Raw genomic sequence first — 72,089 nt, 5'->3', positions numbered from 1 at the left:
ACATGCACTTGTAGAGCTTTGGAATTGAGTGGGGTACCATGTGGGCATGCATTGGCCTATATATGGAGTTCCAACCAGAATGTTTATGATTTTATAATTGATGCATACAAAAAATAAGACTTTCAAGCACAATATGCTGCAATTATTTGACCAATGCCAAGTCGTGATAAGTGGCCAGATCCTGGTTTGAATCCAATTTACCCCCCATCTGAATCAAACTTGCCTGGAAGACCAAAGAAGACAAGGAAAAAGGCACCTGATGAAGATGACACCAATGCAACCAAAAAAAGAAGGTTTGGCAACCAAACCATTGCAGCAATTTTAAACAAACAAGCCATTCAAGAGTCACTTGCAATAATACAGTAGTGACACAGGTATTCAATCTTCAGTTATTTTTAGTTAGTTTTCTTTTCAATTATGATTTTATAAATGATTTAGTTAATTTGGTTTTTATTTATTGATTGCAGCCTGTTGTTGCCAAGAAAATGGGCAGACCACCTCTAAAAAATCCACATTCTGACACTTAGAAAAGGCGAAAGAGGAGAGCCAAAAAGAATGCAAGAGATGCAGTAGCAGCAGCAACAACAACTTCATCATCTCAGCCACCACCCTCTCAACAAGCCATTGCATCTCAAGAGCAACACACACCTAGGAGAAGTGGAAGACCCCATGGAAGACAACCAACAGCTGCAACTTCCTCATCCCAGCCGCCACCCTCTCTGCAAGGCATTGCATCTCAAGAACAAAACAAACAGAGGAGAAGAGGATGATAGAATGAACCAGCAACAACATTTTCCTCATCTAAACCAACACTATCTTAGAATCTAAGTTATAGTGTGTCTGTCATCTTTTGTTGTTAAGACTGTTTTGGGTCATTTATGACCTTTGTTTTCAGGTATCTTTGGCCTAATTTTGTGTACAAATGTATAAGGTGTTGACCTTGTGATTTGGCCAAGTATTTTGTGTATCCTGTTTATTTAGCAAACTCATATGACTTTTTTGTCTATGAATTATGAATTGCATCTATCTATAAATTTGGGTGCCAATTATGACCTTTCATCTTGTATGAATTTTCCACATGATACCATGTAGTCAAAATTATTATTTGCATCTGTGAAATTAAGCATAATGAACTTAAACTAACATGACCAAAATTTAACCAGAATAAGCACAATTGTCAAAATGCATTCATTCATTTTAGACTTACTACATTACAGATACAATGAAACTAGCACTTTAACAACTGAAACAAACACCATTGCCTTGTATCAGGTACTTTTGTTTACCAAAATCACACAATGTCTAATATTTCAAACACCAGACTAGTATAATTATAGATACAATGAAAACTAATTTTCCCCAACTTATACCAATCAAATCTTTCTTAAGGAGGTGACCACAAGCACTGCAAACATGACACTTCACCCATAATTGGCTAGTTCCCATGATTTAGACTTGTTATTTCAAACTTCAAGAGATCTTCAGTGTTCCAAGTTTCTCCCTCAATTCTTTTTCTCCTGTTTGGAACGACCACCCTTCCACTTTTAGCCATTTCTAGATCCATCCACTGGAAAAAATTGTAACCCCCTTCTGACTGACATAAAGCAAGAAGAAAACCTATATGAAGAAAACCCAGATACAAAAAAAACCAAAACAAATTTATCCACACTTACTTTCATTAACCAGCAAGTTTGAAATCTTCTCCCAGGATTTGCTTCAGTCCAAGAGGTTTTGACTACACTTTCCAAGCCACAATTGCACTGTTGTCGCAGTCGCGATCGACTCCCACCCCTACATCTTCGAGCCATTGATTTTGATCCACTGGAAAAATACGAACTTTCACCCTCCATTTTCCTCCACTACTACTCTCCTTCTTCAGTTGTGTTTTGTTTTTAATCTTCAGTTGTGGCTGGGTTTGGGGATTTATATGGGTTTTTTTCTTTCGAAATGGGGTGTTTTTAGGGTTTGTTCTTCTTCAGTCGTTCATGGACATGCCATTGTTTTTAATTTTCAATTTGTTTTTATTTAATTTTTAAATAAAAATTTTTTTAATTTCAAATTTTGGTTTTTGAAATACTAAATGGTGAATTAATCTCCACTGTATACGTGGACAAAATAAGACAGAATTGGGCTTGGTACCGATGGAAACCAACGGAAGTGGACAATGGGTACTATTTCCACACAAAAAAAGATTGGGTACAAAATCACTAGTTTCTTAAAACATTCGATACTTTTGCCACTATTTTCCCAATTTATTAATCTCATGATTACTCCGCTATAAATATGAGATTGAACTCTTGATAATTACATACATATATTTATTGGATACTTTATAAAAGAATAAAGTGTCCATTGATAAAATCATTCCATACAACGTTAATCCTCTATTGATAGTTCATAATTAAAAGGAAAAAATTACCGTTTTACCCTTTTAGCTATATCTTGTTCCTAGAGTACCATTAACTTTACTAGTGAAGGTTGTGTCACAACAAGTTTACGACGTGAGCGATCATAACCTTTTCAGTTCCAAAAGTCAACCTTATAGTGAACTATTATTCAATCTATAAGAAGGTATAGATTCCATATCTATTAAACTACGTCCTCAGCAACCTGATGAAATCTACCAAAGTCATTGAGTCTCCAAAACAATTGTTCTTAGCCTGATAATTCTGACAAACTTTAACGCATGAATCAAAGGATCAGATGACATATATAGGAGTTCATAGAAAACTCAAGATTAAGATCATCGTCCATATGATCATCGTTTGATGTGTTTGATTAATACAATGAAACAATCTTTAAACAAGTGTTAACAAATAACATCTGGTCCAGTTCTACATACTCTCAGTATGCAAAGTACATCCACTAAAGTGTCCTACTACACTAGTAATCCATATCTAGGTCAAATGTATTCATAAGACTAGTGGACTATATTAGTAGTAATTAATCTAAAGATTCCATAACTTTATTTTACTACGAACTATTTTAAGTTTATTATCTTAATCTCGATCCTCTCTTACGAATATGAGATTAAGACCACATAGATAAAATTTGGAATTTTTTTATATTTACTTTAATTATCAATATAATATCAGACATGGTCTATACATACATAATAATTCAATTCAATTATTTATTTCATTTAAAACATTTGTCAACTATAATTGCTTTAAGGGAAAAATTCCCAACAGATTAAACCATCCATGAGTGCAGTTCTTGAACCTGTTTGACATAAATAATTTATCCTTCTAGTCATTTGGGTTGCTGGGGAGGTCAATGAATTTGGTAGATTTGGGAAACCGGGTGAGGTAGTGAAAACCGCCACCATGGGTTTTAGTGTTTGGGTTGGCTATCTGACATAAAAAATACATAATGTCCTTTGGAGTGGGGGCCTCCCGCTCATTCTTGAGGAATAAATATTTTAACTCCGCAAGGAGGCGATTTGAGTTCAGGGGGGGGGGGGGGCAGGAGTTGGAACGGAACGAGCTCGACGTAGTTCAAAAAATCTATGTCCTCCAAGGCACTGACTTTTAGATGATCATCACTCCAGGCTACGAAGTCATCGTTCAATGGGGCACAACTTTGTTAGCCTTCCAAAGGAGGTTGTGCATAAAACTCGGAACTCATCTCTATCCCATGACTCAGCATAATCTTGTTGACCTTGTCTTAGGTTGTTATCCGAGACACGATCATCTCAGCCTCAAGGAAGCTATCAGGTTTTACCTCGGCCTTCCTCTCCACCACTAGGTCAAAGTGGGGAATGAAGGTCTTCAGGGCGATCTGCTTCTCCTTACCTCGAGAAGAGGAGTTTGTCACAATCTTTTTCTTAGAGGCCATGATAAATATTTTAGTTCGCCTAATTACTAAATGATCTTTTATAGGCAACCTGGGAATATATCCTAACACTAATTGTGGAGGAAATGGTGACCTAAACTTCTAATGCTTCAGTACTTGGCCTAATGCATCCTATGAGTCATGAACGGGCATGGTGCTTCGGCACCTGTTCTAATGCACATCTCTAGTTCATGCGCCCGAATCTCGGAGAGGTGCTAAAATTTCAGAATTCGCTTTTCAGACGTAGTGGTTTCAAAAGGCCGTTTAATGAAAAAATGCCCCCAATACCGTAACCCCTAAGCTACCCAAATTTGAGCCAAAACCCTTGAACTTTCAGCCTAAAACACATTTGTTCATCTTCTAAACCAAATAAAACCCAGAAAAATTACCTACTTTTATGCGCTTAACTTGACCATTCCTAGTTTTATCTGTTTCGGTCCAATAACCCAAATTAAACTTGTTCAGAACCAAAATAAGGCAAAAACTACTGGAAAAATTCACAAACTTGTGAAAAACATTTAGATAAAAAAAAAAAGAGAATTTAAACCATAGATGAAGTGTACTTACTCACTGGTTCTTGGTCGAGGTTGTTGAGAAGAGCGGGAAATGGTGAAGATTGTAGAGAAAACTAGATGGTGATCGTTGAATGAGGATTCTGGGAAAGAGAGGATTCAGTAAGTTTGAGAGTTGTTTTTTTAGAAGTAAGAAGAGAAAGGAAAGTTTCGAATGCAAAGGTGGCTAGGCTCAGATTCTATTCTCCTATTTATACGTAAACATTTGGGACAAATTTGAGCCACATGATTAAAGGAGAAAGAGATCCAAGGGCCAGAATTAAATAAACCAAACGACAACAAAAATTTGACAAGACAATTTTCACAGTACTCAAAACTCAAATAAGATTCTGTGATAGATAGACACGTGTCCCATACTTGAGTGAGTGGGTGGGCATGTTTTCTCATAACAGAAGCCGAAAAGCCCTTACATTGCATGTCAGAAGTGATGTCATGCACGAGCATGAGCTTCGGAGGAAAATGTTGTACCCCAAAAATACGAGCTAAATTACTCGGTACGGGGTACAACTGCTAGATAAGTGTGTAAAGAAAACGTACATATTGAGTATCTTGTGTAAGTCTGGAGTGATCATCTCGAGTCAACTTGACAACCTACGACAACAAAATAGCCTCCAAATCACTTTTTGCGCCAACAACTTAGTTCGAGACACCCATCGGCCGAATTTCCTTCATGAAACTTTGAGTGTGACCCGTGTCCGTTCGAATTAGTCCTACAACATTCATCTCGTGAAGTGTGTTCAGCTCGCGGAAGCTTGGCTATGACGCATAGTGAAGGATCCCAAAAGACTCAAGATTCTTCTTACGCCTCATAAAGGGCAATATTTTATTATGTATTTATTACCCGATATAACATATATAAATTTAATAGACAAACATGTATTTATGTAAATGGGAAGTTACCCAAATTTGTAAGTTACCATATTAACATACGATTACCCAAAACTGTCCATGAGAATTTCCTATAAATACAAGGGTAATGGACAGAAAAACGGATCGACTTTTGGTATGCAAAAACTCTGTTGTAATTGTCATAAACAATTTCCTCAAGAGTCCTAAACAGATCAATAAGAGTGACTCATGGACTAGGTGGAGTTTAACCACTAAACCATGTAAAATCGCGCGAGTGCTTCGTGTTCTTACTTTTTGTTATTTCTTATACATTCGGTTTAAAAAAAAATTGTGAAAAATTGCCTCAACATGCTGTAAACAATAAGATTTAGTCTATAAGTGCAACAAATTAAAAATATTAAGGAATTTTATTGTACATATCTTTAAAATGTGACAATAAAGGTCTAATGGTCACACTAAAATATAAAGTTAATGACTTTTGCCATAAAAAAATGACTTATATAAGTGGAATAAATTGAAAATATTAAAGACTTTTACCATAAAACAAATTGATGTTAAGGAGTTTACTACACTCTTGTTTGTTTCATTTGATAAATACCAAAATATCATCATATATTTGATAAATCAATACAAAAATTTACCCTTGAACATAATTTCAATCAAATTGAATTTTAATATTCCAAAAATTTATGTATTTTAATTGCATAAAATTTCTTATGTATTAAACAAAATAAAGCTTTAATATTAATTTTTTAAAATTTAAAATCCAAATTTAAGAAAAAAAAGTTAAATAATTTTAATTAATTAAAAAACGAAAATTAAAAAAATATATAATTATTTCATTAATTGAAAACCTATGATGAAAAATAAATTTTTTAGTGTCTTCAAATTTTTTGGTTCTAGTTAAATAAAAATACAGATATATTTTTTCTATTCTTGAACATAGATTTTAACTTTTATAAAATTGTTAATAAATTTTGAATTTTCACCAACTATGTGTTTTTATGTGTTTCAAATTTGTGGGATAAGTGAAAAGATTTCTTGAAATGATGAAAAGAAAGATTGTGATAATTTTGAGCGAAAATCCCTATAATTTATATCTTGGAGGACATTGTTTTCAGTTACAAGCTTTTGGTTTACCCATAATTTTTATCTAGTTTTGGACCGTTTCTTATCTTCCTATTTATAGGGAAGAGGACATTAATTATATTTAATGTTATTACTGTGTATAGCTAATGGGACAAATAGAAGTACATTTGGTCAACTATTTCCTAGACATAATAGATGCCTTAAGTAGTATGTCAGATTTGAGGCATGCTTCTTGGGAATGATTAAATGTGAACTAAAGGCATGTTCTTGGGGTAGTTGCGTGTCAGGGACTTGCTTCTATAAGGAAGAGTGTATCAGGAACCTGTTCTCAGGATTTGGTTTTATATTAGTGTAACGCCTTGGATAGCCAAGACCGTTGCATTGTGTATTTTAAATGGTGCTAGACTCTCTAAACGAGTCATTTGACCATAAACATGTAACTAAACATGATTAACAGTTTAGGGTTAAATTTTTTTGTCAAAAGGACTACCCATTTTCATTAAAACATTTAATTCAATACATGGGATCCTAAAATAACATTTAAAAGGCTAATTACAATTCAAAAGTTACAACCAGCCGACCTTAGCAGCAAAATAGAGTTTGACCCCAGTTCTTCTGAAAAATCTTGACTGTGGCGGTCGAGCAGCCGCATATGTACACGTTGCCACTAAAGCTCTCCAACTCATGGCTGGTCCAACATCCGTTTCCCCTTACCTGCACCATAAAGCACCCGTGAGCCGAGGCACAACAAGAAAACTTAAACATGCTCATAAGCAGTTGTTGACGGTGAAATCTCGTCAACGAAATTAGATCGGAAAACTCAAAGGTAAGTCAGGTGATATTTCTATATAAGAACTGAGAATAAACTTTAAGGAAAAGTAAACACAGATCAACAATGGAGCAAGCTTTGGTATATTTCTCAATAGCCTCTGCATACAATGAATTTTCCAACCCTTCATTCTGAGGGGTCAAGCTCCTTTAATAGTTGGGCTCTAATGGCTCCTTATACATGGTGGTCCCTTGGGACAAAATAGTACATAAGTACACTGCCAGGGTAATAGCACAGGTGGTAGTGGTATGGGAAGAGTGGTGGAGCAGAAGATCATAGTGTCAGCCTGGTACATAGTCAGAGGCATGCATATAGTGCCTCCACTCTCCGTACAAATCCGTACCTCCACTACCTGTGTGATACAGGTGTCAGGGTCATGCTTCTGCCCTCCTCATGGTTGTACGTCATGCACCCGTACACGTACGGGTAATATGTACCCGATGGTTATTCTCGCCTCTCCAAGTCATGTATCTGCTCAAGGCTATTCCACGTCCTACTAAGTGTAGGGAAGCTAGTGTGTTGACATGAATGATATACTCAGTCATCTATTCCACTATTGGCTCTATACCTAATAGTTATTGGGTCTCTCCTATTGCTCTTCATCTCATGTGACTCATAGGGAGAGTGGTGCCCCGTTGGTGGCACTTACCTCAGGAAGAGAGGTAAGGCCTCTTCAACGGGGCCTGCTGCGTGTGTGATGAAGCATGATGCCTACAAATGGGATGAGGGTCTCATCTTGTGAAACCATCACTTTGTAGCCCCCACACTACGAGGCCCTCGGTATATGGCCGAAGGGTGTTTAGTGGAGGCTATGTCTCTTGCGCCCTTTGACGTGGCCGGTGCGCGAGGCGAGGCACACGAGGGCACTAGGTATGCGTGGCCCTTGGGGGCGAGGCTCCTTTGACACGTGCCCCCATTCGCATGGCCACCTGATGCTGCGGGCGTGGCTGTGCGAGGTCGTGGGCCTGCTGGGGTGCGAGGCCACCTGGTGTGCGGGTGTGGCTGCACGAGGCCGAGGGCCTGCTGGGGCGCGAGGCCACCTGGTGTGCGGGCGTGGCTGCACGAGGCCGAGGGCCTGCTGGGGCGCGAGGCCGCCTGGTGTGCGGGCGTGGTTGCGCGAGGCCGAGGGCCAGCTGGGGCGCGAGGCCGCCTGGTGTGCGGGCATGGCTGCGCGAAGTCGAGGGCCTGCTGGGGCGCAAGGCCGCCTGATGTGCGAGTGTGGCTGCGCGAGGCCGTGGTGCGGGGCCTTGGTGGCGCGCGAGGCCATGGTGCGGGGGCACGCGAGGCCATGTCTTGCATGGGCGCGAGATGGGTGCCTAAAACAGTTGGTGCGATATACCTGTAGCATATCGAGAGTACCCACGAGGCGTTTATGGGAGCCTATCACGCGCTTTTGGCCTTTTTATAACTGTTGAATTTTGAGCATCCACATTTCTCATGAGACAATCTCCTGTATTCAAAAAGGGCCTACAGGCTCGAGTCCAATTGCATGATTAAGTGGCCTTTATCCCTTTACTCTTATCAGGGACTAGAGATTTCTTATTTGGTGGATTTTTGGCATCCACAGCAGTTAATAACAGAATCATACTAAGCATGTCTAGCAGTAATTACCCTACTCATGCATGCATTCTATTTAGATAAGTGCTATAGTGTCACATCGGGGCCCGTTGCCCTAAATACATGACCATAGAGTCACACAAGGGTTGTTGTCCTAGGATATGGGACTATAGAGTCACCTCGGGGCCCATTGAACTATCCTCTATATAATCAGCCTTAAAGTTGGCCCAACGTACCTGGCGCTTCAATTTTTCAACGACCATATGGTCGATCAAGCGTATATCATGTGTAATGACCCGAAATCACTCAGAAGGCTAAAGGACCTTGATTAGCATGCCTAGAGGGCATAATTGGTATATGTGTGATTAAAGGGTTAAAATGCATGATTAATATGATAATATGATTATGTGATATGCATGTTTATGAGTATTAAATATGCATGTGGGCCCTTTCTAGCTTATAAGGGCATATTTGTAATTTTGGTCCGTTAAGGGCATAAATGTGATTGTATGTGATAAATTTTTGAGACCACAATATTAAGTTGATATATTTGCAGTGTCTGGCTCAAGATGGTCCTAGTGAGCGGATTAGCGAAATATTCACAACGGGGTTTAATACTAGGCTCGGGGGAGCCTATGGGTATTTTTGGGAATTTAGAGAATATATCGGGAATTATTAGATATTGAATAATTTATTGGTAAATAGTTAGACATGACGAGGTTAATTGGTGAATGTTAGGAACACTTGAGGAATTAGCGGGAATTGGGAGTGGAATGACCAATTTACCCCTAGGAACAATTTGAAGACTAATAGGCTTGAGGGGAAAAATAGTCTTTTGTTAAGCAAGGATATACTTAGACAAAACACTTAGGATAAACTCAGTAACTTTAAGAAATAACCAGAAACTGAAGGAAATTTCTCTCTCTCATCTCTCTTACGATATCTCCCATCTCTCTCTCTTGGTGATTGAGTTTGAGTAGCTGAAGGAATTGAAGGACTGAGGAGCTTAGGCTTGAAGCTGGAAGTAGACGAATTGAGGCTTTAGAAACTAGGAGGTTTAGTTGGGACATAAGCTCAAGGCTTAGAGATTGTAGCCTGTGAATATTCAGTCATAATTGAGGTAAAATTTTAGCTCTTCATCTTTGAGTTTTTGGTTGGATTTAGATAGGACTATAGGTGCTTGGTTAGTTCTGAATTGGGGAATTGATTCTAGTATGTTTGTTAAGATTTTGGTGTCGAAGGTCCTAATCCATAGCTAGGCTTGTTTGTAGTTGGGAGGTTTCTTTGAGTTTGAATTCTGGGTAAACTGGCTGGGAGAAGAGTGAAGAACACCAAGAATTTCTGGGTTCGAAGGGGCGAACTGTGACCCAACTCTGGGGCACCGCAATGCGTGTGGCCTTTTGGCCCTGGGTTTTGTCTCTGACTTGGGGCTACACCACGACCTTAGGGGGCAAGTCGTGACCCGCCTCCCCTGTTGCCTGGGGTTCTTGGTGTCTAACTTGGGGGAAAGTCTCGGCCTTTTGGGCCAAGTCGCGACCCGCCTAGGGGATTTGCCCTAGATTGGTTTCTAGGTTTGGTAAGGCTCGGGGGCTTGAACCTAGGCACTCGAGACAATTTTTACTACCCTGTTTAGTCTAAATTGAGGTTCCGAAGGCTAGTTTTTTATCTCCTAAGTATATATTTGGATTAGACGTTGACATTTACCCATTATCGATTGGCCACTGTAACTAGGTTTATCGCTAAGGCTCAGGACTGAGGATCGTACTCGGGACCATTCCATTATCTCTGCTAGGAATTCAAGGTAAGAAAACTTCACTCTTGAGTGGTTATTATGGGACTAAGATTCACAATATTGAACATGTTCATGTATGGATAAATTATTTACTTGGCATATAAGAATGAACGCCTTAAGAGAGTCAGGGCTAATAATTTGTGCACAGGACGCAGCTCGGCCACTGTGAGGTGAGGCAGCTAGATAAACACTGAACTCAACCTAAGCAAGCCAGAGTCAGTGAAGTAAACAGAGGGCGTGGCCTAAGGGCGATGACCATGGATATTGAATATTGATTGAAATAAATTGCTAAACGTATATGTTTACTAAGAATAGTTTGATGTCTATGACTTGTTGAATATTTTAATAGTTGTTTTATGGTTGAATGATTATCATCACTGATTATGTATTACTGTTATGGTTTTCTTTCAGGGCCTTTGGCTCATGTGTGCTACGTGGTGCAGGTAAAGGCAAGGGTAAGCTGGATCAACCATTAGTTGGAGAGCTCTGGGGGCGAGGTGTACATTGTCAGCTGCTCGTCCACCACGACCGAGGGAAAGTACAGGGTCAGAAGCCTAAAACTTGTAATTTTGCCATTAGAGTGGCCACTAATTGTATATAACTTTTGAGAGTTTTGAAGCTTTTTCTCTTAAACCCTTTTTTTGGGATCCCATGTTCCAAACATCTATTTTAATGAAAAATTAACCGTTTATATTCAAAATCTTTTAACCCTAATTTGGTTGTTGACCCTAGGGTTACTTTTTTATTCAAATGACTTCATTAGCAAGTCCTGCACTATTTTAACTACATAGTGTATCGGTCTCGGTTATCTAAGGCATTACAACTTGGTATCAGAGCGGTCTAGGTTTAAGGGTTCCTGAAGATTGGTTGAACATGTAAACTCGCCGCTAAAGACAAACTCGACTTAGGGTTTGGTAATTGTATATATGTGATTATATGCTTAAGTGCTTGAATGAAATGTAAAAGCTTCAATCTGTATGGTTAATAGGGAGCATGAGATACTGATAGGGCCTAGCCCTTGACTGCTGTGTGACTATTCTGGGGCATGCTTATTAGGATTGCTACTATATGTGAATGAATATTTGAATGATTGGTTGCATCTTGATTGCTTGTGGATTGAGTTTCAATGGTGAGCTATGGAAAGATGGTTACCCTGTCATCATTGTCTGACCACTAAGTCATTGATTGCAGATAAACTTGGATAGCTATATGTCCAAGGAAATTGATACGACTAGCCGACCCAGGGTCTAAGGCTAGAGATGATGACCAGGGCCAGAACCCTCTGCTAGTCCCTGAAAACTGGCAGCAGATACTTGCAGACATGCAAGCCCGGTTACAAAGTCAGGAAGAGCAGATCCGTCTTTTGAGACAACAGGCTTCGCCAGGGAGTGCTGGACCTATTTTGCCACCTGCTGTGGCACCAGTTGTACAGACACTTGAGGTTGGGAGTAGGTGGGAGCCACTGTATGAGCTGTTCAGGAGTCAACATCCTCCAACCTTTGAGGGAGGACCAGATCCACTGAAGGCTGAATAGTGGATGAGTATGATTACTTCTATCTTGGATTTCATGAGGGTAGGAGGGTAGAAGATAATGACAGAGTGGCCTATGCCACCTATACGCTTAGAGAGGATGTCATTATTTGGCTGGAGGTGGCATCACAGACCAGAGATATTTCTACTCTAAGTTCGCAGTGGTTCAGAGACTTGTTCAGCCAGAAATACTATAACGTTGCTGTCAGGGTAACGAAGGTGAATGAGTTCGTGGGGCTGGTACATGGCAACATGACAGTTACATAGTATGCCCTGAAGTTCATTAGTTTTGCAAAGTTTGCACCAAATCCAGTGCCTACTGATGCAGCCAGGCAGGACATATTTATTAGAGGGCTTAATGCTATGATAGCCTGGGATGTGAGAATTACAACAGTTGCTTTGGGAACCACTTATGCCTAGGTGGTTGAGAAGGCACTTACTGCTGAAGAGGCAGAAAACAAGATTTGGAGAAAGAGCGCTGTGAGACGGGATGTTCGCAGGGCAGTGCTTCCATCCACAGGGTTTAGTAGGCGCGGAGGCCCTAGTAATTTGAAGAGAAAGACCCCTGACACTTCGACGACTGCTGGTCTTGATAGGAAGGGTCAGTGTGCTCAGGGTTGTCTCCAGGGAGGCAGTGAGACATGGAGGAGTTACCCTGAGTGCATGAGGTGCAGGAAGCGCAATCTAGGCGAATGTCGGGAAAAGGCTTGCTATCTGTGTGGGGTGGTGGGACACCTCAAGAAATACTGCCCAACAGCGAAGAAACAGGGATTAGGGAAGGTGGACAACTTGACTCCAGCTCGAGTATTCACCTTGCTGCAGGTAGAGGCCGAGGCTAGTCCCTCTGTGGTTACAGGTCAGCTTTCTAGCACTGCCTCTTCTTATAATGTATTGATTGACTCCGGTGCTACACATTCATTTTTTTCTAGTAAGGTAATTGATAGATTGTGTAGACCTAGTGAGTACTATACTGAGGGGTTTGGGACGATATTTCCTACAGGGGAACTGGTAGGTGATGGTAGATAGTAGGGAAATATCAGTAGACTTGATCGAGTTGAGTATGGATAATTTTGATATGATCTTGGGGATGGATTGGCTTGTCAGATATGGGGCTACAATAGACTGCAGGAAGAAGATGGTGACTTTTGAGCCTGAGGGAAATGATCCCTTTGTTTTCGTGGGTGCTGTGCATGGACCCCACATTCCCATGATATCAGCATTGAGGGCTAGGAACCTATTGCAGGGAGGTTGTATAGGTTTTCTAGCAAGTGTGATGGATACTACCACAGTTTTGGCAGCAGGGTCAAGAGAGATTAGATTGGTTCGCGAGTTCTTGGATGTGTTTCCTAAAAATTTACTAGGTTGCCACCACATAGGGAGATTTAGTTCGTCATCGAGATAGCACCAGGGACAGTGCCAGTGGCGAGGGCGCCATATAGGATGGCTCCAGCAGAATTGAAAGAGTTGAAGATACAGTTGCAAGAGCTTCTTAATTTGGGGTTTATCAGGCCTAGCTACTCACCATGGGGTGTTCCAGTTCTGTTCGTGAAGAAGAAGGATGGGACTTTGAGGATGTGTATAGACTACCGAGAACTAAATAAGTTGACCATCAAGAATAAGTACCCCTTACCATGGATCGATGACATGTTCGATCAGCTACAGGGAAAGACGGTGTTCTTGAAGATTGATCTTCGATCTAGTTATCACCAGCTGAGGATCAAGGACGAGGATATACCAAAGACGGCCTTCCGAACAAGGTATGAGGATTATGAGTTTCTGGTCATTTCATTTGGTTTGACCAAAGCCCCAGCAACATTTATGGACTTGATGAACAGGGTGTTCAAGGATTTCTTGGATCAATTTGTGATTTTCTTCATCGACGACATCTTGGTTTACTCCAGCTCAAAGGCAAAACATGAACAACATCTTCGACAGGTCTTCAAGAGATTGAGGGAGCAACAATTGTATGACAATTTTAAGAAGTGTGAGTTTTGGCTACCCAAAGTGACATTCCTTGGAGATATTGCTGGTGAAGATGGAATTAAGGTGGAGGCAGTGAGAGATTGGCCGAGACCAAGAAATGCCTTAGAGGTTAGAAGTTTCCTTGGGTTAGTGGGTTATTACAGATGGTTTGTAGAAGGGTTCCTGAAGATTGCTACACCGATGATAGAATTGACACGGAGGAATCTAAAGTTCGTCTGGTCAGACAAGTGTGAGAATAGCTTCCAGCAACTGAAGCGACGGCTGATTATTGCTCTGGTATTGAGCCTTCCTTCGGAAGGAGGGAAGTTTGTGGTATACTGTGATGTATCCAGGTTGGGATTGGGATGTGTATTGATGCTGAATGAGAAGGTTATTGCTTATTAATCACGGAAGATGAAGGAGTATGAGCAATGGTATCCTACCCATGATCTGAAATTGGCAGCAGTGGTATTCGCACTGAAGGTGTGGCAACATTATCTGTACGGGGAGAAGTGCGAGATATACACCGATCATAAGATTTTGAAGTATTTCTTCACCCATAAGGATCTGAATATGAGGCAGAGGCGTTGGCTAGAGTTAGTGAAGGAATATGATTGTGACATCCTTTACCACCCAGGGAAAGCCAACGTAGTAGAGAATGCGTTAAGCCAGAGGGGCCCGGGACAGTTGTTTAGCTCTGCACAAATATCGAGAGAGTTGGCAAAAGAGATGTCTAGAGTGAGGATAGAATAGGTTATGGGTTGGTTGGCCAATATCACTTTACAATCGGCCCTTCTGGAGAGGATAAAAGAGGGTCAGTTGGTAGATGAACAATTACAAGAAGTTAGAGGGAATGTCTTAGCTGGAGTGGCTAAGGACTATTCCATTTCAGAGATAGGATTACTAAGATATAAGGATTACATCGGTGTCCCGAATGATATGGGGGTTAGACGAGAGATACTCGATGAATCCTATACTACACCATACTCACTCCATCCAGGCACCACGAAGATGTATCAGGATCTACGGACGTTGTATTGGTGGCCTGAGATGAAGAAGGATGTAGTGGAGTACGTGGCCAAGTGTTTGACCTGTCAGCAGGTGATGGCTGAGTATTAGTGACAAACAAGGTTGCTACAACCTTTGGGTATTCCTGAGTGGAAATGGGAGGGTAATACGATGGATTTTGTGGGAGGTTGACCTAGGACAGTTGGGCTTCATGACTCGGTGTGGGTGATAGTAGACAGATACATAAAGTCAACTCACTTTCTGCCAGTGAAGACGACCTATATTGTGGATCAGTATGCGGATTTGTATGTGAGGGAAATTATACGTCTCCATGGGGTTCCCATGTCCATAGTGTCTGACCGGAATCCTATATTTACCTCCAAGTTTTGGGGTGGTTTACAGAGGGTTATGGGGACTCAGCTGAAGTTCAGTACGACCTTTCATCCTCAGACAGATGGACAGTCTGAGAGGATGATTCAGGTATTGGAAGACATGTTCAGAGCGTGTGTGATAGAATTTGACGGGTCTTGGAGGAAGTATCTCCTGTTGATCGAGTTTTCATACAATAACATTTATCAATCAACGATTGGAGTAGCTCTATATGAGATGTTATATGGAAGAAAGTGCAGATCACTCATTCATTGGGATGAGATGGGTGAGAGGAAGTATTTGGGACCGAAGATGGTTCAGAAGAATAATGAGGTTATCGAGAAGATCCGAGCTCGAATGCTCGTGTAATGACTGTTGACGGTGAAATCTCGTCAACGAAATTAGATCGGAAAACTCAAAGGTAAGTCGAGTGAGGTTTTTGTAAGAACTAAGAATAAACTTTAAGAAAAAGTAGACACAGATAAATGATGGAGCAAATCCTGGTATATTTCTCAATAGCCTCTCCTTACAATGAATTTTCCCACCCCCTTTCAGGTGGTCTTAGGGTTCCTTTTATAGTAGGCTCTAATGGCCTTAGATACATAGTGGTCCAGGGGACCAAGTGGTACATACGTACTGTGTCAGGGGAGTGGCTTCAGAGGTTGTGGTCGTACACCCCGTACAGAAGCAGGTGTCAGGAGGACGTCTCCACTACTTGTCGGTACCCATGTCTAATGCGTGGTGGCAGGCGTAGTGGCGTAGGAGGTAGTGGTGTCGGCTCTGACCCATGGCCGTAGACGTACGGACCATAACTCCTATTCTTGCATAACCACTCCTGGCATTCCCACTACTTGTCTGGTAAGGGTACTATATCCGTACTCTGACTTCTTTAGGTTTGTAGGCACATTCCATATTCATGCATGTACCTTGCCCTTTGTGAGTATTCTCACCTCCAAGGCCATGGGCGAGGCCATGGGCGAGGCCATGGGAGAGGCCATGGGAGAGGCCATGGGAGAGGCCATGGGCGAGGCCATGGGAGAGGCCATGGGCGAGGCCATGGGAGAGGCCATGGGCGAGGCCATGGGCGAGGCCATGGGCGAGGCCATGGGCGAGGCCATGGGCGAAGCCATGGACGAGGCCATGGACGAGGCCATGGGAGAGGCCATGGGTAAGGCCATACCTCATTGCGAGCCCCTGCTGCCCGCGGGGCGCGAGGCCCCTGGTGCGCGCGGGGCGCGAGGCGCATGGGCGCGCGGGGCGCGAGGCCCCTGGTGCGCGCGGGGCGCGAGGCGCATGCGCGGGCGCGAGACCCCTGGTGCGCGCGGGGCGCGAGGCGCATGGGCGCGCGGGCGCGAGGCCCTTGGTGCGCGCGGGGCGCGAGGCCCCTGGTGCGCGCGGGGCGTGAGGCGCATGGGCGCGCGGGCGCGAGGCCCCTGATGTGCGCGGGCGCAAGGTGCATGGGCGCGCGAGGCGCATGGGCGTGCGGGGCACGAGGCCCCTGGTGCGCGTGGGGCGCGAGGCGCATGGGCGCGCGGGGCGCGAGGCCCCTGGTGCGCGCGGGGCGCGAGGCGCATGCGCGGGCGCGAGACCCCTGGTGCGCGCGGGGCGCGAGGCGCATGGGCGCGCGGGGCGCGAGGCCCCTGGTGCGCGCGGGGCACGAGGCGCGAGGCGCATGGGCGCGCGGGCGCGAGGCCCCTGGTGCGCGCGGGGCGCGAGGCGCATGGGCGCGAGGCCCCTGGTGCGCGCGGGGCGCGAGGCGCATGCCTTGATGAGACATGGGATACATCCTAGGTGCGAAATGTCTTCTTGGCGTGAGGTCCTTGGTGTGGGACACCTCGGGGCAAGGCTAGGCGCATGAGGTGTTGGCATGCGCGGGGTGCTGCTGGAGTGGCGTTCGCGAGGCTGGGGCCTTAACTTCGAGGGGCACGGATAAGGCCATGTGTGCATGACAAACACGTCTAACAAGGTGATGCAGCTTGGAGGCCTAGAATGACCTCATGAGGCCTAGAGCTCTGCGAGTGTCTAACACTTCGATGGCCTATAATTACCTTCTGCCTTCATTGCGTACTTGGCGCCCTTGGTGCCCCTTAGCTATTTACTTCTTTAAGGGACTAGAAACTTCTTTTGTGTGTTTTTCTTATTTGGTGGATTTTCGGCATCCACACTTACCCCCCAGTCTATAGGGAGGCCTTTAGGCGTTCTTGTAGACTCTTCCGTTCCTTTTTATTATTCTCTTATTCTTCTTCTTTTTTTTTTTTTATATATTTATCATGTTCGAGGTCCTTTGGAACCCACGCGAAAAGGGGGTTTGGTAGGCCTCTCTGTGATGCGTCTTAGTTGCACCTGTAAGGATATATTGACCCCTTGGGTTCTAGTTATCCTTTTATATATCTTCGCGCGCGCTTATTATATCTTGCGAGAAGCGTCCTTCTCGTCATTAGGCATAGTACTATTTTTGCAAGCGTCTTCTTTGAGACCCTTTTTGCAAGCGTCTTCTTTGAGACCCTTTTCGGAAGCGTCTACTTTGAGACCCTTTTGGATAACGTCTACTTGGGAGACCCTTTTTGGGAGGTGTCTACGTTGTAGACCCCTTTTGGTGGGTGTCTACTTTGTAGACCCCTTTTGGTGGTGTCTACTTATGAGACCCTTTTTGCAAGCGCCTACTTTGGAGACCCTTTTTGCAAGCGCCTACTTTGGAGACCCTTTTTGCAAGCGTCTACTTTGGAGACCCTTTTTGGAGGTGTCTACTTTGGAGACCCCTTTTGGGAGGTGTCTAATTTGTAGACCCCTTTTGGTGGAGACTTTCATGGCTAGATGGTCTTCGTTCGATCTCTAATTTGGTCAGGGACCCCTTTAGCACGATGCCCCCCTTCTATATGGAATCCCCAGACATACTGGTAGTATGGCCACTGGAGGAAGGTTCGCTCTCTTCGACATGGAAGTTCTTATGGCCCTCTTCCACACGTATGCACTTCTGTGCTCTCTCGAAGAAGTCGTCCAAATCCGAAACTTCTCTTTTGAGCATGTTACTCCATAACTTGCTTCCTGGACGAACTCCGGCTGTAATAGCCATCTTGAGCTCTGCTTTGGTTAAACATCCCACCTTTGTTGCTTCTATACCGAATCTATGGATGTAGTCCTTCAAACTTTCATTCTCGCCATGTTTGATGTTAGCGAGGCTGGTAGTTGGCATGACGTAGTCACACGCTGCATGGTGTTGCTGAAGAAATTCATCAGAGAATTGTTGCCATGACTTGATTGTTCCTGGCCTTAACCTCCTGAACCATTTGTACGCCACTCCTTTAAGAGTAACGACGAAGCAATGACATTTTGCTCTGCTGTTGACCCCCCTTAACCTCATCAAGTTATTGAAGGAGTCTAAGTGATATTTTGGGTCTGTAGTACCCTCATACGGAGTCATGCGAGGCTCTCTGAAGCCAGTGGGCATTTGTTCAGCCTGAATCTCCCTTGTGAAGGGTGAATCACGGTCGAATTCTCCGCCATCCATGTGCCCCCCAAGTACAGTGGTGATCTTGCCTTGAGGGCATCGCATTTTGGTGTCTAGTCCCCTCCTCTTTTCGTATAAGGAATTTTGCGGGTTCTCGGGCTGATCCCTCGCCTTGGTTGTGTCCCTCGGTGGAACCGCGGGGGGTGCGTCTCTCACTTCTGACCTCTCCTCATGGAGCCCTTTTCTTAGGCCAGGGGGTGACCCTTTTGGGGGGACTTCGGCATCTTTCTTATGACCCTCATCTTCTCTCTGCCTATGCTCCTGGGGACACTTCGTTGGCCTATGTCCCCCATGGTACTTTGCCTGGGGGGTTTCACTGGCGGAAAGTTGGGTTCCCCCACCGTCTATGGGGACAGTGTTTTCCCCTTTTTCATGCTTCTTCCCTTTATGCTTTGGGAGGGGCATGCTTGACTTCCCTTGCCGTAGGTTGTTTAAAACCTTCTGCATGTTCTCCATCATGGTTTCCAGCCTCCTAGTCTTTTTATGCAACTCGTGAATCTCATCCTTGTAGAAGCGCGTCCTTGAGCTGTAACTTACCGAGCGTACCCCGGGACCCTTGCCTGGCCAGTGCGTCGAGGGACTGGGGTCCCGGTGGCCTGAGCGTGGGGTCAACAGGGGCCGGTTAAGTGGATACACTAGCGGCTCTGAATGACCTCCGTCGGGCTGGGTAGCTGAGGACGATGCTTCCCTCTCCTCCTCCAGGGGAAGAGGTTCTTCTGGTCCATCTCCATGCTCGGGCAGAGGGGGGTCTTTCTTGGAAGGCCTCCGCTCTACTTCGTCTCGGTGAACCTCCACCTTTTGTATTTGCCGTAGGCGTTTTGAACGTCTTAGCATCTTTCTTTGTTGGAAATGAAGGAAGAACACTGGCTTGATGCTTGTTCTTCCCACAGACGGCGCCAAACTGTTGACGGTGAAATCTCGTCAACGAAATTAGATCGGAAAACTCAAAGGTAAGTCGAGTGAGGTTTTTGTAAGAACTAAGAATAAACTTTAAGAAAAAGTAGACACAGATAAATGATGGAGCAAATCCTGGTATATTTCTCAATAGCCTCTCCTTACAATGAATTTTCCCACCCCCTTTCAGGTGGTCTTAGGGTTCCTTTTATAGTAGGCTCTAATGGCCTTAGATACATAGTGGTCCAGGGGACCAAGTGGTACATACGTACTGTGTCAGGGGAGTGGCTTCAGAGGTTGTGGTCGTACACCCCGTACAGAAGTAGGTGTCAGGAGGACGTCTCCACTACTTGTCGGTACCCATGTCTAATGCGTGGTGGCAGGCGTAGTGGCGCAGGAGGTAGTGGTGTCGGCTCTGACCCATGGCCGTAGACGTACGGACCATAACTCCTATTCTTGCATAACCACTCCTGGCATTCCCACTACTTGTCTGGTAAGGGTACTATATCCGTACTCTGCTTCTTTAGGTTTGTAGGCACATTCCATATTCATGCATGTACCTTGCCCTTTGTGAGTATTCTCACCTCCAAGGCCATGGGCGAGGCCATGGGAGAGGCCATGGGCGAGGCCATGGGAGAGGCCATGGGCGAGGCCATGGGCGAGGCCATGGGAGAGGCCATGGGCGAGGCCATGGGTGAGGCCATGGACGAGGCCATGGACGACGCCATGGGCGACGCCATGGGCGAGGCCATGGGCGAGGCCATGGGCGAGGCCATGGGCGAGGCCATGGGCGAGGCCATGGGCGAAGCCATGGGCGAAGCCATGGACGAGGCCATGGACGAGGCCATGGGAGAGGCCATGGGCAAGGCCATACCTCATTGCGAGCCCCTGGTGCGCGCGGGGCGCGAGGCGCATGGGCGCGCGGGGCGCGAGGCCCCTGGTGCGCGTGGGGCGCGAGGCGCATGGGCGCGAGGCCCCTGGTGCGCGCGGGGCGCGAGGCGCATGCGCAGGCGCGAGACCCCTGGTGCGCGCGGGGCGCGAGGCGCATGGGCGCGCGGGTGCGAGGCCCTTGGTGCGCGCGGGGCGCGAGGCCCCTGTTGCGCGCGGGGCGCGAGGCGCATGGGCGCGCGGGCGCGAGGCCCCTGATGCGCGCGGGCGCGAGGCGCATGGGCGTGCGGGGCGCGAGGCCCCTGGTGCGCGTGGGGCGCGAGGCGCATGGGCGCGCGGGCCGCGAGGCCCCTGGTGCGCGCGGGGCGCGAGGCGCATGCGCGGGCGCGAGACCCCTGGTGCGCGCGGGGCGCGAGGCGCATGGGCGCGCGGGGCGCGAGGCCCCTGGTGCGCGCGGGGCAAGAGGCGCGAGGCGCATGGGCGCGCGGGCGCGAGGCCCCTGGTGCGCGCGGGGCGCGAGGCGCATGGGCGCGAGGCCCCTGGTGCGCGCGGGGCGCGAGACGCATGCCTTGATGAGACATGGGATACATCCTAGGTGCGAAATGTCTTCTTGGCGTGAGGTCCTTGGTGTGGGACACCTCGGGGCAAGGCTAGGCGCATGAGGTGTTGGCATGGGCGGGGTGCTGCTGGAGTGGCGTTCGCGAGGCTGGGGCCTTAACTTCGAGGGGCACGGATAAGGGCCATGTGTGCATGACAAACACGTCTAACAAGGTGATGCAGCTTGGAGGCCTGGAATGACCTCATGAGGCCTAGAGCTCTGCGAGTGTCTAACACTTCGATGGCCTATAATTACCTTCTGCCTTCATTGCGTACTTGGCGCCCTTGGTGCCCCTTAGCTATTTACTTCTTTAAGGGACTAGAAACTTCTTTTGTGTGTTTTTCTTATTTGGTGGATTTTCGGCATCCACAATGACCCAACTATTCTAGACCTTGGACTATTAATAACTACTATACTAATCTTAAGAAAACGTACATATGAAAACACCATAACTTTATTTAAAACTGTAAAGTAAAGGTTTAAATATATAACTTAAATAAATTGATTACAAAATTAAGTGCGGAAAAATAATACATAGAAATCATAACTAAAAGACTTAAAAGCTTTATCCTCTAATCGAACGCGCAATCCATCGATTCCATCCAGCCTCAATACACATCCCCAAGCTACCAAGAACCTTCATGCCGCCATAACTATTTTCCTGCACATATAAAACATAAAGGAGTGAGCCTAATGCCCGACAAGGAAAGTCTACTACCACCATGAAACATATACATACACATAAACTATAAACTGTAAACTATGATCATATAACTATGTAAATACAACATCTATTATAATGGCCATCATACTTCTTGGGACTTGCTAGCTAAGCAATCATATGCCCATAAATTTACGAGGCTAGTTATCTAAACAAGTCATATAAATTTATGGGGCTGTTATCTAAACAATCATATGCCCAAGGAATCTACTATTAGGACTTGTTATCTAAACAAGCTATATATTTGTTATCTAAACAAATTATGTGATTGTTATCTAAAAAATTTATATACTAAAACAACTAAAAACATACCATACTTATAACATAAACATATATAAAAACATACAAATCTACCCTATTTTCCTTACCGAAAACCGGAATGTGAGAACAAGATTGGGACTTTGGAACACTCCTAAAAACCATAATAGAGGGGTGAGTATACTAAGAAAAAGAGATGAAAAGAACGAACTACACCATCGAAAAGATACTTACCAACAAGAATCTTACGTTCAAGATCTTAGATGCCTAACCACGAATAGAGAATATGGGTTAGGATTTGAGTAGAAAAACTATAAGAATCAATACAGAAAGGAACTGGAATAAGGAATACCTTGAATGCTTCTATGACCGAACTACACCTCGAACAGAAATGTACTATAAACCTTACTTCCCAAGTGTTTATTAAGCTTATAATGATAAAGCTTATAACCCCAACCCAAGTGTTTAACACTCCAAAGTAATCCTAGCAGCTTGTAGGCTTTGAACTCAGCTTGATGAATGAAGAAATGGCTAGGTATTATGTCCTATTTATAGAGGTTAAGAATGAAAAGATCTTTATTTAGCTTAAATAAAGTAATGGGTTTTTAATTGAAAAACATTTGAATAATCATTCAGCAGAGGCTGAAGACTCGGTCAGAAAGTTGGACTTATTAAGAGGTTAAGGATTAAAATGAGCTCGGTTTCAAAATTGTTTGAAAGCCATGCACCACAGCAATATATCGCCTGTAATGATGCTCCCAAGGCTCGTCGAGGTGGTCGTGCGAAGCTACGTGTTTTTCGTATCCCCGTATGGCGATATATCACCTCCTAGAGCAGCGATATATCGACATACGTTGAAATATTATACACGTAATTACATTTTTTCAGCCTAATTTGAATTGAGTAAACAACCTTGACTAAGTCCTTTAACGATTTAAAATTTGCTGGCAGACCCTAGGATTTTCAAATATTACTCTTAATAAACTTATTCCTAAAAAATACTTAATTCTCATTAAACATACACAAGACAAGCGTAAATATCTTATTGGGTCTATCTAAACCTTATAGTATAATAAATATCACCTTCATAATCAGTCATATTAATCAAACCTTAGGTTATAATTAATATTCTTAAACTATAGGTTAAACTTAGAAAATCTACTAGTGTTACTACGAGTGTCCAGCTAAGTCCCGGCTTGAACCAAAATCCACAGTTACAAAAATACTACAACTATTACTATTACTACTACTATCTTACTAGATAAGTAAAGTTCTTGGACTCTACAATTCTCCCCTACTAAAAAGAATTTCGTCCTCGAAATTTACTTACCAAATTAATATGGATACTGGCCTTGCATGTCCTCCTCCAACTCCCACGTTGCCTCTCGTTCTGAACTATTACTCCATAGGACTTTGACTATTGGAATACTCTTGGACTGTAACTGCTTCATCCCTCTATCTAGGATGCTAATCGGTCATTCCTCGTAAATCAAGTCTTTCTGGAGTTATATCGTATCGTACTTGAGGACGTACGATGGGTCTAACACATACTTACGTAGCATGGAGATATGGAACATGTTGTGATTATCTGCTAGGGCTGGCGGTAAGGTTAGTCTATACGCAACTTCTCCCACTTTGTCCAATATCTCAAAAGGACCTATAAATCGGGGGCTAAGTTTGCCTTTCTTCCCAAACTGCTTCACACCTTTCATAGGAGATATCTTCAGGAAGACTTGATCTCCGACCTTGAATTCCACATTGCGTCACTTAGTACCCACATAACTTTTTTGACGTCTTTAAGCAGCAAGCATACACTGTCTAATTAGTACTACTGCTTCTTGAGCTTTTCTAACAGCTCCGGGACCGAGAAGCTGGCTTTTTCCTATTTCGTCCCAGTGCAACTCATAACGTTGACTAGTAGCTATTGTTGTAGGAGAACTCTATCAGTGGCAAGTACTTATTCATTGATCCTCCAAAATCAAGTACACAAGTGTATAACATATCCTCTAAAATCTGAATCGTACGCTCGGACTGCCCGTCTGTCTGAGGATGAAAATCTGTACTAAGACTTAACTTAGTACCCATGGCTTGCTATAAACTTCCCCAAAATATCGATGTAAACACCGATCCTCTATCTGACACTATTGTCTTGGGGATTCCATGCCTCCGTACTATCTCTTGGACATACATGTCTGCATATTGGTCTGCTGTATATGAAGTCTTAACAGGTATGAAATGAGCGAACTTGGTTAGTCTATCTATTACTACCCAAGCCGAATCATGCTGCTTATTCGTTCGTGGCAAACTCGTCATGAAATCCATAGCTATATCGTCCCACTTCCATTTCGGTATGCTAAGCAGTTGCAATAAGCCTACAGGCCGCTGATGCTCTGCTTTTACTTGCTGGCATACTAGACACTTAGACACAAATTCCGCTATGTCCTTCTTCATCCCTAGCCACCAATATATTTCCTTGATGTCATGCGTCATCTTGGTCGACTCTGGGTGGACTGAGTAAGGAGTACTATGTGCTTCTTCTAGAATCGCCATCTTAATCTCTTGATTATTTGGGACACATACCCGATCCTTATATCTCAATAATCCTTGAACAGATATTGAGAAATCTATGGCCTTGCCTTCTCTAACTGCATCCATATGTGCCGCTAGTGTGTCGTCATGCCCTTTCTCAATCTGGATATCTTCTAGCAGATTTGACTGGATAGACAAGTTAGCCAGCTTGTCGATAACTACCTCTATTCCGGCATTGATCAGCTCCTACTGCAGTGACTTTTCTATTCCGACTAGAGCTGCTAAACTTCCATAACTTTTCCTACTTAGCGCATCGACAACTACGTTTGCCTTTCCTAGGTGGTATAAGATTTCGCAGTCATAATCCTTTACTAGCTCTAACAACTTGCGCTGCTGCATGTTAAGCTCCTTTTGAGTAGTGAAGTATTTTAAACTTTTGTGGTCCGTATAAATCTCGCACCGTTCTCCGTAAAGATAATGGCGCCAGATTTTCAAATCAAAGACTGCCGCTGCCAACTCCATATCGTGCGTTGGATAGCCTTGTTCATACTCCTTCATCTGCCTTGAGGCATAGGCTATCACCTTGTCATTCTGCATCAGCACACAACCCAACCCTTGCTTCGATGCATCACAGTAGACTACGAACTTATCGTTGGGTGTTGGTACACAGAGTACTGGTGCTGAGCAAAGTTTATCCTTAAGCAACTGGAAGCTTTCTTCACATCTATCTTTCCAATTGAATCTTTGCTTTTTCTGGGTCAGGTTGGTGAGCGGAGTGGCTATCTTAGAAAATCCCTCTACGAATCTCCTATAATAACCTGCTAATCCAAGAAAGCTCCTTACCTCGGGTGCATTCTTTGGTCTTGGCCAATCCTTCATGGCCTCTACATTTGATGGGTCTACTACAACTCCGTCCTAGGATATAATGTGCCCAAGTAATGCCACTTGCAAAAGCCAAAACTCGCATTTCTTGAACTTGGCGTAGAGTTGATGCTATTTTAATCGTGAGAAAATCAATCTCAAATGTTCCTCGTGCTCTACTTCATCCTTTGAGTATAGTAATGTTGACCCTTGTTTTGGTCAACTGACACGGAGTCAAATGCTTGATGTGATAGAAGGTATTGAAATAGATCTAATGGAAAGAACCAGTAAACGACACAACAAATTATAGTGGTTCGGCCCCACGAATTGGTAATGACCTACGTCCACTTAAGCTATTATTGATATTGATTCTCAAATGAGTGATCAAAGAACTAGGGTTCTTCAAGTTTCACAAGCCTTAGAGGGATGAATAATACAATCAAAAGATAATAGCTATATGTCCCTTGTAAAGCATAAAATCAAATTAGCCAAAGGTCCAAAGATCCAGATCCCTCCCTTGAGCTATTTCTTCTCTATTTATAGGCTCAATGAGGATTACATGAATTAGTTACAGATATTCTTTCCTAAATAATCAGATAATCAAGAATCATAGGTGATAATCTCGGATATGATTACAATTGCACAAGATCTTTTCAAAATACACGGAGTATACGACCAAGCTGGTTGTATATAAAATCCAAATGTTATGTCAGGGGAATCTCCCTGGTCGATGGTCGAACAGAACCTCTGCTAGGTGTCAACCACGTGTTAAAAATGTTTGCCACATCATCCACGCCTGCTCTTTGGATAACATTTTCCCCCCAAGTTTATTTATTGCGACCAATAATAAGTAAACTTGGGAAAATAACCTTTCCTACGCCCCACGGAATGTGTCAGAATCCCTCGTGCATTCTCAGAAACTGTGAACCAACTACGTCCAATCGCACATTTTCGGCTTCCAAGAAACCATTCTTGACGGCTGTTACACTCCCCCATACCTCGAAAAAGGTAATCCATGATTACCCCTTTTTGGCACACCTCAGCTTCTATAAGTAACCCCCACCTTTTTCTTTCAACCTTTTACTCGCTATCTTTTTTCTAAGAGCTTTCAAGAACCATATTCCAGAACCCAGAACTTCGAAGCTTTCAGATACTCTGCCGAGGATCTTTCGCCTGCAAACCCAAAGCTTTTATTTTTTAGGATCTCCAATCTTCGTTCAGGTAAATCTTCTTTGACGTTTGACCTTTTGAGATGCCATGTATGATGCTTCTGTGCTCTGAAACTTTTTGCGTTCTTGGGTAGAAATTTGTGAAGATTTTGCATATACCGTTGATGCTTGATAGGGTAGTGTATTTTTTCTCTATATAAGTTAGGAATCAGTTTGATAGTCAGGATCATAGGTTTAGGGCATAAAATCAAGGTAAAAATTCGATTTTAAGGCTAGTTGAAAAACTAGGTTTTTCATGCCCTTTAGGAGTTGAAAAAGCTTCTTTTTAGAAAACTTTTTACTTTCACTTTTTGATCCGTTTTTCAAACTGCTAGCATAAAACTCAGTGTTTCGGTTAGAATGATGTTGGTCGATAGACGCGAGCAACGTTATTGCAACTTTCAACATAAGCCTCCAGGCTGTGCGTCTTATCTCCTCCTTTGTCTGTTTGCAGTTCATATGCAAGACCCATGGGGAGGAGAAAGATCCATTGACGATGACCTCCTAGTTCAACTTCTTGAAGACGAAGAACAACCTTCAACATTGATATCAGATATTCCTTTTTCTCGCATTAACCTAAACACTTCCCTAGTTTTGACTCAAAACATGGTTCGTACCAAAACCAAAGCTAGAAAAAGAAAAACTTCCAACACTTCTCATCAGCCTACTGCTGATGCTCCCTCGACCAGTGGTCGAGACGAAAATGCCCCCGATCCAAATGTGCAAAGGCATGCCCGCCCTCGACATGCTACTCAGCCGGATGTCGAGTGGCATGTAGTCTCTGAAAGTAGGGTGACGATCAGAATGATCGCCAACTACTTAAATAAATACAATCTGACAGGGGTGACCCTAGTCAAACCTAACCCAGACTAAAGGGCTAATCTGCCTGGAGGTGCTTACAGCGCCTGGTCGCGGTTTCATGTTGAGGCAGGAGCCACTTTGCCTATTCATGCATTCTTTCAGGGGGTGGCCAACTATTTTGGAGTTGCCCCCTTCCAAATTACCCCAAACGGATATAGAATGCTCGCTGAACTCTATATCTTGTATAGCCAGAAAAAATGGCACGTGCCGTCGCCACATGAGGTCAACTACCTGTTCGACCACAAGTCTAACCCCAACCAAGAAGGCACGGGGTTCTTCCATTTGTGTCATCAGGAAACCGGGTGCACTTTCCTGACTGACATGACCCACATCTCAAACATGGGGAGGTACCACCAGGAGTACTTCCTTATGCCTGACCTGGTCGCAGACAACTTGGCTTTCGCTCGTGGAGGTAAAACTTTCTTATCACTAGCTGAATTCTTCTCTTGGTTTTTTACTCCGCAAGATCTTAAACTCTTGATGTATTCCAGGCCCGTGGCTTCGACCAAACCAAACTCCGGGAATGGTGTTGAGGGCAGCACTCTTAACTGGCATGCCAGATGCTGAAAAGAGTGTCAAGGCTCTGGCTACTGAGGCTAACCTTAGGTTGGCCGGCCTTTGGGCCCCCCAATCAAAGACGAGGGGGCCTTCGTCAGGGAGTGCTCGCGCCGAAGGGGAACCCGAGTAGCAACCTCAGGCGTCTCCTCCACGGAGGAGACCAACTGGGGTCACAATCAGGGAACCTGTTAGCACTCCTCGAGCAGAGAGGCCCTCGGCTCCCAAAGGAAAAGGAAAGCAGAAGGCCGCCGAGCCTACCGAACTCTCTGATGACTCGTCGGATGACAACGGTATAGTAATTTCACTTTTAAACAATTTTCCAATTCCCTGTTATCTGTTTGACGGGGATGGCATCTTTAAGAATGCTCCAATCTTAAATTCAGATTTCTTCCAGGCAGTAAGTAGTTCAGTAAACAATATAGCGACCAATAGTTGTAGCGCGGGTACTTCACTTGTAATATCTTCACTTTCATTTTTTGGCCCTGTGTGACCATCTTGTCTCACTGCCCGCGTTGTTTCCTTTTGTGCATATATGGACTTTGAGGATGTGTTCGAGCATTACAGGGCTGCCACCGCCTCTTCTGGCCAGAAGAAGAACAGCAAGAGGGCTCGAGGGGAGAGCTGTAAAACTGCCTCAAAGAAGACCCGAACTGACGACCGTCCGACTTCTGCCCCTTCAAAGGAGAACACACCACCTCCATCGCCACTCGAGCAGCCAGCCTCAACTCCTTCAGTCGATCAAACTTCTAATCCTGCAATACCCGCCGACCAGCAGCCTTCTCCTAAGGCTCCTAGCAGCCAAACATTGCACACTCCGCCCGAAGGATCCCTGCCCAGTATCGTGGTCAGCTCTGTCAGGGAGAGAATATATAAGCTCTCCAAGCATAAATGCAGTCAGGCAACCATTACTGAAACTACCTCTATGGAGAGTGATCATTTTATCAATAGAGGGCTGAACAAGATAGTTAGCGTAAGTCAACTCCTGATGATGTCACATTTATTTTCGATTCCCTGCCTTTATTTTATCTTTTTCTATCTGACTTCAGGGAATACTGACCATAACTGCTGGCTAGCGCCGTGCTGAGGCGTTGGTGTCTCAGGGTAGGAATTTCGATACTAGGCTCGTTGAGGCTAAGAAAGCACTCGAAGCTAAAAACAACGAGCTTACCAAATAGAATGGCGAGTTTCTTGCGAAGAACACGGAGCTGTCTAAGCAGAAAGAAGAACTGCTCGAGAAAAAAGCTACTCTGACCGAGGAGCTGCTGGAAACCCAGAACGCTCTGAAGAAATCCAACTAAGCCAGGGAAAAATTCAGGGAAAGCTCCACACTCAACAATCAACAAGTTGTATAGCTCGAGCTTGATCTGATCGCAAGCAGGCAGGAGGCGGAGGAACTCAGAAAACGAGTGAAAGAGCTTGAGGAAGCTGGAGCTAAGAACTTGGAGAAATACAAGGAAGCCACTCATCTTTGCTTCTACGAAATCTGGAAGCACAACCTGGAGGCTAACTTCAACTATTTGTCAGAACGCTTGAGGAGGACTTTAATGTCGCAGTGTGCCATTCGTCTGGAAGAAAAAGAGAGGGCGGCAGTGCCTGCTTCCCCAGAGATTTCCCTGGCAGCAGGGATAGATGGTGCAGACACTGAAGCTGGCACAGCTGTCGACCAAGACATTCCTCAAGACCCTCCAGCTCCTTAACCTTTTTTTTCCTGTTATTTCAACTACACGACCCACGGGTCGTGATGTAAAGACAATATTTTTTATTGCTGCAAGGGCAGCTATTTTACTTTTATTTGAACAGTTACATCCAAGCAGTACTGCTCGCGGTGTAAAAGGATTCCTTTGACATTATAATATTTTTGCTTTATTATAACATCTGTTCGCATGACCGAACCTAGCATAGTACTTTGGCTTGATTTAACAAAATATAAATTTTTAAAAATAATCTAAGTACCGTAGTATGCTTTCACTTATTTTGTTCATGTGTTTACATACCTCTTGGTATGCTTTGCTTTCTATGTGCCTTATATGCCCCCCAAGTGATTGAGGAGCTTTAGGTCCTTGGTCACTTGCCTTGACCACAACCTGTACGAACATTACTGCTTGGTATAAAATGTAAAACTTATAATACAGCAAAACAACACACGTAATGAACAAATACTTGTAAAAAATTAAAAAGTTTGGCAAGAATGACTGGTTGCGCACAATTCCTTATAATTCTCGTATTTAAATGGACTAAACATGTCTTTATTAGTGATCTTTGAAAGATCTTACACTTATAAGTGATTAGCCATATAACATGACTAACCCTTTTTTCAAAACTTGTAAAAAGTAAAAATTAATACAAGCCAGTCCTTTAAGAAGGACTGTTTATTGATAATACTTGCGCAGGTGTTCTCCATTCCAATAACGTGGAACGAGATCTCCATTTAAGCGTGCAAGTTTATAGGTGCCTGGATGAAGGACTTCTTCAATCTGGTAAGGTCCTTCCCAGTTTGGTCCGAGTACTCCAGCAGCTGGGTCGCGGGTGTTTAAGAAAACTCTTCGAAGCACTAAGTCTCCGACGTTGAACTTTCTTTCTTTTACTTTGGAGTTAAAATACCGAGCGACTTTTTGCTGGTATGCAGCTACTCGGAGTTGGGCTTTTTCTCGTTTCTCCTCGATCAGGTCTAGGGACTCCATCAACAGTTGGCTATTTTGGTCTTGGTCGTATGTGATTTAGCAATGCAAGGAAGGATCTAACTCGACAGGCAACATAGCTTCATACCCATATGCTAAGGAAAATGGGGTATGACCTGTTGCTGTTCGGTGAGAAGTTCTATACGACCAGAGTACTTCAGGCAGCTGTTCTGGTCATGCTCCTTTAGCTTCTTTAAGCCTTTTCTTCAGAGTATCCTTCAATGTCTTATTTACTACTTCGACTTTCCCGTTTGCTTGCAGATGAGCAACTGAAGAAAAACTCTTGATTATGCCATGCCTTTCGCAGAAGTCTGTGAACATGTCACTATCAAAATGGGTTTCATTGTCCGAGACAATCTTTATTGGCAATCCATATCGACAAACAATGTTCTTGATGAAAAAATCAAGTACTTTCTTTGTCGTTATGGTTGCGAGTGGCTCGGCCTCAGCCCATTTGGTGAAGTAATCGACCTCCACCACTACATATTTCACCCCACCTTTTCCTGTTGGTAAGGACCCGATTAAATCAATACCCCATACTGCGAAGGGCCATGGACTTTGCATTTGCTTTAACTCATTAGGAGGTGCCCGTGGGATCTTGGAAAATCTCTGACATTTATCACATTTTCCCACAAACTCCATCGAATGTTCGTTCATTGTTGCCCAGAAATAACCTTGCCTTAGAATTTTATTTGATAAGCTCTGCCCCCCAGTGTGGTATCCACAGAAACCTTCATGTACTTCCTTCATCAGTTCTTTAGCCTTTTCTGGTGTAACACATCTGAGTAGTGGCATTGATTATCCCCTTCAGTATAGAATACCATCGACCAGTATATACCTAGCAGCCTGTCTCTGAAGGGTCTTGGCTTTGTTTCTATCTGTTGGTAGTATACTGCTCGTGAGATACTCCAAGTATGGTGCCATCCATGTATCTGCTAATCGGACCTCCATATTGGTTTCATCTGCTCGTATGCTTGGCTCGCGTAGCCGTTCAACTGACATTATATTTAAAGTATCAGCATCCTTTGCACTCGCGAGTTTGGCTAAGGCATCTGTGTTTGAATTTTGATCTCGGGGTATTTGCTGGAGGGTATATTTCTCAAATTGTGCCAACAGATCATTTGTTTTGTTCAGATAGGCCACCATTTTTAGGCCTCGTGCTTGATACTCTCCAAAGACCTGATTCACTACCAACTGTGAATCACTGTAAATATCCAACACTTTTATGCTCATGTCTTTGGCTAAGCTTAACCCAGCGAGTAGGGCTTCATACTCGGCTTCGTTCTTTGAAATGGTGAAATCAAACCTAATTGCGCAGTGAAATCGATGCCCTTCCAGCATTATCAATATCACTCCTGCTCCTGCGTGAGATTCATTGGATGATCCGTCTATGAATAGCTTCCACGAAGGAGCTCCAACTTGAGGCTCGGGCGCACTGGGCTTTTCACCCTCCTCACTGTCTGGGAGTTCAGTAAATTCGGCAATGAAATCAGCCAAGACTTGTCCTTTTATTGCTGCTCGCGGTGAGTATGTTATATCGAACTATCCAAGTTTGACTGCCCATTTCAACAAACAACCAGCAGCCTCTGGCTTTTGCAAAACTTGCCGAAGGGGCTGGTCAGTCAAGACCGTGATTGGATGGGCTTGGAAGTAAGGACGTAACTTCCTTGAGGCCAAAATTAGGCAATAGGCTAATCTTTCAATGGGAGGATATCTTAATTTAGCCCCGATTAACCTCTTGCTCACATAATACACCGCCTTTTGTACGCCTTCTTCTTCTTTTACTAACACCGCACTAGCAGCATATTTGGTGATCTCCAGGTATATGAACAAAGTTTCCCCATCTACAGGCTTTGATAAGACGGGAGGCTGCGCCATGTGGGCTTTTAAGGCTTGGAAAGCCTGTTCGTAGCCTTCAGTCCACTCGAACTTCTTGTTGCCCCTAAGTAGATTAAAGAAAGGGCCACACTTATCTATTGATTTTGAAATAAATCTACTGAGCGCAAAAACCCTTCCAGTCAAACTTTGCACATCTTTGATCTTTACTGGCGATTTCATATCGATCAGGGCCTTGATCTTTTCGGGATTAGCCTCGATTCCTCTCGAATTAACAATGAACCCCAAGAACTTCCCTGATCCTACTCCGAAGGAACACTTGAGAGGATTTAGCTTCATCTGATATTTGTTCAGAACATTGAAACACTCTCGTAAATCCTCCACATGTCCTTCTGCCTTTTTTTACTTTACCAGCATGTCATCAACGTACACCTCCATGTTTACCCCGACCAACTCCTTAAACATGTGGTTAACTAGTCGCTGGTAAGTCGCACCAGTGTTTTTCAATCCGAAGGGCATTACTTTGTAACAGTATAGCCCTGTATCGGTCCGAAAGCTAGTGTGATCCTCGTCAGGGGGATGCATACTAATTTGATTTTATCCTGAGTATGCATCCATGAAAGAGAGGATCTCATGGCCTGCAGTTGCATCGACCAGCTGGCCGATCCTTAGGAGTGGGAAGCAATCTTTAGGGCAGGCTTTATTAAGGTCTGTGAAATCCACACAGGTTCGCCATTTTCCATTCAACTTGGGAACCAGTACTGGATTAGAGACCCATGATGGATAAAACTCCACTGAAATGAACCCATTCTCCTTTAGTTTTTCAACTTCCTCCTTTAAGGCTTTTGATCTGTCTTTATTGAGCAGCCTTCTTTTCTGTTGCACGGGTGGAAAGATTTTGTCGATGTTTAGGACATGGCTGATGACTGCAGGATCTATCCCAGCCATGTCTTTATGTGACCAGGCGAAAACTTCCTGGTTCTTCCTCAAAAATTTCACCAGTGCGTATTTTGTTGTTGCTTTTAAATTTTTGCTGACCTTTACAACTTTGGTCAGATACTCTTCGTCAAGCTGGACCTCCCCAAGGTCGTCGACGGGTCCTACATCTTCTTCAAAATCCCCAAAGCGAGGATCTAAGTCTCTATCCTCCCTTTGGGCAACACCCTATTTGGTGACTTCATCACCTGATTGGGCTTGTACATCAATGGCCATCTGCAACTTTTTTGGGGGAGCATTCCTCAACATACCCTTCTTGGCCTTAGTGATTGAGGCATTGTAGGACTCCCTTGCTTCCCTCTGGTTTCCCAATACGCGTCCTACCCCTGCGTTTGTTGGGAATTTCATGGCCAGGTGCCATAAAGAGGTGACGGCCCGAAGGTCGACCAGTATGGGCCTTCCAATTACAACATTGTAGGCCGAAGGATAGTCAACTACTATGAAAGTAGTGAGTAATGTCCTGGTAGCGGGCACAGTACCTGCTGTTACTGGAAGCCTGATTGACCCTGGTGGAGTGAGTCCCTCACCAGAGAAACCATAAATTGTTTGGTTGCAGGGCTCCAAGTCCTCGACAGACAACTTCATTCGTTCCAGCGAAGATTTATACAGGATATTAACTGAACTTCCTGTATCGACCAGTACTCTTTTCACCATCATGTTTGCAATCTGAACATCCACGACCAGCGGATCAGAATGTGGGAACCAGACATGCTGGGCATCGCAATCAGAGAAGGTTATTACACCGTCCTCTGTCCGAGCCTTCTTTGATGCCCGATCCTCCACAGTCATCATCTCGATGTCCTGGTCGTGGCATAGGGTCCGAGCATATTGTTTCCTTGCCTTTCCGCTGTTTCCCGCAAGGTGCGGGCCTCCGCAGATGGGGAGCAAGGTGCCAGCCACGGGGTCAAGCTGTAAAGGTGGCGAGCGTTGGCATGTAGGCGCCTGCTCGTTGCCACCTGGAACCTCTCGTTGGGAAGCTCCCGAGGCCCGCACGTATCTCCTCAAGTGTCCTTGTCTGATAAGGAACTCGATTTCATCCTTCAGCTGGTTACGCTCGTTCGTATCGTGTCCATAGTCATTGTGAAAATGACAGAACTTGGTGATATCCCTTTTCGAAATATCCTTTCGAATGGCAGCGGGTATTTTGTAAGGCACACTGGAACTTATGGCCTGATACACCTCTGCTCGAGACTCGACAAGGGCAGTGTAGTTGGTGAACCGTGGCTCATAACGATTGCCCTTAGCGCGCTTGCTCTCAAAGGTTGAGAGTTCGTTATGGGGCCTCTTCCCCCCATTCTTGCCGTTTCCATTCCCATTACCTTTGTCGTTGCCATTGGGCTTTGACCCATTGGCGGCTTTGGCGGGGTCTTCAGTCCCCTTATCTTTATTTGGGGTCTTTCCCTCGCTAGCAATTGCATCCTCAAGCTTGATGTATTGATAAGCTTTATCCAAAAATTCTTGGGTAGTTTTAACCCCATGCTTCCTATGGCTACTCCAAAGAGGCGTACGACACCTAAATCCTACAGTTAGGGCCATCATTTTGCCTTCATCTCCCACCGTTTTGGCCCCAGCCGCAGCTCGCATAAAACGCTGGACGTAGTCTTTCAGTGGTTCTCCTTCTTGCTGGCGTATCTCGACCAGCTGGTTTGCCTCAGTTGGGTGCACACGACCCACATAGAATTGTCCGTAAAACTCCTTTACGAACATCTCCCAACATAAAATACTTGCAGGAGGGAACTTACAGAACCACTCCTGTGCAGCATCAGAAAGTGTTGCAGGAAAGATCCTACACCGAGCGTCTTCGAACACCTTCTAAATGTCCATTTGTATCTCAAATTTGTTGACATGAGACACCGGGTCACCATACCTGTAAAAATTCGAAAGTGTGAGCATTTTAAACTTACTGGGAGTCTCCGCCACAGCAATCCTCTAGACGAAACACTACAACAATCTAACTATTTAATGACTCTTTTTAATGACCTACACTTGTGGTGAAGGTCATGAAAATTTGTAGAGCATATTTCATGTCCGTTAATGAGGGTCATGAAATATTATATATCATGTCCCCCTTTACAAGAGATATAATGTAATATGGGTCATTATATATAATTTTTAAATTTTATATTTTATATTTTACATTTCTGTGTATCATGTCCCCCTTTACAAGAGATATAATGTAATGTGGGTCATTATATATAATTTTTAAATTTTATATTTTATATTTTACATTTCTGTGTACTTTTTTTTTTTTTTAAAAAAAAAAAAAAGGCCAAGCGACATGAAATAATCCCTGTGCCCGCGCGCCCTTTCCCCTACCATTTTCTGAAATTTTTGTTCTTCTTTCCCGCTACACCATATTGCTCTTTCTCTCTATCTTTGAAATGGCAAAGAGCCATTTTTTTCTGGCTTTGAAATCTCCATAGATACCTCTGCCTGTCCTCATCTTTGTACCCTCTTCGCCTCTACAATAGAAGTCCCCACGATCACCATTCGAAGACCTCCAGTTTTCGGATTCAACGGCATCTTCATCTCCCCACGCGGAGCACAACATTCCTTCATCGGAAGCAAAAGAAAAACGTAAGTCCGAACATACCTTTGCTTTGATTTTTCTCTTAGATTCTGAGTACCAAATTCATGTAAAATGGTTTTGTTGTGTTCATAATGTTGTGTAATAAGTTAAGGAAAAGAAAGAACACACCAAGAACCGGCCAAAGTAAGAGTTATATATTCATATATTTACTTCGTAGTTTACGGTTCCGATTTTATATTTTCATTTCCTAGGATGGCTATGAATTTGTGGGGCATTTTATATGGATTTAATCTGTGTTTTGGGACTAGAAACCGTCATTAAGGGGTTAGAAATGGTTTAATATGATAAGGCTTGAAGTTTGTGATGTTTTGGTGATGGGTGATGAATGGTAGAGGCGGACATGGAAGTTGGCTCAGTTATTAGAGCTTGGTTGTGAGGGGGTGCCATGTTTATCTCATTTTGCTTCAGCCATGTTAGAACTTTAAAGGGAAACCGAGAGAGAAACAAACGAAGAACACTTGGTGTTCTTGAGGGTACGATCGGGTCCAAGGAGTTAAGAGCAAGGTGAGTGTTTTTTCTTGGGTTTCCATTGAAGATACAGACCTTGAACATGTTTATTTAGTCTCTTAATCCCTTGTAGAAGAAAGCAAAGGAAAGGAGAGAATGATCTTGGGAGTTCGGTACAAGAATAGTCAAAAGAAAAACGTAAGTCCGAACATACCTTTGCGTTGATTTTTCTCTTAGATTCTGAGTACAAAATTCATGTAAAATAGTTTTGTTGTGTTCATAGTGTTGTGTAATAAGTTGCGGAAAAGAAAGAACACACCAAGAACTGGCCACAGTAAGAGTTATATATTCATAGATTTCCTTCGTAGTTTACGGTTCCGATTTTATATTTTCATTTCCTAGGATGGCTATGAATTTGTGGGGCATTTTATATGGATTTAATCTGTGTTTTGGGACTAGAAACAGTCATTAAGGGGTTAGAAATGGTTTAATATGATAAGGTTTGAAGTTTGTGATGTTTTGGTGATGGGTGATGAATGGTAGATACGGACATGGAAGTTGGCTCCATGGTTGACGTGGAAGAAGAGTTAAGGTCGGTGGTGGTGATGGGTTGGTTGTGGTGGCCGAGAAGATGGTTGTGGTGGTGTAGAGGAGAAGCCATGATTGCCTTGATGTTGAACCATGAGGTCGGGCAAGGCGTGAGAGAGAGAGGCCAAAGGTGTGTGTGAAGATGGTGGTCACGTGTGCATGCATGTACCTTTTAGTTATGGCTCAATCCCTATTTGTATATTCATATATACATATATGTATGTTAAATTTATATTTTACATATTTATTGATTTGATGATTTTGTGGTTGATAATGGTTGGAGAATTTTGAATGAACAAGCTATTTGATATCTATTAATATGTGTGCAACTTGAATGGTTATTTAACTTGTCATTTTCATCATGAGTTCCTTTTGTGTTTTTTTTTTTGCTAAAACAAACTGATGATTTTAGTTGCAAACTGATGATTTTTAGTGCATATGATGCAACAACTTGAATGGTTTAGTCATATCCATATAACATCATCATTTTCGTCATGAGCTTCTTTTTTGTGTTTTTTGCTCAAACTGATAATTTTAGTTGCAAAAACATCTGTTTCAGTCTCTGCTCAGTGAAAGTGCTATCAACCATATTCTTTTGTTTAATACAACGCATCTATATATTTATATATTAATTAACAAATAATAATAATAATTGTATTTTTGGATCTCAAAACTAGTTGTAAGGCCTGGTATATGCTCTCTAGAAATGAACGAATTGTTGAAATTAAGGATGTGTGTCTCTCTTTAATATTTGTTCTTCTTCTTTTCTCTTCAGGTGAATTACTTGCACAGCCATGGACTTGTCCATACAGAATTGAAGCTGGAAAATGTGCACATATGCCCAGTGGATAGACATATTAAAGTAAGCACCATATTTTTACTGTAGAATTGAAGAATGCATTTTCTTCTACACTTTATGATATTTTTAATAAATGGATTACCAACATCTAGGGGAATTCCAGCTTTTTTCTTTTTTTTTTACTAGTTTGGAGCTTCTTTCACCTCTTGTCTCTGTAAATTTTTTTTATCAAAAGCACAGAATGGCCGCTACCAAAGGGTGGGGAACAAAAGATATACAGAGTACCATAAAAATTAAGAAAAAAAGTTAAGAAGAATTGTAGATATGTGAGTGTGCTGATTTAAAATTAAAGGGAAAGCTTGAAATGAAACCACAATTTGCAAAAACCATGCCACTCAAGAGCCATGAAAGTTTATATTCTGATGAACCTTAGAGCCCTTCAACGGGTAATGTCACTTTTCCTAAATGTTGCATATTCAACAAACACAAAGTATTTTAATAATTTATCTGATGTGAAACCGATGGTGCTCATGAAATCTACAATATATATTTAGTTCAGCCACAGGACAACTCAGCTAATTTTTAATGTATGCACTATATTGATTTTGCTGATATAATTTCTTCAAAGGTTAATAGTTTTATAATAAATTGCACATGAGGAAGTATGAATTCTGATACCATACTGCTATGCAATGACATTGGCAATTTTCTTTTCTCCCCATCCCCTTCTCTTCTTGCCTCCTTTATCACTTCAATTAGAAACACTATAGTTTTCTTTAATTTTTATTCTATATTAATCTTATAGGTATTGATTACATTCTTTAGGTTGTAGATCCAATTGACAAGGATTGAGCGTTGGAAAGTTAATTAGCTAGCTTGATCACCTTTTAAATTGAAAGAGGTACGTATGAATATATTTTGTTAATTCTTTTATTAATATTTTGCAAATGTTAGAAGAGTTTGAATATCTTAGATATTCATCCGTAGTGAAGTAGGTTCTGAGAAATTGTGTGCTGCGGTGATAACAGAAGGTTGAGAACTTGTGTGCCTTAGTGAAGTAGGTTCTGGGCTTGTTTGTCTGCTGGGAGATATAAGGAAACAAATTTATTGTTTGAATTACTTTTTATTGATGGCTTGGTCAGTATTATAGAGAAAATGTTGCCTTTTTTTTCTTTCTAATTTTGTTTTATCTTCTTACATGTGTTTGATTGATATAAATTAACAAATGGTTAGGTTAGTAATATAGGGGAAGAGCTAGCATACTTATTTATTAAATAAGCTAATATGCTTATTTATTTATCCTTTTTTAATTTGTATAGAAGAGAAGATATGGATAAAAAATGGATGTCAGTGAATAGGTTATCTGAGGAGTACAAGAACAGAGTTGATTTTTTCTTAAGGTTTTGTTTGGAGAATGGGGGAGACCCAAACTTTACTTGTTGTCCATGTCTAAAGTGTTTTAATGTAACAAAGTTGAGTTTCAATAAGATCAAAGAACACTTATTCTTTAATGGGATTGACAGAAGTTATAAGATATGGTATAGTCATGGGGAGAAACCCCCTAATATACCAGATCCCCCTAGTAGGATTAGTAAAGTTAGGAGGAATAGAGATGAAGTGAATTGGGATTCATTGGATGAAATGATTGATGATGCACGTTATGGATCAACAGTAGACCCAAACAAGTTCGAGACACTACTTAGTGACGCTGAGAAACCGATTTACCCTGATTGTAAAAGATTTACAAAGTTATCGATGCTTCTAAGGTTGTTTAATTTGAAGGCAAAACATGGATGGAGTGATCGAAGTTTGACAGAATTACTTAGTTTTTTGAAAGAATTGTTGCCTGAATGTAATGAGATGCCAATGTCATTTTATGAGGCCGAAAAAACAATATGTTCATTAGGCATGGAGTATGAAAAAATCCATGCATGCCCTAATGATTGCATACTATACCGAAATAGGCTTTCTGATGCAGAATCATGCCCTACTTGTGGTGAGTCACGATGGAAAAAGAAAAGGAATGGTGAGGATGTTAAGGAAGGAATACCCGCCAATGTTTTGTGGTATCTTCCACCTATACCCCGTTTCATTCGACTATTTAGAAATGCTGAACTTGCTAAGAGTTTGTCATGGAATGCAAATGAGAGAGTGAAGGATGGTAAATTAAGACATCCAGCTGATAGTATAGCTTGGAAGAGAGTTGATCTGAAGTGGCCTTCTTTTGGCGATGAATCTCGGAATCTTCGTCTAGGTCTTTCAACTGACGGAATAAATCCACATAATAACCTTAGTAGTAAGCACAGTTGTTGGCCTGTCATGCTTGTTATATACAATCTGCTCCCATGGTTGTGTATGAAGAAGAAGTTTACCTTATTGACTTTGTTGATATCGGGACCTAAACAACCAGGGAATGACATTGACGTCTATCTAGCTCCTCTTATTGATGACTTAAAAACTTTGTGGAATGAAGGGGTTAGGGTTTACGATGCATACAAGCAAGAAGAGTTTAGCCTTAGAGCGACATTGTTGTGGACAATCAATGACTTTCCCGCTTATGGAAATTTATCAGGTTTTAGTGTGAAAGGCTATAAAGCTTGTCCCATTTGTGAAGAAGAAACATGCTCTCAGTACTTGAAACACTCCCGTAAAGTTTGTTATATGGGACACAGGAAGTTCTTGAAGAGTAATCATATACTTCGAACTTGGAAGAGGCATTTAATGGCGAACAAGAGTTTGGGGAGGCTCCCCGACCTTTAAGTGGAAGCCAAGTACTCGAGAAGATGTCTAAAATCATTTTCAAGATGGGGAAGTCTAAAGTAAGTATAGTTAAGAAGCGGAAAGGTCGTGGAAAGGCGAAGGTTGTGGAGGAACCAAAAATTTGTTACAAAAAGAAGTCGATATTTTTCGAGCTTGAATATTGGGAACTTTTACTTGTGCGTCATAATTTAGATTTCATGCACGTAGAGAAAAATGTATGTGATAGTTTGATTGGAACTTTGTTGAATATTCCTGGAAAGAGTAAGGATGGAATTAAGGCGAGAGAAGACTTGACTGCATTGAAAATACGTAATGAATTAGCTCCAAAGCCAGGCAATGGTCGGACATTTTTGCCACCTGCTTGTTACACATTGACTAAAGATGAAAAAAGGGAAGTTTATGATTGTTTGTTCAATATAAAAGTCCCTGATGGATATTGTTCAAATATAAGGTCGTTGGTAGACATGAAAACTTGTACTTTGACTGGCATGAAATCTCATGATTGTCATATTCTAATGCAACATGTACTACCAATAGCTATTCGATCAGTTTTACCTAAAAATGTTCGAGAGATAATCACAAGGTTGTGTTTGTTTTTCAAGTCACTTTGTTCCAAGGAGGTTGATGTGTATACACTAGACAAGCTACAACATGAAATCGCTTATATTTTGTGTAAACTGGAGCAATTCTTCCCACCTGCCTTTTTTGATATAATGATTCATCTCACTGTCCACTTAGTTAGAGAGGTACAATTTTGTGGTCCAGTTTACTTCAGATGGGTGTATCCATTTGAGAGATATATGAAGATTCTTAAAGGATATATAAGGAATAGAAGTCGGCCCGAAGGGTGCATCATTGAATGTTATATTGTTGAAGAGGCAATTGAATTTTGTTCTGAATACATGTCTGGTGTACAAAGAATTAGGCTTAATGAAGTAATTAATGCTGACATTCAGAGTCGTCGAGGTAGTGTTGTATGCACAGTTACGCGAGATGAACTAAATGAAGCACATCGTCTTGTGTTACAGAATACTAATGAAATTCAACCTTACATTGAGTAAGTTTATTTTCATATAATGCATGTATTGTGTTTGTTGTAAAATATCACAATTATCATACTAATAACACGTAAATTTTTGTTTAGACAACATTTCAACTGGATCAAGACAAAATTTCCATCTAGGTCTAAGAACAAAAAATGGTTACAAGACGAACATTATCGTACTTTTAGTAGTTGGCTAGAGCAGAAGGTATTTTGTTTTCAATATTTCTTGAGTTTAGTCTAATGTTTGTTTGTTTTGTATGTTGTTTTGATAAATGTTTTTTTTCAATAGGTTGTGAATGATTTGAGAAACCCATTAAATAATGTGTCAGACATTATTAAGTGGATTTGTCGAGGTCCTTCTCTTAATGTCACTAAATTTTCATCATATATGGTGAACGGTACTAAGTTTACTACTATGGAGCGTGATAAAAATATAAAACACACAAAATAGTGGTGTAAGTCTTATTGCTACAACTTTCCAAGTATCTACATCGAAAGACCGAAATCCTATTGAATGTGATATGTCTTTTTATGGTGTAATTAAAGAAATATGGGAGTTAGACTATATCATAACTCAAGTGCCTGTTTTCTTTTGTGATTGGGTGAAGAGTGATAGTGGAGTCAAAAAAGAAGATTTAGGTTTCACATTAGTAAATCTAAATCTATTAGGGCACAAAACTGATCGATTCATAATGGCTACCCAAGCCACACAAGTATTTTATGTGGATGATCCAGCAAATACAGTGGTCTGTCGTGCTCACAACACAATCAAGAAATTGGAATAGTAATGACGGTGATTTGCACGATATACCTCTTGTTGGACAACATGTCACATACACTTTACCTGAAAATGATGATCAAATTGATGGTGGTAGTTCTTGTTGTCGTCAAAATGGAGAAGGTTTATGGATTGATTTATAAGATTTGAGGTATGGGTTTGTTGTGGCATTTAGAAGTTGTTCTTGTTTGAAGAGAGCATTATTACTTGTTTGTTTATTAATTCATTTATTTCATTTTTTAATCACAGATGTCTTCATATGATCCTTTGGCTAATGATTCCAATGAAGAAGAAAATGAAGAGGAGGTTAGAGAAGAAGAGCATATGGAGGAGGGTGATATACCGAGTAGGGGGCCATCCTTTTTGAAAAAAATTAGCAAATTGAGAAGTGAAGGGAAGCAAATTAAGGTTGAGTATAATGAGTTTGGTCAAGCAATCGGTGATGGGAGGGTAGACTTGGCATCAAAGCTAGGGTCTATTGTACGAACAACTATATCGATAGAGTATAAAGATTGGGTAGCAGTACCTCAAGAAAAGAAAAGACAAATATGGGAGATAATGGAGGTACGTAAACTACTAGATTTTTTTGTTTTCAATAGTAGATAGATACTTTTAAGTGAAGAATCAACAGATACAAAGTTATACTGATTGCATATATATGTTTAATATCTTTACAATTTTTTCCCTTAATACTTTTTAGAGCATGAAAACAAGAATTAGACCATGCACATAAATTAAAATAGTTGATGAGCTTTAAAGTGACGGCTACCAGCCAAATCAATATAAATATATATTTATATAATTATTTAACTTTATTATTCTGAGTTTGTTTGGTTATGTTTGTTTCCCACTTACAAGTCATATATTCTTTTACCTTGATTCATTATTATCTTATTCAGCTTTTATTTACTTCCTAGTTTTATGTACTAATTTAACTTTTAAGCTCATGACTTTGCAAGATTGGTGTATATTATGGAAATGCAGAAGTGACAAGTAAATTTTTTATAATATGTTTCACATTTTAAACTTGCAGGAAACATTTGGGTTAGACCATACACACAAAAAAGGATTGTTGACTAAAGCAGCTAAGCGATTTAGAAGTTGGAGAACTTATCTAACCAAAAGATTCATAGTCGACCAAATGGAAAAAATTCCAAATGAGTTCCCTCCTCGAAGACCTAGAGGATATGAGTCTATTATCTCCCCAGAAGTTTGGCTTGATTTTGTTAATAAGAGATTGAGTAATGATTGGAAAATTATAAGAGAGAAGATGCAAGCTTTATGAGCAAAGAATGAATACAACCACAAACTCTCTAGAGGAGGATATCAGCGTGCTCGAGAGGTTCTTGGGAACCAAGTGTTTGAATTAGATAGGGCTGATTTGTGGGCATTAGCTAGGAAGAACAAGAAAGGAGAGCTTGTTGGGGGTGCAATAGAGATACAAAAGAGAATTGTAAGTGTATAATTATATGTTTCATGATTGTCATTACTAATACTCATTGACAAAGGACGAATATTATTAACTAATGTATCTCATTTCACAGGATCATTACCGACAGCTCCAAACAGAAGGTAAATAGGAGCCTGACGGCCCTAATGATGTGTTGACAATGGCGTTGGGCACCCCTGAGGCCCGAGGGCGTGTTCGTGGTTTAGGTCTAGATGTGACTCCCACACAATTCTTTGACACTCCGAGGCCAACGTCAAGGAAAACGAAAGAGGACCAAAAAGATGGTTTCGAGCAACGTCTTCGCGAACAAGAAGAACGCCTTAATCATCAAGAAGAAGAAAAATATCGTGAAATGGATGAACGATATCGTAAACAAGAAGAACTTATCAACAAGTTGATTGAAGCCAACAAATCCCAGCAAAGTTGGCATGGTTCTTGTTCGACTCCATCGGGAGTACCATTTGAGGGGACTTACGTACCAGACCCACCACAATCTACTACTCACGAGGTAGCAAGAGGGGACTTTAACGTATCAAACCCACCTACACAACCTCCTATGGATGGGGTAGCAGGAGTGGACTTTTATGTACCCGACCCACCTCTACAAGAACCACCTTGCTATGAAACGCCTTCTGTACTGGTAATAATTGTTTAGATAAAGAATATTGATTTTTCTTACTATTACATCATCACTTATATATATAACATGTATATTTTGTATTATAGGAACGTAAATGTCGTTTAGCTGTTGGGTCACTTGAAAATATTGTTGCCTTGGGAGTCCTTTTTGAGACTGGGGAAACTAATCTCCACTGCGTACCACTGGGAGACACAAATTATCGCGTGGTGATAAAATATGCTCTTAAGGAACCGGCTAGACTCCCTAACCCCGTTCCTGACATTGAGATTTTTACAGTTTTTCAAGCTGTTAATGTCCCAATAGCATGGCCTAGACATTTAGTTATGTTTTCTGATTGGGATGAACAGGTAATATTGTGCTTATATTATATTAATTAATTTTTTATTTTAGTATTTATATGTTCATTAATTGATTATTTATATGTTTACAGGATGGTTTAAGAGCCAAAGGAAAATCAAAGCAACCATTAGTAACTGAAGCCCAACAACGAAGAGAACGTTTAAGACATCCACAAGAACCTTTAACACAAGAGGTTCAACAAGAGCTTCAGTTACCACCTTACTTGAGAGAGATTTATAATATAGTATCAAAGTGGCCTGACGGTGAGTGTGTAAATGCATGCATTGACTATGATGTATTCGCTACGGATATGTCAGGCTTGTATATATTGAAGAGCGACATACTTGAGTTCGTCAGAGGTGAAAAAATTGGCCAAACTATTATAGTCTCCTACATTAGGTATCATTTTACAAATTTAGTTTATTTAACTTTATTTATTTGACTAATAAGTCTAGCTAATTATGTTTTCATATACTTTTGTTAGGACACTCTACAAATGGCTCTTAGACCATCATAAGCAGCATATGTTTCTATTTGTCAATCCTAATGTCGTGGCCACTCAAACAACTCGAGAAATTGATCGTGTTGATCGTTTGTTTAAGCAATTCGCTAGGTTATGTTCAAAAAAACAATTCATGATTACTCCTTGGAACCATGGGTTAGTATAACTATATATTATATTCTTTAATAAGTATGATATTGGCATTACTAAATAGTAGTTGATCTAATCTTATGTTTCGTATGAAACGACCATTGGATGTTGGTACTATTGGCTCCTGATGCATATCACATTCGTTTTTTGGATTCGGTTAACGCACCAATGTCCAATCGTCCACAAATTGGAGAAACAATCCTTGATGCTTATGCCAAATACTTCAGGGCTAACAAACAATCAATCCCAAGTGAAGTGAATTATCGAAATCCATTGGTATGCTTTTACAAATTTTAATTTTAGTTTATACTTTGAATATTCAAATTTTATCAAGTTATTAGTATAATTACTTAAATTTTTAATTATTAGTGTCAACAACAACCAGGTAACAAGGAATGTGGATATTACATAATGAGAATGATGAAGGACTTGGTTCAATCTAACAATCGGTCTACCTATTTGAATGAAACGATATGTAAACTATGTATCAAATATTATTAATATTAAACTTACACATTTTGTCACTTTAATTAATATATATATATATATTATTATTATTTTGCAGCTCAATAACAAAAGACCATATTCACAATCAAAAATTGATGAGATGCGAGAAGAATGGGCCAAAGATATGCTACCGTTCATCCAAAATCATCAAATTTAGGCCCCTAGGCTTTTTGTTGTTGTTGAATAGATCAGCTTTCCCATTTTATTGAATATATGGAAGACTATAGTTTCAACCTTATTTTTTTTTTTAAAAAAAAGAAAAAAATTGTTGACTTTTTCTTTTTGTTATTATAGGTGTCAACATCTAGCCATAGAGTACAATATTTGTTATTTTGATTATGTGAAAATATTTGCAATTACTGTTTTTTCTATTAATATTTAGCTAAAAAATATTTTCTATTTAATGAAATATTTTAATTTAAGTAATTATTAAATATATATTATTTATTAATAAAAAATTAATTATTATTATGAAATATATAAATAATATATAAGCACGTTTCTAATATAATATGATTTGAGTATATTTGTTTAAAAAAAAAAACCTGATTTGAATATATAACAAAAAAAAAACCTGGTTTCAATATATATATATAGAATAAAAAGACAATTATAATGGAGGTATATAAGGTCACTTGGTGGGTGACATTAAGTTTTATTTAAATAATAATAATAATAGTTTTAAGGTCGCCCAAAGGGCGTCATCAAATGGAGGTATATAAGGTCACTCAATGGGTGACATTAAGTTTTATTTAAATAATAATAATAATAGTTAAAATCTGATAAAATGCCCCATTTAAGGTCGCCCAAAGGGCGTCATCAAATTGAAAAGAAAAAAAAAAGTAAAAAACGCATTTTCTCCTTAATTTATCATGTCCAATTTTGTTGGTCATTAAAAATGCACATTTAATGTCTCCTGCTATAATGACCAACATTGTAGGGACATTAAAAATATTTCATCACCAACAAAAAATGTCATTAATGACCTTTTTTGTAGTAGTGAAAGGAATGCCCCTTCTCCTGCCATACTCGATGTGAGACATTCTTCCCCTGACCAGCTGTTGCACTGCTTGGTTCAGGGCATCTATCTCGGCCTGAAGGACTTCTGGAATTGCCGGGGCCTCTGGTGTCAAGGGAATGTACTTGTCGTGCCGTTCTCGACGGTCGTTGAGTACATCCCTTAGATCGTCGTCTCTCCGCCGTTGCTCGCTGGCTCCGAGCTGGATAAAGACGTTGTTCCGTCTGGGCTGCCCCCCAGCATTACGTCTTGCTTGTTGGTCTTCTCTAGGTCGTGGGCTTCTACCTCCACCTCTTTCCTCATTCCTCCGACCAGCATTCGCTCTGCCTGAGTCGGCCTCATTGTAGCCATGGCCATCTTTGAACCTCGATTGGCTATGGTGGGACCGACTGTCTCCTTGGTTGCCTCCTCAGGCTGGAACATCCTGAGCGTTAGGGGGAGGCCTGCGCTGGTCGGTAGGTCCCCGTGCATTTTCATGCCGTGGGGGGCCCCTAACCACAGAGCCTGTCTCTGAGTTCCTTCTGTTGCCAGAAGGACGCTGCCCCTTGCTCGGTGGGTATGGCTCTTCACCCCCCTGGCGTCTAGGGCTGTGGTCTGCTGCCCAGCCCTATTCTGCCTTGTATATAGAGGATTGCCTCGACCAGCCTGGGATGGAGGTTGCGTCTCAGGGTCCCTAGGTGGGACATCATTCTGAGGCATTGGTGGGTGCTCTGGCCTTTGAGGGCTTCTTGGCTAAATTGGAGGGCTAGGATTGGGACCTCTTTGAGGTGGCCCATTCAGGGGTTGGTCAGGTTGCGAGGTAGGTGCAGCCTGATTCCTAGCCAATTGTAGGGCGGCTTCGAGGGCTGCCATGGCCTCCCTCTGACGACGGTCCATCTCCACCTGTCTTTCACTCAGCTCTTAGCGCTGACGCTCTATTTCTTGTTGATGTCGTGCCATTGTCTCCGCAACACTTTCTTGACTGGCCCTTAGATTGGCCAATTCTTCTTGCAATACTCCCAGAGTATTTCTCAGCGTTTCGGAGTCCAGTTCCTCCTCATCAAACTCCAAGTGTGGCTCATTCTCAGCCATGTTCAGAGGAGGAGGTTGAGATGGTGCAGCACAGCCTGCCCAGTCTTCCTTGTTGTCTTTGCCATTAGTGCTTCAACAACCTCGTCTCAAGCTCTCAATGAAAGCACCAGAATGTTGACCCTTGTTTTAGTCAACTGACATGGAGTCAAATGCTTAATGTGATAGAAGGTATTGAAATAGATCTAATGGAAAGACCAGTAAATGACACAACAAATTATAGTGGTTCGGCCCCACGAATTGGTAATGACCTACGTCCACTTAAGCTATTATTGATATTGATTCTCAAAGGAGTGATCAAAGAACTAGGGTTCTTCGAGTTTCACAAGCCTTAGAGGGATGAATAATACAATCGAAAGATAATAGCTATATTTCTCTTGTAATGCATAAACTCAAATTAGCCAAAGGTCCAAAGATCCAGATCCCTCCCTTGAGCCATTTCTTCTATATTTATAGGCTCAAGGAGGATTACATGAATTAGTTACAGATATTCTTTCCTAAATAATCGGATCATCAGGAATCATAGGAGATAATCTCAGATATGATTACAATTGCACAAGATCTTTTCAAAATACATGGAGTATACGACCAAGCTGGTCGTATATAAAATCCAAATGATATGTCAGGGGAATCTCCCTGGTCGATGGTCGAACAGAACCTTTGCCAAGTGTCAACCACGTGTTAAAAATTTTTGCCACGTCATCCACGCCTGCTCTTTGGATAACAACTAAGATGTCGTCGATGAACACTACGATGAATTTATCTAGGTAGTCCTTGAAGACCCTATTCATCAAGTCCATAAATGCGGCTGATGTGTTGGTAAGACCAAAAGACATAACGAAGAACTCGTAATGCCCATAACGAGTTCTAAAAGTTGTCTTAGAAATATCCTCTCCCCGCTCCTTGAGTTGATGGTACCCAGACCGTAAATCAATCTTTGAAAATACGGTTGCACCACGAAGTTGATCAAATAAGTCATCAATCCGGGGTAGCGGGTACTTATTCTTAATCGTTACCTTATTCAGCTCGTAATAGTCTATGCACATCTGCATGCTTCCGTCCTTTTTCTTCACAAATAGAACCGGAGCTCCCCATGGCGAATAGCTTGGCCTAATAAAACCCAAGTCTAGGAGTTCTTGCAGCTGTGTCTTTAATTCCTTGAGTTCCGTAGGTGCCAGCCGATATGGTGCTTTGGAGATAGGCTCGGTGCCCAGTACTAATTCTATCATGAAGTCAATTTCCCAAGTCGGCGGTAATCCTGGCAAGTCATCGGGAAATACCTCTGGGAATTCTCTTACAATACGGACGTCTCCAACCTTAAGTGGTGTTTCCTTTACCACATCTGTGATGCTGGCTAAGAACGCTTGACATCCTTTTTCCATCATTCTTTGGGCTTTCAAAGATGATACTAATGGGGTGCGTAGTCCTGAAGCTTGTCCCATGAAGCATAGTTTCTGGCCGTCAGGAGTCTCGAACGTCACCTTCTTGCATTTACAGTCGATGGTTGCGTCGTGTCGTGCTAGCCAGTCCATGCCTAGTATTACGTCGAAGTCCTTGATCTACAGTTCTATCAGGTATCCTTCTAGTTCTACGCCCTCAATCTTGATCGGTACGCCTCGTATATCCGTGATGATAGAACTACTTTGCCCGAAGGCAACTCAGTTACAAACCAAGTTCTAAATCTTTCACAAGGTTTGTCTAGTTTTTCTATCATTCCTAACGAGATATACGAATGAGTGGCTCCCGAATCAAATAATACATTACATATGTTATTGAGGACAAAAACCTGACCTGTGACCACCTTATTGCTAGCATCAACCTATCCTTGGGTTAAGCCGAATACCCTGGCAGGAACCATCTTGTCTTCCTTTTTCCCTTCTGGCTTAAGATGGGGACATTGCCTCTTTTGGTGACCTTCCTGACCACAGTTGAAGCATCCTTTAGTGTTTGCATGACATTCACCAGGATGTTTCTTCTGACACTTAGCACATGGCGGGTGTTCTACATAACCTGGCCTACTACCTCCATTATTCGTCTGTGCCGTTTTATCGCTATCAGACTGTTTATTGTCAGGATGCCTTCTTTTCTGACTATTATTGTTGTTGTTACTGGACTGATTGTGGTTGTTGTGGCTGGACTGATTACTGCAGCTATGGTTGTTGTTCCGACTAGTCTGAGGTTGATTCTGCTGTCTAGGCTCAGGCTTACTGGCTTCTTCTTTACTAACATTAGCCTGTAGCCTTTCTACTTCTATTGCCGTCTCTAGAACGTCGGCATAAGTAATGTTTCCTGGGTTTGCTAGCTTAACCCCTAGTTTGATCTTCAGTCGAAGTCCTCTAACAAACTTAGACACCCTCAGATAGTCAGTTGTAACCATTTCCAGTGCGAACTTAGCTAATTGGTCGAACTGCCGAGTGTCATGGGCCGGCTATTTGGGTACTCCAACTAGACGGAAAGTACAGCACTTGCAGACTCTTCAAGCTAGCAAGTCAGCCTACAACACACACCTACAGGCAAACAAACTCAGTGGTTAGCCACATACACATCTCGGACATGCAACAGGCAATAACAAAGTATGAGCAAGCACAAAGCAAGTCATTCCTAGGAACGTCCACACAACACAAAGCACACAACAAGGCAAATGGCACGCAATGGCCTAACGAAGCTAACAAACAAGTAACACATAAGCAACAAGGAAGCACACAGGGGCAAGTATGGATAAATGTTATTTCATTAATATATAGCCTTGATAGGGCAAGGGAGTACACAGCTTTGGCCCCTATCTGCTGATGGCCATGGTGCTTCCCTAAGTCACCTGGTCACCTCCCCCTAAGGAGCCTTCTAGGGAAATAAATTCTTCCCAGGAACATATATGATTTTTGTCTGGGAGACATATGCAATATTACAAAACTGCCACTACCCTATCCCATGAGGTTGCTTGGTGCAAGACTTGACTAATGATCAAGCACCAAGGCATGCTCATTACAAAATGGCCCCATGTGGGTGTGCCAAAGGGGCAGCACGCCACACTCTCCCCCACTTAATCCTTCGGCGTCCTCGACGAAGTAGCTTGTAGATCTTCAATCTTCTGCATGAGCTTCTTCAAGTCTTCCGCCCTCTCCCAGCTGATCTCGTCGTCTGCGAGCCCCTTCCATTTTACCAGATATTCTTTATGCTTTTTACGATCAGTGGTGACCGTCCTTTCCGCCAGGATTTCTTCAGGTTCACGCTTGATCCTTGGTTGAATGATGACTCCTCCTCTGGTTGACTGGTTGTGCGCTGGATTTGCTGGATCTTCATGATACGGCTTCAAGTTGCTGACATGAAGGACTGGGTGTATCTTCATCCAGGCTGGTACGTTGACTTTGTAGGAAGTTAGGCCAACTTTTGAGATGATTGATACCGGACCCTCGTACTTGCGAACGAGTCTGATGTCTTTGTCCCCTCGGAATCTCAACTGTTCGGGTCTCAGCTTGACTAACATTAAGTCACCTGCTTTGAACTCCAATGGTCTGCGCTTCTGATCAACCCACTTCTTCATTCTTTTTTATGCTTTTTCTAAATAAGCTCGGGCAATCTCTGTCATTTTCTTCCAATCTGTTGTGAAGTGAAAGGCTCGCAGATTTCGACCGCGATATTCATCCACTGTGTGGGGTAACAGTGGCTGCTGTCCATTAACAACTTCAAAAGGGCTCTTATTCGATGAAGAACTCTTTTGAGAGTTGAAGCAAAATTTAGCTACATCGAGTAGTTGCGGCCAATTCTTCTGATTGGCATTGACAAAGTGGCGCAAGTACTCCTCCAACATCCCGTTGAATCTTTTTGTCTGCCCATCTGTTTGTGGATGGTAGCTCGAGGAAATGTTTAGTTGTGACCCCAAGAGATTGAATAGTTCGGACCAGAAGGTCCCAGTGAATCTTCCATCTCGATCACTAACGATGTTCTGGGGCACTCCCCAATATTTGACAATATGCTTGAAAAATTATCTGGCTGTCTCTTCTGCCGAACAGTACTTCGACACTGGGATGAATGTTGCATACTTCGAGAATCTGTCCACGACCACCAAGATCGCACTTAAATCCCCTGTCTTCGGAAGACTAGTGATAAAGTCAAGAGACACACTTTCCCATGGTCGGCCTGGGACTCGCAAGGGCTCCAACAAACCAGGTGTCTTGTTCCTATCGACCTTGTCTTGCTGACAGACGAGACAGGTCTTGGTGTACTCCACTACATCATCTCGCATTTGTGGCCAGTAGTACCCCTGCTTCAAGAGTGCGTGGGTTCTCTGCCACCCTGGATGACCTACCCACAGGGTGTCATGACACTCGCTTAGTAATGTCCTTCGCAAATCTCCAGCTTTTGGAACATACAAGCGCCCCCCTTTATCCCACAGAAGATCATCCTCCACCAAGAACTAGCGAGTCTTGCCTTCTTTCACGAGCTTCAGGATGGTCCTGACAACTGGGTCTTTCTCCAGGTTTTATTTGATGCGTTCCTTGAGTGGAGTGTTCACCACGCTAGCCGACAGACTAGCCAAGATCTTTAGAGTCACCAACTCCGCTTTGTGACTCAAGGCGTCAGCTACCTGGTTCAAGCGTCCTGCCCTGTGCTCAAAACGGAAGTCGAATTCCGCCACAAAATCCTACCATCGAGCCTGCTTAGGGGTCAGCTTCGGTTGAGTAAGGAAATGACTCACAACTGCATTATCCATCTTCACCATGAACTTTGACCCCAGCAAGTAATGCCTCCACACTCGCAAGCAATGTATAACTGCGAGGAGCTCCTTCTCCTGGGCAGTATACCTCCTCTCAGCTTCAGACAGCTTGCGGCTCTCATATGCGACCGGGTGGTCTTCTTGTACTAGTACCCCTCCCAGAGCATAATCTCATGCATCCGTCTGTACTTCGAAGGGCTTGCTAATAGTTGGCAAGGCAAGAACAGGATCCTTCATCATGGCTTCTTTCAATCTTCTGAACGCTTCAGCACACTTGTCAGTCCACGCCCAAATCACACCCTTTTTCAGAAGCTCGGTCAAGGGTGTCGCCCTTCTTGAGTAGCCGTCCACAAATCGTCTATAGTAGTTGGCTAGGCCCAAGAAGGAGCAGAGTTCTTTCACATTTGTGGGGGCTTTCCATTCCTGGATTGCCCTCACCTTCTCCAGATCCATACGAATTCGGCCACGTTCCACAACGTGGCCTAAGAACTTGATGCTCTCCTATGCAACGAAGCATTTCTCGCGCTTCACATATAGCTTGTTCTCTCTCAACTTCTGAAACACTTGAGCCAAGTGTTCTTGATGCTCTTCAATCGTGGCACTATAAACCACGATATCATCCAAGTACACCACCACGAACTTATCTAGATACTCGTGGAATACTTGGTTCATTAGTGTACAGAAGGTAGCAGGTGCATTTGTCAACCCAAACGGCATTACTCGAAACTCAAATGCTCCGTATCGAGTAACACACGTAGTCTTTGGTTCATCCCCATCTGCAATCCTCACCTGATAGTAGCCCGATCTCAAGTCCAACTTTGTGAAGTATTTGGCTCCACTTAGCTAGTCGAACAAATCAGCAATCAGAGGGATGGGGAAGGTGTTGCGAACTGTCACCTTATTGAGAGCCCTATAGTCGATGCACAATCTCAAGCTCCCATCGTGCTTCTTCTGGAATAACACCGGTGCGCCAAATGGCGCCTTCGATGGTCTGATGAAGCCTTCCTCCAATAAGTCTTTTAATTGCTTCCTCAATTCTTCTAGCTCAGGGGGTGCCATTCTGTATGGCGCTTTTGTTGGAGGTTTCGCTTCGGGCACCAGCTCTATCTGGTGATCAATCCCCCTCTTTGGTGGCAAGGCTTTGGGGAGTTTATCTGGCATCACATCCCCATATATCTTTAAGACCCTCGTAATTTCTAGTGGAACAATTTCTTCCTTTACTTCTTCGAACACGGTGGGTACAGCTACATAAGTGGGCTCCTGCTTCTTCACACCCTTCTTGAAGTGTAAAGCTGATAGAAGCTTCACACCAGGGGGTGGTTTCACCTTTGCAGGTACCATTTAAGGAGTCTCTCCGATTATGAGTGAGCTTCCACTGGCAGGAATTGGAACAACACCTTTCTTGGTTAGAAAGTCCATTCCCAAAACTACATCGAAGTCATCCATATGGACGACCACCAAGTCAGTCTGCCCTTCCCGTGTGTCGATTCTCACTTTTACCCCTTTAGCCACGCCAGTTGTGGCCAAGGCTTTGGAGTTGACCGCTTTCATGCGGCCTGCATCTTTCTCCAGCTTCAGTCCCAGTCGCTTTGCTTCAAGTTCAGAGATGAAGTTGTGGCTGGCACCAGTATCAATCATCACGCTTTTGGCAGGCTTGGCATTGATAGTGGCATCCACGAACATTAGCCCTTTCCCCAGGGTCTTCTTCCCTTTCTCTCCATGCTTCTTGAGAGCGTTTAACAGGCGGACAGCGCCCATGTGCGCGTACTCTTCGTCTTCCTCTTCTCCTTCACCCTGTTGTCCTTGGCCAATGAGGGCATTCAGCTGGCCCCTGTAAGGGCAAACTGCCGACTTATGTGAGCCTTTGCAAAGCCAACAAGCTAGCGGCTTCTTCCCTGCAGCAGCATCTGTCCCACTTGAAGAATTGGACTCAACTGTCCTCTTCTCTCCCCCACTCTTACCCGCCCAGGACTTCCCAGACTTCTTACTCCCAGCACTACTTGAGCTGGTTGGAGGAGTAGGCCTTTTCGGCAGGCTGCTCTCCAAAGTGTAATCTGTTAAGCGTTCGGCAGCAGCTTGAGCGGTGGCCAGATCAGACACACGCTGTCTCTGAAGTTCTTGTTTGGCCCACGGTTTCAATCCCTCAAGGAAGCAAAAGAGCCTGTCCACTTCGGACATGTCCTTAATATCGAGCATCAGTCCCGAAAATCTCTTTACCTATTCCCGGACTGTCCCGACTTGTTTGAGCTCTCTTAACTGGCGACGAGCTATGTAAGCAACATTTTCTGGCAGAAATTGCGTCTTTAATTCTCTCTTCAGGTCTGCCCAAGATGTGATGGTGCACCTGCCATTCTCTATGTCATCATACTTGGTCCTCCACAACACCTTGGCATCCCCCGACAAATACATGGTAGCCATGGCGACCTTTCCGTCTTCCGAATCAGCCCGCACGACTCTAAAGTAATGTTCCATGTCAAAGAGGAAATTCTCCAAATCCTTTGCGTCTCTGGCCCCGTTATAGGGCCTCGGCTCGGGTACTTTGGCTCGGCCATACTCCATACCTATCGGCCCTGCTGCAGGGGCATTCCCAACCGCTCGCATGGTCAGGTTTACCTTGGCAGATAGCTCAGCCATTTCTTCTCTGAGCACACCAACTGTCTCCCTGCAGTCTTCCGTCGTGTCATTTATGGAAACTTCTTGTTCCTTTAGCATGCGCTCCACTGCCGCGATGCGCTCTTCCCACCGAGGGGAAACAAAAGTACTTGTTGGAGTGTTTCTTTTCTCCAACGCGATAATTATGGATAGGAGAACATCATTCTCCTTTTCCAACGCAGCTATGCGATTGTTTGCATCAGACGATCCCGAGTCCTGACTTGCAGAGGAAAGATCCCTGACCCTCTCATCCAGGCCATCTAGTTCCCCTAGCTGCTTCTCAAGATCTTCGATCCTCTGAGTGTTGCTCACCATAGTGTGTTTTTCCCAAGCGCTTTCTAACTTGGCTCTGATACCAACTGTCATGGGCCGGCTATTTGGGTACTCCAACTAGACGAAACGTGCAGCACTTGCAGACTCTTCAAGCTAGCAAGTCAGCCTACAACACACACCTACAGGCAAACAAACTCAGCAGTTAGCCACATATACATCTCGGACATGCAACGGGCAATAACAAAGTATGAGCAAGCACAAAGCAAGTCATTCCTAGGAACGTCCACACAACACAAAGCACACAACAAGGCAAATGGCACACAGTGGCCTAACGAAGCTAACAAACAAGTAACACATAAGCAACAAGGAAGCACACAGGGGAAAGTATGGATAAATGTTATTTCATTAATATATAGCCTTGATAGGGCAAGGGAGTACACAGCTTTGGCCCCTATCTGCTGATGGCCATGGTGCTTCCCTAAGTCACCAGTTCACCTCCCCTTAAGGAGCCTTCTAGGGAAATAAAGTCTTCCCAGGAACATATATGATTTTTGTCTGGGAGACATATGCAGTATTACAAAACTGACACTACCCTATCCCATGAGGTTGCTTGGTGCAAGACTTGACTAATGATCAAGCACCAAGGCATGCTCATTACAAAATGGCCCCATGTGGGTGTGCCAAAGGGGCAGCACGCCACACCGAGCATACTCTGCAACAAATAAACTCCCTCGCTTTAAGCCAGTGAACTCCTCAAATCTTGAAGCGAGTATAGTCGAATTGTAATACTTCTTGTGGAACAGCTCCACAAATCGAGTCCACGTCATGGTGGCAACATCATGCGTCTGCTGGACTAAGTCCCACCATTTCCTGGCATCTTTCTTGAGCAAGGATGAAACGCAGGATATGCGGTCCGTGTTGCTGAGGTTCATGTATGTCTGGATTGGCTCCACGTTCCTTAGCCACTCTTCTGCCTTGAAGGGATCTGTAGTCCCTTTAAAGTTCAAAGCATGCTGCTTATGGAACCGCTCATAAACTGGATCCATGTGCAGTACTGGATACAACGCATAATTCACCATTAGCCATCCCCCATATGGACCAACTTGTTGGGGTGCTGAGGCCATTTGCTGTGGCTGTGGCTGCGGCGGAGGCGGAGGCTGAGTCTGGGGCTGAGCCTATTGTCGCTGTTGCTGCAATAGTTCCTCGACTTGTTGTCGCAGTCTGGCGATCTCTGTAGCATTGTCAACTGGTGGTTGCGGCTGGAAGTAGCACGAACTCTTCTTCTGCAAACTGGAGGGGCTTCATTGTTCACTGGAGCAGCGTTGGAGGTGTTTCCGTTGGTGCGAGCAGATCTTCGGAGCGACATTGCAACAGTGTTCTAACAGTTGAGAGAAACATGTCAGAACTTTACCCTAATAGGTTCTAAGGCAACACTTATTCTAAAACAAACATAACTCGAACTTATTGATTATGACTTCTTATGAAAATTATATAAGTCTTCTTTATTATTAGAGTGGGTTTCTATACTTATAAAAACAAGCCATCTTTATTTTTTTCTAAGTCTGTTTCTAATCATCCTATATGACTTAATTCTCAGGCTCGAAACTCATCTTTGTTCCAAAGTTAACCATATTGAGGGAGGGCTGGGATCAGTAAAATCGTTCCCACTACTATGGCCCCCTAACTCTCAATATAGAAACTTGGTTCATTGATTTGTATCCACCCTCACCGAACTTAGTCATTATTTATTTTATTTATTATTTATTATGATTGCGAAAGCAAATCAAAATCATACTTGTTAACAAAATAACATTGATATTAATTTGGAAAATAAATTTTTCACTATTTACAACCATAAAAGAAAACAAATAATAAATAACAACAAACAATGAAACTAACTATTCTAAAAATCGGGATCTTCTATATCCGATCCTTCATCTAGCATATCATCTTCTATTTCCTCATAGTCCACATTATCATGTGCCTCAAAATACCCTCGAGGAAGGTTCTTAAAAATCCTATGCTTTTGGTCATTTGTAAACTGAAACTCCATTTTTGAAGTGAACCTAATCAAGAGAAAATAATATCTCATTGCTACCGGCAATTTGTCTTCATTATCCATTGTCTCCCATATCTCCTCTAAGGCTGCAATTATGGTACGATAATCTCTAAATAGTCTTATTACTAAAACATATTGCTCTGTTGCTCTCATCATGATCTGCTTAGTTTCTTGGAGATGACCTATTTCTCTGTGGAACAAAACCAGCCTCCGGCTGATTCTTTCTCGCACTTCCTACGGTCTTTCTTAATTCTCTAATTCTTTTTAAAGCCTTAATGGCTCGGATATCCCCATAGGTTAATGCTCCGTTCATTCTTAACTGAAACATAAAGGCTACAATTGTTAGCTATATATAAACGTAATAACTATAATCATACATACTTACTTGGCGGTCATATTCGGAGCTTTGAGTGTGTGTATTGAGGAGAACATCATGCGGATGAACCATTGCTCTGATACCAACTGTAACGACCCAACTATTCTAGACCTTGGACCATTAATAACTATTATACTAATCTTAAGAAAACGTACATATGAAAACACCATAACTTTTTTTAAAACTGCAAAGAAAAGGTTTAAATACATAAATATTTCACTTAGGATATGGGATCCCATTGTTTTGAAAATAAAACAAAACATAACTTAAATAAACTGATTACAAAATTAAGTGCGGAAAAATGATACATAGAAATCATAACTAAAAGACTTAAAAACTTCATCCTCTAATCGAACGCGCAATCCACCAATTCCATCCTGCCTCAATACACATCCCCAAGCTGCCAAGAACCTTCCCACTGCCATAACTATTTTCCTGCACATATAAAACATAAAGGAGTGAGCCTAATGCCCAGCAAGGAAAATCTACTACCAGCATGAAACATATACATACACATAAACTATAAACTGTAAACTATGATCATATAACTATATAAATACAACATCTATTATAATGGCCATCATACTTCTTGGGACTTGCTAGCTAAGCAATCATATGCCCATAAATTTATGGGGCAAGTTATCTAAACACGTCATATAAATTTATGGGGCTGTTATCTAAACAATCATATTCCCAAGGAATCTACTATTGGGACTTGTTATCTAAACAAGTTATATATTTGTTATCTAAACAAATTATGTGATTGTTATCTAAACAATTCATATACTAAAACAACTAAAAACATACCATACTCATAACATAAACATATATAAAAACATACAAATCTACCCTATTTTCCTTACCGAAAATCGGGATGTGAGAACAAGATCGGGACTTTGGAACACTCCTAAAAACCATTATAGAGAGGTGAGAATACTAAGGAAAAGAGATGAAAATAATGAACTACACCATCGAAAAGATACTTACCAACAAGAATCTTACGTTCAAGATCTTAGATGCCTAACCACGAATAGAGAATACGGGTTAGGATTTGAGCAGAAAAACTATAAGAATCAATACATAAATGAACTAGAATAAGGAATACCTTGAATGCTTCTATGACCGAACTACACCTCGAACTGAAATATACTATAAACCTTACTTCCCAAGTGTTTATTAAGCTTATAATGATAAAGCTTATAACCCCAACCCAAGTGTTTAACACTCCAAAGTAATCCTAGCAGCTTGTAGGCTCTGAACTCAACTTGATGAATGAAGGAATGGCTGGGTATTAGGTCCTATTTATAGAGTTCAAGAATGAAAAGATCTTTATTTAGCTTGAATAAAATAATGGCTTTTTAATTGAAAAACATTTGAATAATCATTCAGTAGAGGCTGAAGACTCGGTCAGAAAGATTCTGGACTTATCAAGAGGTTAAGGATTAAAATGAGCTCGGTTTCAAAATTGTTTGAAAACCATGCACCACAGCCGATATATCACCCATGCTAGGCAATAGATCGCCTATACTGATGCTCCCGATGCTCGTCAAGGTGGTCGTGCAAAGCTACGTGTTTTTTGTATCCCCGTATGGCGATATATCGCCCCCTAGAGCTGCGATATATCGGCATACGCTAAAATATTATACACATAATTACACTTTTTCTGCCTAATTTGAATTGAGTAAACAACCTTGACTAAGTCCTTTAAGGATTTCAGAGTTGCTAGCAAACCCTAGGATTTTCAAATATTGCTCTTAATAAACTTATTCCTCAAAAATACTTAATTCTCATTAAACATACACAAGACAAGTGTAAATATCTTATTGGGTCTATCTAAACCTTATAGTATAATAAATATTACCTTCATAATCAGTCATATTAATCAAACCTTGGGTTATAATTAATATTCTTAAATTATAGGTTAAACTTAAAAAATCTACAAGTGTTACTACGAGTGTTCAACTAAGTCTCGGCTTGAACCAAAATCCACAGTTACAAAAATACTACAACTATTACTAGCTATTACTATTAGTACTACTATCTAACTAGCTAAGTAAAGTTCTAGGACTCTACAACTCGCTTCACAGAGCAGACAGAAAAGCTACGCTGATCCTAAGCATAGGGACGTGGAGTTCCAGGTAGAAGACCACGTCTTTCTGCGAGTCTCACAACTTCGAGGGGTGAGAAGGTTTTGGAAGAAGGGAAAGTTGAGCCCTAGATTCATTGGACCTTTTGAGATCCTGGAGAGGATCTGGCAGGTGGCCTACATATTGTCATTGTCGAGAGTTCATGACGTATTCCACATTTCGATGCTTCAAAAGTATGTCTCAGATACGATGCATGTGTTGAAGTATGAAAATTTAGAACTGCAGACCGATTTTTCTTATGAAGAACGACTGGTTTAGGTCTTAGACAGGAAAGAAAAGGTTCTACAAAAAAGAGAATTCCTCTAATCAAAGTATTGTAGAGGAATAATAGGGTCGATGAAGCGACCTGGGAGCTTGAGTAGGCGATGCAGGATCAATATCTTGAGTTATTCAGGTAAATTTCGAGGATGAAATTCTTAGTAGGAGGGAATAGTTGTAACGATCCAAAATCACTAAGAAGGCTTAAGGGCCTTTATTAGTGTGCCTGGAGGGCAAAATTGGTATATGTGTGATTAAATGGTTAAAATGCATGATTAAGTGGCATGCATGATTAATATGATTATGTGATATGAATGTTTATGAGTATTAAATATGCATGTGGGCCCTTTCTAGCTTATATGGGCATATTTGTAATTTTGGCCCGTTAGGGGCATAAATGTGATTGTGTGTGATAAATTGTTGAGAACACATTATTATGTGGATATATTTTCAGTGTATGGCTCGAGACGGTCCTAGTGAGCAGATTAGCGAAATAGTCACAGCGGGGTTTAATACCCGGCTAGGGGGAGCCTAGGCGTATTTTTTGGAATTCAGAGAATATTTTGGGAATTATTAGATATTGAATAATTGATTGGTAAATAGTTAGACATGACGGGGTTAATTGGTGAATGTTAGGAACACTTGAGGAATTAGCGGGAACTGGGAGTGGAATGACCAATGTACCCCTAGGAACAATTTGAAGACTAACAGGCTTGATAGGGAAAATAGTCTTTTGTTAAGCAAGGATATACTTAGACAAAACCCTTGGGATAAACTCAGTAACTCTAAGAAATAACGAGAAACTGAAGGAAAGCTCTCTCTCTCTTCTCTCTTACGATTTCTCCCTTCTCTCTTTCTTGGTGATTGAGTTTAAGCAGTTGAAGGAATTGAAGGACTGAGGTGCTTAGGGTTGAAGTTGGAAGTGGATGAATTGAGGATTTGGAAACCTAAAACTTGTAATTTTTCCATTAGAGTGGCCACTGATTGTATATAACTTTTGAGAATTTTGTAGCTTTGTCTCTCAAACCTTGTTTCTGGGATCCCATGTACCAAACGTCTATTTTATTGAAAAATTAAACGTTTATAATCAAAATCTTTTAACCTTAATCTAGTTGTTGACCCTAGGATCACATTTTTATTCAAATGACTTGATTAGCAAGTCCTGCACTATTTTAACTACACAGTGTATTGATTTTGGTTATCCAAGGCGTTACATCACACTCCTCATTAGGCCTAATCATATCAACCAGGGCTCAGTGCACTATTTCTGTGTAACGTCCCAAAATTCCTAATGAGGCTTAGTGCCTCGATTAGCGTGTCGGGCGGGCACGTGGAATAATTATGTGTTAATTAATTGAATAAAATTGTGATTATGTGGATTATATGAGTTATATTATGTTATGACTTATTATGCATGTTTAAGTGTATCAAATATGCTTAAAGGCTTGCTTTTGTTAAAAAATGGCATTTTCGTAATTTTGCCCGTTGGGTGGTATAATTGTATTTTATGTGTTATATGCTTAAGACCACATGATTATGTGGATATAATTGTGATATTCGGCAGAAGTCGATCCTTTTGAGCAATCTAGCGGAAAAGTCACAACAGGGAGTTATACCAAGCTCGGGGTTAGTCACTTGACCTATTGATTAGTGAAATGAGCAGCAGCCTTGGGGAAGAGTAAGTTCACATTACTCTCTTTTTCTTTTCCTTCTCGTTTCTCTCAAGTGTTGGAAACTTGGCTTGAAAAGGAAGTTTGGTGAGCCTTAAGGGAAATTTTTGAAGGAACTTAGTAGCAAGAAATGGGATTGGAGGTTGCTGAAGACTTTGAATTCAAGTTAGGATTTCAAAATTCAGAGGTAAAATTCTTATGCCTTCTCTTTGTGGTTTCTTGTTCTTGAGGATGTTCTTGAATTTTCTTTGAAACTTTGGTTTGACTTTTCAGTTTTTCTTATTTTTGATTGTTTAAGTGTGACAAATGGGTATAAGATTAGGCTTCTATTTGTTGTTGATGCTTGGTTGCTACTAGGATTCATGCTTAGGGATGTGATTCTCAAATTATAGAGAGAAGACTTTAGTTGAGACCAAAAAATGGCAAGTTGTGTTTGATTTTGTTTTGAGTACGTTGTGTGTTAAAATTGGTGTTGGGAGTATTAAATCTATGTTATATGAGGTAGTTTGTGGTCAAAAACTACTGGAAATACATGTTTGGGTCGGATTTTGAGTCTCATTTTGTAGGGGGAACTCGTGGGTTCGTATTGGGGAAGAACATATGAATTCTAGATTTATTTTGGATTTCTGGCGACCTAGCGCGGCCGCGCTAGGTTGTGGTGTGATCGCGCTAGTGTCCCAGAAAGAGTGACATTTTGATTATGATTTGGTGTTTTTAGACTTGTGGCGCGACCACGCTAGGGTAGGGTGTGATAGCGCTAGTACCCCAGAAAGCCCAAATTTTCTGTGGGTGCGACCGTGCCACGAGCAGGCATGACCACGCCAGGTGCCCCAAAAGGGTGTTTTTATGAAGATTTAGGTTAAGACTTGGGGTTTCTGTGAATGGTTTCGAGGGCCCGCTTGGGGGTTCGGGGGACGTTCCTATCATCCCGTTGCCTGAGAGTATTGGTTTCAAGAGTTAGGTTGTGGATTGGAATTCGGGACCTAGATTTGATTCGTGGTAAGTGTACACTCCTATTGTGACTAGGGTTTCCACAAGGCTTGGGTCAGGGATCACGCTTAGGGTTGTTTCACCATTTGCGCAAGACTTGAGGTAAGAAAAGTTGACATTTGCACATAGAGCAGGCTTTAGCCATATTGCATCAACTATATGAGCTAGATGGTGTATGGTTATTACATACCTTGATTGTTTGTGAATATGAAACTATTATTATGATCTTAGTGTTGAGAGACACGCTATATTAGGCATTGACCGTACATATGGTGTTGTGATGCAAAGTATGCGGTCATTACTGTAATCCTAGTGCCGGGAGACACTCTATTAGGCCGTACATATGTTGCTAGTGATGCAGATTACTTGATATTGATTAATATATAATGTTATATTCGTTATTGATTATATGTGTGACCATGTTTTATAAATTAAATGAACTGCTATCTATATTGGTTGTTATATGTTTCATGCTGTACTTACTATGCATGTCTTGTGGAACTTTTCTTGAACTAGACGTAATCGGCCATAGGTTGGAGAGCTTTGGAGCGGCATGGACATATCTAGTCAGCTCGGCCGCCACGGTCGAGTCGTATGAGGAACTTAAGTTACCAACCTTATTTTGCCGCTTAAGCTATCTACTATTGTAACTTTGATTGTAATTACTTTTTCATTTTAAAACTCATGTAGGGATCCCTGTAATCATTTTAAGTTTTAATGGAGGAAGTTTGTACCTTTTGACATAAACAAGCTTCTAGATCTTGGAATCTTAGATTTGATGACACAATTAAAACGTTTGGTTTTGAATAAAACGTTGACGAACCTTGTGTCTATAAACAAATCAAAGATGGTGTAGTAGTATTCCTCGTTCTTTATGTTGATGATATATTACTGATTGGAAATGACGTAATAGCATTGTCAAAAGTAAAGAACTGGTTAGCAGAACAATTCCAAATGAAAGATTTGGGAGAAGCAAAGTATGTTCTGGGCATTAAGATTCTTAGAGATAGACAGAACAAAACTTTGGCATTGTCTCAAGCAACTTATATTGATAAGGTGCTAGAACGCTTTAATATGCAAAACTCCAAAAAGGGTGATATGCCAACCCGTTCTGGAGTATTCCTTTCCAAAGAGCAGTGTCCCAAAACACCTCAGGAAGAGGAAGACATGAGACAATATCCCTATGCCTCAGCAGTAGGCAGTCTAATGTACGCCATGTTGTGTACAAGACCTGACATTTGTTATGCAGTAGGGATAGTCAGCCGTTATCAATCCAATCCTGGATTGAGTCATTGGACTGCAGTAAAGAATATTCTCAAGTATCTTAGAAATACTAGAGATTATATGCTTGTTTATTCAGGTGGAGACCTGAACCCCACTGGTTACAGTGATTCTAATTTTCAATCAGACAGAGATAGTCGGAAATCGACTTCTGGATCAGTGTTTACTCTTGGAGGAGGAGCGGTAGTCTGGCGAAGTATTAAACAAACCAGCATTGCAGACTCCACCATGGAAGCCGAGTATATAGCAGCTTGTGATGCAGCTAAGGAGGCTGTGTGGCTCAAAAAGTTCTATTCCGATCTGGAAGTTGTACCAGATGTGGATAAGCCACTAGTCCTATACTGTGACAACAGTGGGGCAGTAGCTAACTCAAAGGAACCACGGAGTCACAAGAGGGGAAAGCACATCGAGGAGATGTTGCAGTTATGAAGATAGCTTCAGAGCATAATCTTGCAGATCCTTTCACAAAGACTTTATCCATAAAATCTTTTAAGGAGCATGTAAGAAACATGGGAATGAGAGAGATGCATCATTTGCTTTAGGGAAAGTGGGAGATTGTTGGAAATGTGCCCTGAAAGCATATGTAGTAGACATTGTTTTTTGAAATAAATAAATAAATTGAATTTGTTATGCATATATTTTATGGACTATATTATTCTATGATAATATTATGTAAATATCAGGAAAATTCCTAAGTTCATGTATGTAATCTCAAACACGTATTAGTACGAGAGGATTGTGTTTGAGATAAATGAACTTGAATAGTTCGCAGTAAAATAAAGTTATGGAATCTTTAGATTAATTACTGCAAGTACGGTCCACTAGTATTATGAATACATGTGATCTAGATCCGGATCACTAGTGTGGAAGGACACTTTAGTGGAGGTGCTTTATATATTAGAGAATATATAGAATTGGACCAGATATGTTTATTAATACTTAGTTAAATACCGTTTCGAAGTATTAATTAAATATATCAACTGATGATCATATACAAATAGATCTTAATCTTGAAGTTACTATGAACTCCTGTTTATGTTATATGAGTTCTTTGATTCACTTGTTAGGGTCTGTCAGAATGATCAGGCTAAGAACTTTTGTTTTGGGAACTCATTAATATAGATGGCTGGGGACATAGTATACAGATATGGAATCTATACCTTATCGCAAGAGATTGAATGATGGTTCTCTTAAGGGTTGACTTTTGGGACTGAAAGGTTATTGAGCTCAAATTCATAATTTAGTTATGAATTAACCTTCACTAGTAGAGTCAATGGTACTTAAGGAAACAAGAGATAATTAAAAGGGAAAAACGGTAATTTTATTCCCGATTAATTATGAACCATTATTAGAGGGTCAAGTTGTATGCAATGATTATATCAATGGACGCTTTATGATTATAAAGTACTCAGTAAATGAAATGTCTATAATTACAAGAGTGCAGTCTCATATTTATAGTGGAATAATCATGAGATTAATAAATTAAGATTATTTAATTAAAGAGTTTAATTAATAATCTCAAATTTATTGGAGCTTGGAATTATAGGTCCATAGGTCCTCATAGCGGCTCTATCAACACTGTTCAAGGTAAGAGTTGATATGAAGGGAAAATAGTTTAAAGACATATTTAAGAAGAAATTTGTTCTTCAGGCCAAATATGCAATTATATGATAATAGTGATTAATTAATTAATTACAAATTAGTTGTAGTTAACAAAATTAATTAATATTTAATTATTATATAATTTTCGAAATTATATTAAATAATTAAATTAATTTTTGAAATTTAATTAAATAATTAATTAATTGTAATTTTCGAAATTATGATTAATTAAATATTTATTTTCGAAAATTTGGGTTTAATTAAATTTGTAGAATTAATTAAATATCTTTATTTGAGTGGGAGAAAATAATCTGATAAGTTCAAATTGGATTTGAATTTAAAAGATTGATATTTATTCAAATAATTAATTATATTTGATAATTAATTAAAAAGATAGTTAATTTGAATTCAAATTTGAATTAGCTATCAGGTTGTTAGATCTTATCTGACAAAGAAATTTGAATAAATAATTAAATAAAATTTGAAAAACTAATATCCCTAGAAATTAGGAAGCTACACGTTCACACACAGTCCATAGACTGTGTGTGGCGTGTAGAGCAGTATTTTTTCAGGGATGGGTTTTTCAATTTTTTGTTTAATTAATTAATTAATGGATAATTCAAAAATTGGTTTTTCGTATTTTTCCATTAATGGAATAATTAATTAATTAAAATTAAATTGTAAATTGGTTACAGTTTTAATTTTTAAATTTTGAATTTTTTCTGATAAGTATGACTGATCAGAAAATTATTCAGAGGAGACAACTAAGAACATTCGCTCTGTGAAAAATAGAACGATAGTTTTCTCTCTCCCTGAAAATAAAGAACCAATTGTCAGGCCTATACTCTTGATCTCATGAGTTGAGTACATCAAGAAGAATCACAAATAAACTATCCTTCATTCTCTAAGTGCCCACACATTTCTTGAGGTGTAGAGAACGCATTGGAAGATCTTGGTGTGAGTACGTGGGAGCGGCTTGGATAGGAAGATCGTTCTATATACGAAAAGATAGCAAGGACACTTGATAGGCTTCAAGAGGTATGATTTCTATTAGTATCTTGTTTAAGATTAATGTATGTATATTAATGGATCCGCATATTTAAAGGTAGTTTAAATATGTTACAAAAAATTTTGTTGTACACTGGGCCAACCACACCACCTTTCCGCTGCGTATTAGGAAACTCGTTCCTAACACTAGCCACCCAAAACCTACTTTGGCCAATAACCCCAATTTGAGCAATGATGCCCCTCACTAAGCGTCGCGGTTCTCCACAAGTCAGAGAGCCTGTGCCCCAAATAACTAGACAGGCGCCACGACGCAAACTGCCCAGCGTCACGCCACCAAGGCTATTTGAGGCACCTCCCCTGTTCTCTGAGTTCATGAGGGCCGCGTTGCCCTATGAATAGGGATGTGGGGTGAACCTGCGAACTCAGAAAAATTGCAATTTTCATAAATCACAAGTCTCCCAAATCCACCCCAAAACAGAGATTTAACCCAATCCAAGACCAGAAAATGGACTTAGCAGCCCAGACAAACAGTAAACAGCCTTAAAAACACATCAAAACTCAATCAAAAACCCATAATTAAACCCTTGAGTTTAATAACTCAAGCACACTCTAAAACTCCACAAACTAAGAATTTAAATGTGAAGAACATTTCCTCAATTGATAAGAACGACCCTATGTTGTTACTAACCAATTCCTAGCACCAAACTTCAAGCTTCCAAGCCTTAAATTCCACTACTGTCCTCAAAACCACCCAAGGATCAAGAGAGAATGAGAGAGAACGTGAGGGAGAGAGAGTGAGCTAAGTTTCCGAGTGTTCTTTTGTTTCCTACCCCTGAAGGAACTCAGTGACTAAGTCACTACTAGGAAGGAAAGGACCAAAATGCCCCTTGCCTACTAATGTACTCTTCAATGCCCTCAAGAGAAAATTAGTCCTTTGCCACTTTTCTCGTTAATCTCAATTAACGCCTCATAATTTCCTCGTTAATTCCAATATCCTCAAATAATCACCAAAATATTTCCTATTATCGTATAAATCCCGATAATCTACTGAATTACCAAAATAACCCTAGCCTCACCCCGAGCCGAGTATTTGACCCCGTTATGACTACACCTGTAACGCCCTACTACCCAAGGACTGTTATGTTGTACATTTTAAACAGTGCTAAACTTGCAAACTGAGCCATTTGGCCATAATCGTGTAATTAAATGTGATTAACGGTTTAGGGTTAAAATTTTTGGTTAAAGATATCACGTCTCACTAAAACGTTTACTGTATACATTGGGATCCCAAAATATAATTTAAAGGTTAATTATAGTAAAATATTTAAAACTAGCCGACCTAAGTGGAAAAATAGGGTTTAACCCTAGTTCCTCTTTAAACCCTCGGCCGTGGTGGTCGAGCAGCCGCATATGTACACATCATCACCTAAGCTCTCCAACTCAAGGATCGTCCAACTTTCTTTTGCCTTTACCTGCACCACATAGCACCCGTGAACCGAAGCTCAGCAAGAACACTTAAACATGCTCCTAAACAGGTAATAACATGTCACTAAATCATAATAGGAATGCCTAGCAGTAATAACCCTACTCATGCATGCTAGCAAGTACAAATAAATGTTTGTGGAGTCCTGCGCTCTTAGTAGATGACTAATAAGTCTCTTACCTTGAGGTAGATGACTAAAAAGTCTCTCTGATGTAGACGACTAGTAAGTTATACTCTGTATAGATGACTAATAAGTATATCCTTATGTAGATGACTGATATGTCTATCTCTGTATAGATGAATGATAAGTCTATCTATGAGTAGATGACTAATAAGTGTATCTCAGCGTAGATGACTAATAAGTCTATCTCTAAGTAGATGAATAATAAGTCTATCTATGTATAGATGATTGATAAGTTGATGTCTGAGAAGATGACTAATAAGTCTTTCTCTAAGTAGATGACTAATAAGTCTATCTATATGTAGATGACTCATAAGTCTATCTATGAGGTTCCACGCCCTCCTAGCCATGTGACATTTCAGTCACTTGAGCTTATAACACTGGCTCTAAATAACTAGCCTTTAGACTAGACAAGCACTTTTTCTTTCATCGAACTTAGGGTCGGTCAAGCATTTCATGCTTATGTTGATAATGCTTAAGTCGATTAGATCTAATCTTTTCAGCTTGCATTAAACACGCTAATACTGTTCTTGACTCATAAGCCAATAACATAGTACCAGTGCCCAGTACCACTGCCCAACATGACTATTAAGTCACAACTTCACAATCAATACTGACACCATTGTCGTTGCTGACTAATAAGTCAGTACATACACAGATAAGCAAAACTGTTATGCATTTACTATGCAATCAATGTCCATGTATAAATCACTCAACATGCCTCATCCACAATTACCAACATAATCATATCCATGCACATTCAAACATCCAAATATAAGGCATTCAACATGCTTAATCGATAATCACAAGCATAATCATATTCATGCACAATTACAAAGACTCAAGCTCTGATCAATCTCATATTCAACATTCATGCCATGCCCTAATCACATGTATCTTATGCATCACATGCATCACATATTGGGTGCAGTTTTCTTACCTTTGGTCCAAGTTCAGATTACCAATAATTGAGCCATAAACACGATCCTGTTTTCAAGCCCCTAGTGATAACCTAGTCACAACCATAATATAAAACCTCATCAAAATGAGTAAATAAATACTTCCATACTGAAACCTAGCCTCTGGGACGTCGAATCCTGGTCAACTGGGTAGTAGGATCGATCCAGGCCCTTAGAGTTAAGTTCCCACGACTAAAAACCAAGTCTGGGCAAAACTGCCCTTTAGCCCTAAGGCCCTCCGCCAACCTTGCGTCGTGGCCCTCCTCCAAACAAAGGCTGAACCCATTTCTCCCTGTGCCTAGCGTCGCAGCCCTAACTGTCCATTAACAAACTTCACCTTCTTCATCAAGCCTGGGCCGCGGCGCCCTAGAACAGTGCCCCGACCCAACCACGAGCCCAGCTATAACCTCGTTTTCTTCATTTAAAAACCTTCCAAAAACCTATTCAAACATCTCCAAATCCAAAAATCAAAGTTCCCAAACATCCTAATTATCGAACACCAATAAAACCCAAGCTTTAATTCATTCAAAAACTCATCAATACACAAAATCTAATCGAAGCTTAAAAACTTGAAAACATAAAACTTAAAACTCGGATTACCTCTGATTGAGTCGTTTCGCAACTAAGTTCTCCGGCTAATAAGCTTCTAATCTTTCCTAAAATTTCTATGCCTCGATCCTTGCTTGAATCTGAGTCCTAATACTCGAGTTTCCTTCAAAAATGCGATCGGTGTCAGAAAGGGAACGGGAGAGGGAGAGAACATACTAAATGTTCTATATATTTCTGATAGGTTACTTCAAGTTTAAGTAACCTCAAGCAAATCCAAATGCCCGAGGTCTTGAAAATACCCCCCGGGGTATAATAATCAAAATTCTCAGAATTTTCCCCTGATCTCACTAACTCCCAATTTATCCTCAAATATTTATTCCCATTATCCAATATCTCGGTAATGTGCTAAATACCCCTTAACTCACTCCGAGTCAAGTATGAATTCCGTTGTGACTTTCCCACTAGCTTGCCCCCCTAGGATCGTCTTATGCTGAGTAACCCAAGCATAACCAAATAATAATGAAGCACCACACAGATACCACATATATGCCAAAAGTTCCCGAAATGGCAAAAATATGAAACTTGCCCAATTAAATAGAAATGGGCTCACATGCACACTTAATACACCTAAACATGCATATATAGTCATATTATAATATAACTCATATAATCACATAATGATACATATAATCATATAAAATCCAAGATTTGTCATCCTGGCCCCCTAATGAAGGCCCTAAGCCTTATTAGGAAATTTGGGTCGTTACAACTATCCCCTTCTTATTGAAATTTCCTCCTCGAAATTTATCTGAACAGCCCGGAATATCAATTTCGCATATCTGATTCCAGTTTCCAAGTCGCTCCCTCTACCTTACTATTTTTGTATAATACCTTAATCAAGGTATAACTTTGTCTCTCAGAACCTTGTTCTTTCTGTCTCATATCTGGACTGGATATTCCTCACAGGATAACTTAGCCTTAGTCTCCAGACTTTCATAACTCAACACACGAGTCTCATCTAACCCATGCCCTCAACATGGAAATATAATATACACTGTGTACGGCCGACTGTGCCAAAACTAAGGTCAACCCAAAGGCAACCTGACTGATCCTATCCAGGATTCAAACGGTCCTACTAATCTAGGGTTTAACTTGCTCTTATTTCCTCACCCTTTTCCACGGTGATATTCTAAGGAAGATACAGTCTTCCGCTTGGAATTCCACATTCCTACATTTCAAATTACATAACTTCCCCATTTACTTTAAGAAGCGAGCATCTGAGCTCTAACCTTTCAATAACCTCAATGATTCTCTGAACTACCTAAGAATCCAGATATAACATCTCACCCATATCATTCCAATGAATGGGTAATATACATTCTCTACCATACAATGTCTCATAAGGTGCCTATACAATTACT

At 41.5% G+C, this 72,089-nt stretch overlaps 2 protein-coding genes across 2 annotated transcripts; both read left to right on the top strand.

The window, feature by feature from the left end:
- The first annotated feature begins 11,843 nt into the window (after positions 1 to 11,843).
- LOC133785275 (uncharacterized mitochondrial protein AtMg00860-like) lies at positions 11,844 to 14,419 on the top strand. The gene is made up of 2 exons (XM_062224525.1): positions 11,844 to 11,986; positions 13,954 to 14,419. Exons 1-2 carry the CDS (start codon positions 11,844 to 11,846, stop codon positions 14,417 to 14,419), a joined length of 609 nt encoding a protein of 202 aa, XP_062080509.1.
- Positions 14,420 to 39,538: 25,119 nt separating this feature from the next.
- On the top strand, positions 39,539 to 44,077 carry LOC133785274 (uncharacterized). Its single transcript, XM_062224524.1, has 8 exons — positions 39,539 to 40,370; positions 40,620 to 40,861; positions 41,230 to 42,026; positions 42,114 to 42,219; positions 42,304 to 42,412; positions 42,561 to 42,760; positions 43,042 to 43,356; positions 43,826 to 44,077. The coding sequence occupies exons 1-8, from the start codon at positions 39,539 to 39,541 to the stop codon at positions 44,075 to 44,077; spliced, it is 2,853 nt and encodes a 950-aa protein (XP_062080508.1).
- Positions 44,078 to 72,089: the final 28,012 nt, after the last annotated feature.

The sequence above is a fragment of the Humulus lupulus genome, chromosome 6, assembly GCF_963169125.1.
Source record: "Humulus lupulus chromosome 6, drHumLupu1.1, whole genome shotgun sequence".
Taxonomy (NCBI): Eukaryota; Viridiplantae; Streptophyta; class Magnoliopsida; order Rosales; family Cannabaceae; genus Humulus; species Humulus lupulus.
The sequence above is the reverse complement of the archived record's forward strand: the minus strand, read 5'-3'. Positions and strand labels throughout refer to the sequence as shown.

Excerpts from the sequence above, each read along its gene's own strand:
- LOC133785274 (XM_062224524.1), top strand. The coding sequence starts at position 39,539 with ATGGATAAAAAATGGATGTCAGTGAATAGGTTATCTGAGGAGTACAAG. Across the intron at positions 42,027-42,113 it reads GAAATTCAACCTTACATTGA|ACAACATTTCAACTGGATCA; the intron begins GTAAGTTTATTT and ends ATTTTTGTTTAG. Across the intron at positions 43,357-43,825 it reads AAATATGGGAGATAATGGAG|GAAACATTTGGGTTAGACCA; the intron begins GTACGTAAACTA and ends TTAAACTTGCAG.
- LOC133785275 (XM_062224525.1), top strand. The coding sequence starts at position 11,844 with ATGCAAGCCCGGTTACAAAGTCAGGAAGAGCAGATCCGTCTTTTGAGA. Across the intron at positions 11,987-13,953 it reads GGGAGTAGGTGGGAGCCACT|CTCAAAGGCAAAACATGAAC; the intron begins GTATGAGCTGTT and ends GGTTTACTCCAG.